Here is a 72089-nt window from a genome sequence, read left to right as displayed (position 1 = left end):
TGATAACGGATAAGAACGAATCAGTCCATCAAATCTTCCAAGTTTTCTATCCTACAATAATTTTTCTGCATAATTGTTTTTACATTGACCTTCTACTCTCGTGTGAATTAGTGAATTAGTAGGGCTTGCTATTCAAACTTACAATGCTTCTTTTTCCCTATTGTTCACTTTGACACAGACTATACCTATATGTCAACGTCTTACCATTTGTTTCTGAATTCTTCTGTCGTTTTTAAATTTGGTACTATCCTTCATCTTATTAATTCCCTTCAAGGACATGACTATGTTGTGCAACCTCTTTTTTCTTCCAAGGTAATCTGAACGAGTGCCCACAGTCTAATTTCACATGCTGTTTGATGTGTCACCCCCACACACACACACACACACACCATTTTCATTTGCTTCTTTGCACTGTTTTATCTAGCTTGCACCCGATATATCCTCACTACTACAAATAAGAGTTGGTGAATGAATTGTACATTGATATAAGTGCCTAACTAATTTTGCTGTGCTATGCATCCCTATGCTCCCCAAATTTCCACTGGCCTTCCCCACAACTTTGATATGTGTTGCCCATTTTTATGTAGCCAATAACATCACCTTCCAGATTTCCTTTTATTTTGATGTACAATATTATTCCAGCACACAATACAACACGGTTCAGTTGCCCTTGGTGCCCAGTATAGACATACTATTCTAGCCATTAAAGCCGCTTAATGCTTCCTAGAAAATAATGCATTTATTTAAAATGTATGAAAGATTGCACAGGGTGGTTCAAATGCAAGAACAGAAAATCAGACACAAAGCTCACACATGTAAAAGTATAACAAAATAACGCTACAAAATATTACATGCAATGTGTTTGATTGTTGCTTTAAAGCCTTTTTTTCACAAAAGTACTAAACAATGTTAATCTGTTTATTCCATTTTTCCTAAGTTTGCTCTCAAGTAATAGTAGGCATGTCACATAACAGAATATGCTGCAACATACTCTGATCCATGGCTCATCTCTGCACACTATACAGCAGTCTGGAATAACAGCCCTCATCCTAAAACATGAAAGAGGTTATTCTGAGTGGGCAACCTACAAAACCCTAGGTAATAAACATAGCTAATTACTGATTCCTGTTAACCTTGTTCAAGCACTACTTAAACTAGACCTTCTCCTTGTTCTGACAACAGAGTTCATTTTGGATGCTCTGGTCTTCTTCTTTTGTGTTTCCTTTCCCATGTCTCTCTGAATATGTTTTTTATCTTTCTTAACCAGGTAAGTGAAATGGTCTAAAGACCATTGTGTACTATGATCCTGGTCAAGAGGCAGAAACAACTTTTCAAAACGTTTACAGAACAGATTACGTTTGAGTTACATTTCGAACCAGCATTTACATTCAGGTTACATTAGAACCAACATTTACAGTTCAATAATGACTATACTTGTGGTTTTGCATGAATATTTACATAAATCATTACAACTGATACAAGGATACTCACACTAATATTGAGGGAGAAACAGCATCTGTCTAGAAGTCATAAAGTGCTGTCGTCTGGCATTATTCTTCTCTATAGCAGTGTAAATAATGAAGACTAGAGCACAAGCATTCTACCTTACAGCAGCAACAGTGATACAGAGTGCAGAACATAATAACATAAGAATATATGAATCCATGATCCCACCCTTGTTTTTTCCCTCCAATCTTGTTTATCAGGTAAGTTGACTGATTCTCAGACACTTTTCAGCCACCACCTGGGCCTAGAGGGGGAAGAATTAATAAAAGGTATAGTTACATTAAATCATACAATGAAGTAGTTAAGACAAATAGCGCAGGGAGAAACATATAACAGAGTACAGAGATAAGTTACATGCTATTTACAGGAGATATATGAAATATACACTAACTACAGAATAGTGAATTTAAGCGCTTTCTTGAACATAAGAATAAAACAATGTTGATGATCTTTGATGTATTACAGTATCTGAACTGGCCATAGTACCATAGGATCATAGGATCATAGTAAGTTACTAGGCTATTGGCCCTAAAGCCCTTATAAGCCTTGCCAAGAGTTTAGCCCATGTTTAGACAAGTCAGCACCCGATGCCCCTATCCAGCAGGGACATGGGTGGAATCCAAGGGATGTATTTTCTGTTTCCCATCCAGTGATCCAGGTTGTGCTTAAAAAGGGGTAAAGAGGTACTCTGCTTGACGTGGAGATGGAGTCTATTCCACAGATGGGGAGTCTCTGGGACACATATTTGTCCCACCAACAAGTACTATTGATGTCAATGACCAGGTTGAGGCTACGTGTGCAGGTTACTCAAGTGGAGCTTGACTTGCAGATATACAGCGGTCCCATCAAGGCAGGGTCCGAGATTGCCTTGTATGCCTGACAGAGGTCACCTCTGAGGAGTCTGTATGAAACTGAGTAGAAGGATAGGGCTTTTAGCCCACCTGTGTATGGAGATTTTTTGAGGCCCTGGAGTCTCCTGGTGAGGAACCTCTGTGGTCTCTGCAGCTGCTGCATGTGCTTTGCGAGGTACATGCCAAACAGGGATTGTACTCAATAATGGGCCTTATAAAGGAAGAATACAGGGATGTCGTGACCTCCTTGTCCCTGGATAAGATACCCTTACTAATTCAGTGGGTCATGTAGAAAGCTTTCCTTACAACGGAGTAAAAAAGATCCACACAGCTGTGTCCCACTGAAACTTTCGAAACGAACACCAGTCAGTCCACAAGATGTAAAGCAAATCAAATTTATTATAAAAATTCGTTAAGCACTGTGTATAACCTTTTCATCATCATTTTATACCATCAGTTCAATGCCCTTATATATGCAGACATTCATCCCCTGACACACACATTCTATTATTTAAGATGCTTAGTTTATTATTAGTGATTCTTTTCTCATTCTTCTTTCGCCTTCCCAAATAAATGATTTTGTTAGACATGATAACTAATGATAAATATACAATAAATAAAAATAATGTATTAATTATAATACACATTTCATACATTATGCACCAAAATTAAAAGTATTAATAAAGGACTTTCCCTTTAGTCCCACTTGTTCACTCCACTCCCACATTACAACGGAAGCAACATGGTGGTCAAAAGTCAGGTTGCTATCAACCTGGGTGCCCAAATCCCTCACGAGTGATTGCATGCTAAGGACATTGTTATTAATGTGATAATTTGTGGAGGTCACTCTCCCCAAAGGGGATGATGATGCATTTTTTGGTATTCAGCTTGAGGCCATGTCTATGGCACCAGTCAATTGTTTGGGTGAGACCCTCTTGGAGGATGTCCACATCACAAGGGGAATTGATGACAGCACCTAGCTTGCAGTCATCTGCAAACTTGGTCAGTTGGCCACTTACTAGGTTTTGCCAATTTTCTTTAACTCAAGTGCAGGCAGCTTCCTTTGAGATGTGATCTTTTAATTCAGACTTAAACAGATCTAGTGATTTTGGTTCCTTACTTCACCAGGAAGGTTACTTCAAATCACAATGCAACCTTTGCAAAACAGCTCTCCAATGGAAGTTTTGAACCAGGGTCTTGTCAGGGTTACTGCTTACTTGAAGTCTTTCCTTAGGGTGTAATTTTTTGCCTTTCAAGTAATTTTCTTTTTACTTGGGGGAACAGTCCTAGTTCAATAATTTTATATCCTGGAGGTTTTGCCCACACAAAAAGCCAGGCATATGTTACAACATGCAACACAGACAGCTTCTTTCAACTCACAAGAGGGGCAAAACCTCTAGGGAAACTTCTAGGAAACTAAAAGAGAGAATTTATGAGCATCTGTTAGATATTAGGAAATGTAAGAACACTAATGGCCTATGTAGGCACATTGCAGAATTTCCTATGCATTCTTTCAAATGTACCATCATTGAACAGGCAGTGAATGATCCAAGGGGTTATATTGTTAATGAACATTTGGACAAAAAATAACTAAAGTGGCAACTATTGTTGAATGCTACATGCACCCCTGGTTAAATGATGCATGTTCCATTAGTGCAATATTGAAGTTAAAGCAACTGGAAGTTGGTTATGCATTTCACACTTTCTGCCCCTTTAAAAGTGCTGGGATTATTTAGTATTCATGGACCTTTTGAGATTTGACATTGTTTTATTGGTTGGTTTTAACAAGGAAGTTTAATTGGTAGGTGGTTTTACCAATTTATATGATGCATGAAATAGTGCTTTAGATTATTTGATCTGATGAAGTTCCTATGATAGGAACAAAAGTGCTCAGCTTGTATTAACAATAAACAGTTCTCACTTTTACCTGGTGCTGTTGTTCTTTTGGCTTGATACCATACGGGACTGTATGAATTGACTTTTTGCTACTTCCAAGTACCACTCCTTGCTCTCCAGATCTCCCCATTCTTACTAACAAGTCTAATTCCTGCTAAAGGATAACAGACTGGGGCTACCCTCGTTAGTCACGTCTGACCATAAGCTAATCACCCTTAACAACCACATCACACTCCCACCCCCCAGTAAGAAAACCTCCATAAAAAACTTCTCCAAAGCCAACTTCATGCTACTCAAGTCAGAAGTGACAAACTTCATGACACCCATGCAGACGGGAGCTGAAAGTTCAACTGATGAATCCTACACTAAGGCACTGTACGAGCACATCCACTCATGCATAAATCGTGCCATCCCAAATAGAACCAAGATGCTCTCATCCAAAAAAAAGAAGCCAATCTGGTGGTCCCCTGCCATAAACAAACTTTACAACAAAAGGAAGAAACTGTTGCAGAAAAGAGGAAAATCCCAGGATGCAAAAAACTTCCTTACCAGCCTCAGTAAGAAACTGAGATCCCTCATAAAATCCTCCAAAGCTAGTTACAAAAATAAAATTGCCAAAGATTCCAAAGACAACAACAAGGCATTCTATAACTATGTCAAGAATATAAATGGCAATGCTCAGATCTGCTCTGAGATAAAACAGAATGGCATTAAATATACTGATCCCAAGGATATTGCCAATATCCTGGCAGATCAATTCAGTGCCAACTTCACCACCCTCACCCCCTAAATGGCCCATCTCAATACATGAAGATTGCCAAATTCCGGTAATAATGGCCACACAGGTAAAAAACTCACTCTCCAAAGCTAAGAATACAGCATCCATGGGACCAGATGACATCCCAGGCTGTGTACTACATGAACTACAATATGAACTGGCACCTCACCTAAGTGTCATGTTAAATCATAGCCTCACCTCAGGTTTTGTGCCCACTGAGTGGCACAGCTACAGTTATCCCACTCCACAAGGGGGGATCCACCTTGGATCCCGGAAACTACCATCCCATCAGTCTGACAAGCCTTATCTGCAAGACCATGGAGCGTATTATCATGGAACATATAAACAAAGACATTGGCAACCTTCAAACACTGGACCCCACCCAGTTTGGGTTCGTGAAGGGCCAATCTTGTCTCCTGAACTTGATTGACTTCTTTGAATCAGTCTCCAAAGCCATCGACAAGGGTAAGGTGGTCCACACAGCCTATCTAGACCTTACCAAGGCCTTTGACACCTTCCCCCACTCTGGAATCATAGATAAACTTACTAAGCTGGGCATTAATCCCTACATCACCCAATGGGTTGCTAACTGGCTTACTGATAGAACCCACACTGTAAAAGTAGCCGACTCCAAATCCAGCTCCAGACAAGTGACAAGTGGAGTACCTCAGGGTTCAGTCCTGGGACCACTCTTGTTTGGCATCTACTTCTCTGAAGTACAGGCCAACACTAAGGGACTCTGGATAACAAAGTTTGCAGATGACTGCAAACTGGGAGCCATTATTGAATCCCAAATGATGTGGATACTCTACAAAAGGGCCTTACAGAAACAGATGCTTGGTGCCAGAGCCATGGGCTCAAGCTCAATGCCAAGAAATGTATAGTTATCCCTTTGGGAAAAAACATGTATCCGTGAATTACCATATAGGTGGCAGTACACTAAACACCGAAAGTTTGATAAGAGACTTAGGGACACAGGTGGACAGTGGTCTCACCTTCGATAACCACATCGCCACAACAGTCTGGAAATCCTTCTGTGTGACACACCTCATCACTAAGGGCTTTTCATCCAGAAAAAAGAGGTCATTGTCCCACTGTACTCATCCCTCATTAGACCCATTATAGAATACAATGCCCCATTTGATATGTACCTCTCAAGACATCTGCAACAACTGGAAAGGCCACAGAAATACCTCACTAAAAGAATCACAGGCCTAAAGCAGATGCCCTACACTGACCACCTTAAAAACTCCAGCTATACTCTGTCGCATATCGTCTACTCAGAGGCAATCTTTGCTTAACATACAAGGCCATGTCAAACCCAGAGCTGTTGGACATGCTACACTTAAAGAAATCCCAATCCCTCAGAGCCACACGCTCCAGGGATCTAAACCTTGTCATCACAATAAACAAAACATGCTGGAGGGATAGGTTCCTGACCCAGAGACTCCCAGACTCTGGAATAGATTGCCCATACATGTCAAGCAGAGTGCCTCTTTGGTCCTCTTCAAAAGGAACCTTGACGATTGGATGGGAGAAAGGAAATTCACCCCGGGGTTCACGTCAGTCACCCTGCTAGACAGGGGTCCAGGGAAGTAAATAGTGTGGGAAGAAATAGCCAGGGAATTGTTATGGCTAGGCTTGTATAGGCCCTAGGGCTGATAGCCTAGTACCAACCTATGAACCTATGAACCTATGAACAACTGATTATCCATTACTGAGGGATGCAAAGAGAATGATGAGGCATTCCAGTGCAGTGACATCTGCGTTGCCACAGGAATTTTCTTTTATACCCTAATGATCCACAAGACCACAGTGGGAAAAAATGCAGTGGCATGAGATGTGTGTACATACACATTTCCATTCATAAAGTAAAGCACACCTTCCAACTCCCTTTCAGTTCTATTTGCTGGCCTCAGCCAGAGAGCAATACAGCTATGTCAGACTCTGCTTCCTCTCTCCAAGATAAAGCAGCTAGTATTTGACCATTCTGGCCTATTACCCTGCTGAGTCTCTAGCTTCCTAGTTTTCTAATCAATCCCAAGTTACCAGCATTATCAAAACACACTGTGCTAGTGCACCAATGGGCCGACTTGTTTAGGGGGTTCTTTTTTCTATGGGGTAATTGTATATTAACTGCACATGCACGGTTCAGTGCTGCAGTTTGATGGTTTGCTATGTGCTCCCCCTTTTTACACTTTGTATGCTATCTCTACCCCATGATTGTAATTTCAGCTTCTGAGTTAGGTAAATGGTCTGAATTTTCGGGAAAAGGCCTCATAAAGAAAAAGAGAAATATGAGCTAGAGAAGGGGGTAACAGAATACAGAGCTCTGCAATCGGTAGGTACATTGTCCTGGTAACAAGTTTTCCAGAAGGGGAATTCATGAAATATGGGTTTCACCCTTTTTATTATGAATCTATAAACCTCACATTTTCTGGATGTCACCCTTTTCCCAAGTAAAATGTTTGAATTAATTCCTTCTTTCAGGTGGTTCTTATTGTCTCTGGCATAGAAGTCCTCATGCAGGCTTTTCTGTGATTTTACAATAATAACTCTGCACTCGTCAAAGACTTCCTTAAAGAAAACTCAGGGCAATATTAGGGGTCCTTAACATTACCATGTGCCTATTATGTTCATGTTGTTGTCTTTCTCACAGTGCTTCACAATATCCTGTAGCCCAGTTAACAAAAACTCCCACATGGAGGTCAGTTCTGTATCTGAAGAGGTTCTTTGGGCAAGATGTGGATCACATGCATTGATAAATGCCTCAGTCTGATCCTGGAATTCAATACTAGGAAGTCTAATTTTCATAATGTAGGATTCCTTTTAGTTTGGTGAGCTGAGCATGGTCAGAAAGGGTGTGAAAGTACCATCATAATCAGAAATCTTGTCTAACATGGATTTACTCACTAAAACTAGGTCACCACTGTTTGTAGCAGAGTAGCCTGGAAAATAAGTAAAGTTAAAAAGGATCTCACACATTTAAAAGGCAAAATCCTGGCATTTATGGGACCCTCAATGAGACATAAGATTATGTAGCATTTCTGAGACCGTCTGTGGGATTCATGGTGGTTAAACAACCAGGTGTAACTCTTGATACAGTTTGCGCAGTGCCTAGTGCCTGCTGGGCTCTGCATTGGGTTTCACTGTGATTACAGGACTTATTTTACAAGTCTGCTATTATCATCTGCAGGTGCCATATAGAGAAGAAGTACTGGATACAGGGACAGATACATGAAAAATAGTAGTTGGATGGTTTGCTAAATTGAAATTCAGTGGATCACCTGACTTACTGGAAACAGCTTAATCAACTTAAAACCAGTTGCATTAAATTGGAAAAAATTATAATTTTCTAGCCTGTAAACTGATGGAAGACAACTTTTCCGTGTGTGTGTGATATATATATATATATATATATATATATATATATATATATATATATATATATACATACATACATACACGCATATGTACATGCATTCACATGTCAATCTGTCTGTTTATGAGAGAAAGAAAAAAGAAAGAGAGGATAAATGTGTAATTAATGTCTCAGTACTCCGAGACCACAAGTTGTAGTAAGGAAGGGGTGTAAAGTGTACAGCCTCCTCCATAAGAGCTGCAGTCAGGACTTCTGGACTTGTATAAGAATTTGATGGTAAACTAGATAAACTTACACTAGTTAAACTCCTTAAACAGCTTAAATCTGATGCAGGAGGTCAGGCAAAAAAGCAACGCCAACTAGGCATACCTCAAGCACACAGGTGGATTGAGGAAGCAAATCGTAGGGAACAGAAGCTTAAAAATTCAAAAACATTATTTTTAGACAAACAGGATAATAACTTGGTAATAGCTACAGCTCCTCCTCCTCCTCCCTTACCCCCTCCCTTACCCTTTTCAGGATATGAAGCAAGTGGACAGGCTGGTCCGCCTCCGCGTTATCCTGAAGTTTCAGTAAGACCACAACCATTTGTTAGAGATCCTATTGTGACTAGGTCCCGAACACGTCAACCACATAGGGACACAGAATCATACCAAATAGAGAGAAAACTACAGGATGAGAGTGAGGAAGAAATATGCCCACTTATAGAAGTTCCAAATCCTCAGGCAGGACAGGAAGGGTAGGATCCAACACTCTTAGTATATAGACCATGGACACCAGAAGATATCCGGAAGGCTACTGTGGGAATCCCCCATCCGAAAGTTAATTTTATGAAATTTTTAGAAGATTTACAAGGCATGAGGTTAAGTTACCACTTGAATGGGGAAGAAGTAGAAAAAGTAGTAAGACAAATTATAGGTCCAGATTGGCACATGATTTGTGGCACCTGGAATCCTTGTAATGCAGAACTTAGGCCACTCCCACATAGTGACGCAGAATTAGACAGAGTGAAAGGACTGACAGACCGAATCTCTGAGAAATGGAAACCTAGAGCAGACTGGACTTGCATTAATCAATGCATACAACAGGAAAATGAGACAATAGATGGATACTATGCTAGATTATTAGAATGTTTTAATAATCATAGCGGTATGTCGGTTCCTGAGAACCAAACAAATGATTCCCCGTATGAACAACAATTAAAAAATGCATTTTTGAAAGGTTGCATTGCACCTATTAGTAGCTTCATTATGAAGCATATGATAGATCATCGAACAGGGAGGCTATGAGCCTTACTCGAATACGCTAGACATGCTGAGAGACATTTTAATAGTAAAAAGAAAAAGAAGGCACAAGTCTTCACTGCTGAAGACGGAGCTGAAGTATTTGTATTACAGTCAGGTAAAAAGGGCAAGAAGAATGCCCAGGGAAACATAGGTTCATAGGTTCATAGGTTCATACTAGGCTATCTGCCCTGGTTTACTGTGCCTCTGTCTAGTCTAATAGTGACATCCTAATCCATCCCTACAACCCTATATGATCCCCCATCCACTTATCGAGATTCTTCTTGAAGAGACGTGAATTGGTCATCTGCTGGAATTCAAGGGCAATTACCTCTCTTGATCTAGATGTGAAACCCTTCAAGATGAGGTGGGCTATGTAGAAGGGTCTTTCAACCACTTTGGCAATGTGGCTTCAAAGGAGATTGCTACATACTTGGGTCCCCAGGTCCTAATAACAATAAACTATCTGTAATTTAATGAGTTTTGCCATGTTGGTCAGACATTGTTTATGCCAAAGGGCATTTGCATTTTTTTTGGTTAAACCATTTTAAACCATGGAAGAAGTTGGCACTGATTATCTGAAGTCTCAAGAGAGGATAGTGGTACCCAGTTTATATACCGAACAAAGGTGGTCCCAGGACAGAACCATGTGGGATGCCACTTGTGACCGGTTTTTGTCTGAATGGCTCAGCAACTCTCTCTTCTATCTGTTTCTGTCGGGTTTTATTTAAGCTGGATAGCTTATCTATAATGCCAGAGGGGGGTACTGTGTCATGCAAATGCCTTGCAACCTTCCAGATGTGTGTGGACTACCCTTCATCTTTGGCTTTTTTGTGACTGTTTCAAAGGAGTCAACTAGGTTCAAAAAGGCAGATCTCATCTTGACAAAGCCGAACTGGGTAGGATCTAGTGTCTGTAGGTCCCAAATGTCTTTGTTTATGAGCTCCATGCTCTCCCTCTCCATAGCCTTGCAGACTAAGCTAGTCAAGGGGGGCGATAAGTTTAGTGGTCAGTAGAGGCTCCACCCACCTTTGTGGAGACCACTGTTTGCTGTGTACTGCATTGTGTGGTGGGCACATATCCTGTAGTGCTAGATGTAGAAGCTGTTTTATTTGAGTTAGTTCCTGTTGAGTTTGGAGTTCTGGGCAGTGTTTGGGATGCCATCTGGTCCCATGGAAGCAGTGTTTTTTGCTGGAGGGGCAGCCAGCATGCATCACCTGAGCATGTGAGAGGGCAGAGGCAGCCCGGTGGAGAAGTTTGCACTGAACCTGTCTGCCAGGATATTGGTGATGTCTGTGGGTTCAGTGTATTTTTTTTTTTGAATCATCTCATCAGAAGAAGTCTGGTAGCATCCCAGGATCATGTAGTAGCTTCCTCCTTCTGTTGTACAGTTTATTTATGGCATTGGTTTGTTTGGGATAGCATGATCCATACATTCCCTGGAGATGTCTGTAATGCATTTATATAGGATTCTGCAGTTTGGGCTGTAAAGCAGTCTTGCCCCTGTTAGTTGCACATGGATGGTCTCGATGCGCCGCAAAGTAACCTGGAGGTGGATATGGATATCAAATATGAAATATGGAAACTCCCCTCTCCTTTTGTTTTTTGGTCGGTTTTACATATATGCATATGATGAGGTATAGCTGGGTAGTGCTGGGTGCTCTGCCAGGTTTCTGAACCTTTCTGTCACTGCTATGGGGTGGCAAGAGCCTTTGCCAGTATCCGAGAAAAGCCAGTGTGACAGGTGCAAGCCGTCCCTAGTGAAACAGCGTGGCTGCATCGATGTCATCCCAGGCTGACAGACGATCCCCTTTGAATGACACCAAAATTTTAGCCAATTGTTAAAATCGATCCATTTTGTCTTGTATGTGGCATCATTCTAGTTGTTTCATGTAGTCAGGAGGAATATCTCAGGTCATTCACACCAGCATGTACAGAAGATTTTGAAGAGAGGAACAAGAGAGGTGAATGCTTCAAGTGCGGAAAGAAAGGGCATCTAGCTAGGGACTGTAAACAAAATAAGAAAGCAACGACAGAAGATAAAAGGGATGAGGACTGACTATATGATAGTGAGGATACATCATATGAAAGTCAGGAATCACCAGTAACAGCTAGAATAGAAAAGACAAATGCCAATGTACTAGAAGGAGTAGAGGAAGTACAAATTGACTTAGACGAAAATGGAAATGAAATTTTAGATTTAGCATTGTTGAGCCTGGAGCTCTACCTAGCAGATACAAAACCAGAAGTGACACTTCTGGTGGAGGGAAGGGAAGTCAAATTCCTGTGTGACTCAGGAGCGTCACGGACATTGATACACCCCTCCAAGTTACCAGAACATTCCAAATCACCTGATTATATACTAGTGAAAGCAGCAAACGGACAGCTATACAGGGAGCCACTCTCCCATGATATAGCAATAACTGACCCTGTTTCAGGTATGACCCAGAGAAGTAAAATAGTTGTTTCTGCAAAGTGTCCAGTAAACCTATTGGGCAGAGACCTTATGCAGATATTTGGCATAGCAGCAGTTCCAACTGTACAAGATATGAAGGCACAGAGACAAATGGATACCTTTGTAGTGCAATCGGAGGGTGAAACTTTTTACTGGTACAGCCAGGACCTAGTCACGACTGGTCCAGGGGCAGTAACTGAGGAACTGATGAATGTAGCCATCAGTAAAGCCCCCTCCCTTGACACTGATCGACAGCATTTGTTACACTGTACTCTATATTACTGTACCACACCAGGACCTGATAGAGAGTATGAGCAAGAACTGTTTAGAAATCGTGCAACTAGATTGGTTTTGCGTACTTTGTACTGGGATACAGAGGGGAACAGTGTAGTTAGCTGTTCATTACCTCAAGAATTCCTTGCATTGTATAGATCAAATCGGTTGCCACATGTCAGCTTGACAAAGAACAAAAGTGTCAAATGGGCAGACTTAGGAGAAAAAGTAACAAGATGGGAGAAACAGACTGATTTAGAACTGTCAGAACAAGGGATACAAAAACAAAACTGAATTAGTTGATACAGACACATCCAGCTGTACACTTGCAATCTAGCGAGGACAGCTGATTAGCATTTTTATTAGAAGAAGAAGAAAAGGCCTTATGTGAAATTCCAGCAACTCTTTGGTCAACAGGCAAGTCAGATGTAGGACTTATTCGAACAGCAGGACCAGTTACAATTACCCCAAAGTCAGCTTTTAGACCACAGAAAAGACAATACCCTTTGAGAAAGGATGCAGAAATAGGAATTAAGCCTATAATAGCAGCATTACTCAAAGAAGGAGTACTGGTAGAATCTCCTGATTCACCATGTAATACACCCCTATTTCCTGTTAAAAAAGCAAATGGGGAATGGCGGATGGTACAAGATTTACAAGCTGTAAATAATGCAGTAATACCTAGAGCACCTACGGTGCCAGACCCACATACTTTGTTAAATGATTTAGAACCGCAACAGAAGTATTTCTCTGTGGTAGATATTAGCAATGCTTTCTTTTCAATACCTATATACTGATAGTCAATATTGGTTTGCATTTACATTTCAGGGTAAAAGGTATACGTATACTCGACTACCACAGGGATATTGTGAGAGCCCAACAATATTTGCGCAAGAAATGGCTAGCAACCTGGCAGGGTTTACCCCACCGGGAGGTAGTCAAATTCTACTTTATGTAGATGACATCTTGCTAGCAGCCCCCACCCAGCAGCAGTGCAGAGAGGATACTGTAGCATTATTGAAATTTTTAGCAATACAAGGACACAAAGTAAACAAAAGTAAGTTACAACTTTGGAGAAAACAAGATAGATACTTGGGATATGGAATATCCAATGAAGGTAGAATACTAGATGAGGAAAGAAAAACAGCAATTTTGGAAGCACCCAAACCAACAACCAAGAAAGAAATTATGTCTTTCTTAAGTACAACTAATTTTTGTCGGAGCTGGATACCAAATTATGCTTTGGAATCTGCTGCACTGACTGATTTGATATATAAGACACCAATGGCAGCACAAGATATTTTACAATGGACAACAGAAGCAGAAACGGCTTTCTGCAGGTTGAAGCAGTTGATAGCTTCTTCATTAGTTTTAGGACTTCCAAATTATCACAAATGGTTCTTTCAGACCATAGATTGTAAGCAAGGGTACATGACGTCAGTATTGATGCAACAACATGGGGACAAGCAATGCCCCATAGCTTACTATTCATCACAGTTAGACCCAGTGGCGCGATCTTTGCCTCACTGTGTACAAGCAGTAGTTGCAGCCACAATGGCAGTACAGGCTTCGGCCTCAGTGGTGTTATTCCACCCTCTCACATTGAGAGTGCCTCATGCAGTTGCAATAATTTTACTGCAAGAGAAAATGGCATACCTTTCTCCTGCTAGACATCTTTCATGTATGACTATACTGCTGAGCCAACCTCATATGACAATTGAACGATGTACGACATTGAATCCATCAACATTACTTCCAACTCCTGCAGAGGGCACACCACACAGCTGCCTGCAGGAAATTGAACAGTTAGCTTTACCTAGACAAGATCTTACAGATATGCCCTTGGATAATGCCGAGGTGACATATTACGTGGACGGCTCAGGCAGAAGGGGTCCTACAGGGAAGAATCTGGTAGGATATGCAATAGTTACAGACACTGAAATTTTAGAAGCTCAATCCTTACCACACAACTTATCTGCACAAGCAGCTGAACTGATAGCTTTGACGAGAGCATGTACTTTAGCAAAAAACAAGTGTGTGAACATATATACTGATAGTCAGTATGCTTTTTCTACAGTACATGTATTTGCACAACAATGGAAAAATAGAGGAATGATAACATCCAGTGGAAAACCTATTAATCATGCGCAATTTATTTTGGAGTTATTAGAATCTATTCAGTTACCTACCAAAGTAGCTATTTGTAAATGTGTAGCTCATACAAAACAGCAGGATAGGATTTCGAAAGGCAATGCACGAGCTGATGCAGCTGCAAAGCAAGCAGCCTCAGACTCAGAAACTTTATTTTTGAACGAGGAATTACAGCCCTCTGAGATTTTAGATTTAGACATGTTAAAAACAATGCAGACGCTTACTACAAAAGCAGAAAAACAAAAATGGGTAAAACGAGGTGCAATTCTTGAGAATGGACTGTACATTTCCAAAGAAAAAAAACCTATATTGCCATCTAATTTATTTAGATATGCAGCTTTGTTGAGCCATGGGCAGAGCCATGTCTCAACAGGGGGGATGGTACAGTTAGTAAATCGAATATTCCAAACATATGGATACATAAACTACACAAAAATTTTGTGCAGCTTGTCATACTTGTAACAAGCATCATGCACAAGGAGCATTTAAAACCAAGCAAGGAAGTTTTCCTATACCACCATACCCGTTCCATACTATTTGTATGGATTTCATAGAATTAAATAAATGTGAAGGGAAAAAGTTTTGTTTAGTTATTATAGACATGTTTTCTAAATGGGTAGAAGCTTTTCCAACCAAAAACCCGGATGCAGCAACAGTGGCGAAAGCCCTGATAAAAGAAGTAATCCCTAGATTTGGCATTCCGGAAAGGATTTATAGTGACAACGGCACACATTTTGTGAACCAGACAATCCACCAGCTTGGGAGATTTTTTGGTATCTCCTTAAAGAACCATTGTGCCTACCACCCACAGTCAGCAGGACTGGTGGAAAGGTACAATGGTACCCTAAAAAGTAAACTTAGGAAGCTAGTGGAGGAGACCCAAAAGAATTGGATATACTGTCTGCCTTTAGCACTGCTGAGTATGAGAACGGTTCCAAATGCAAAGGGTTTGACTCCCTTTGAAATGGTTTTTGGGAGAGCATATTATGTGCCTCAGTGGAAAGCTCTCATGCCTGCAGAGCAGGAGGCTGACAGTTCATTAGCAGAAAATATGAAAAAATTGTTAAGGAATAAATCTGTTTTGCAGTTTAACTCTTTTTCAGATAAGGAACAGACCAGACCGGTGGAAACAGTCATGGGCCCTGGAAGTTGGGTTTGGCTGAAAGTGACGAAAAGGAAAAACTGGGCGAGTCCAAAGTGGGAAGGTCCGTACCAGGTTCTGTTGGCAGCCTACTGCAGTTAGAGTGGCCGAGAGGACGTCCTGGGTTCATTTGACGCATTGTAAACCAGTAAAGAACTTTCAACTTGATAAAAACTTTGAGACTGATACACAACCAGACCGAGATGGCCAAAAACAAAGCAAATAGAAGTTTAGATCAACCCCAGAGATGTTGCATAATCATTTTGTTGTGTGTACATTTATTAACTGTAATTGTGACAATTTTTCTCTTGCTGTGGTTCATCCTACACACAACCACACAAGTGAAAGTGGGAAGGCGTGATGAAACGTCTATAGACTGGCATCCAAATTTTAACACATACCTGGCCATGAAACATGTGTATGCAGAGACTATGAACATTTCAAATTGCTGGGTTTGTACAGCTATACCAACAGCATATGGATGACTGATAATGTCCTCTGTCCCTTTGGGGATAAATGAGACTTGGGAGAATTTACTTTTTGACACAGGAACTGTGAGATCACAGGACAAAATAGCTTTATTTTTACCTGTCACACAAAAAGGAGTTGTATGTTTCTATAAAAATGACACCCTCCAGGTGGGCTGGAGCAATTGCAATATAACCATATCTTACCGATATTATATTAAGAATGGTAATGGCAATACTTTTTGCAATACTAATTATGACTCGTATTTAAACTCATTGAAAACGACTATGAGTGACATTCAAAAAAATCCAGTTTTGTTTAAACAATTGTCAGTTATAGATCAAAAAATGTTTCATGCAGGGCTAATGCGTATTAGTACTAAAGTAGAAAACTGTTATTTTATTTGTGGGAAAAAGGCATATAAATGGTTACCTGAGAATTGGTCCGGCAGTTGTTTTTTGGGTTATCTGGTTCCAGCAATAAGACATACTGCAGAATTACCTTTGGGTAAGATACGAATAAGGAAACAGCTCGAAAATCCGAAGGTCCAGTTAAGAAACCTGTGAATCCAGTTGGGAAGATCGAAGCTGGTTGGAAAGAACATAATTCAGTAAAAGACAAAAGTGAATTGACTCATATGGACTTGGGTGACAGTGTTATATCCTGGGCAGGAATTCTACCAGCCTATGGAGCAGTCAAATCGATCTGGGGGCTGAGGAAGTTGTTGAAACTTCTCGAAGTAATGAGTAATGCAACTTTTTCCACCCTAGAATTGGTGACTGATGAACTGAATGCAATGAGAACTGTTGTGCTACAAAATCGGATGGCTCTTGACTTCACCCTAGTAGCAAGAGGTGGTACGTGTGCGCTTATCAAAGAAGAATGCTGTGCTTTTATCCCTGACAATTGCCACGAGATAAATAATCACCTAGAGGTAATTCAGCAAGTATCAGCCATGACTGAACCAGGCCCAAACCCACTGACGGACTTTTTCCAGAATCTGTTTGGGGGGTGGGGTTCCATCCTAATGAACATTCTAATTGCTATTTGTGTGGGTATACTCCTAATAGGAGCATGTATTTGCTGTGGAATTCCCTGCATGAAAAGATTAATCAAAGATTTTGTTGATGTATCTGTTACTGAAACTTTCTACCAAGATATTGAAATTGAAAGATTGATTTCAGATTACGCTTTTTCTGAAGTATAGATTAAATGACTCACCTAGCTGAAAATCCTGAGTGGGAAAGGCTAGGAGATGAAATTACACTATGCATATTTCAAAATAGAATAAAAAGTATTAATGGGGGGGGAAATGTTAGAAAAATATGTATTTAAATATATGTGAAATGCTAGTTTAAAAGCAAGGTAGTTTATAATGCATTTTATTCTATTAATCATATAACAGAAGGGATAAATTCATGTGTAAATGCAAGTATCTTCTGAAACTGCAGTGTGCTTTGACCCCTGACCCTGGCAGCTGCCAGCTCAGAAAGCTTGATGTTTATGCTTTTCATAAGTGATTACCTGCTGGGTCAGGAAATTAAATGTGTAAATCTTCCGCTCCTTCCTGATAAGATAACTTGTCCTTGTAAATAATTAAATCTTCCTTTCCTGATGTAGTAACTTGCCCTTGTAAGATAAAAACACAGCTGGTGGGAAAGTGAAACAGTGAACAAAGAGGTGAATTTAAAGACTGAATCTGCTATTGTATTCAAACTGATATGAGACCTTTAAGAAGTAACATTACAGAAAGACATTATGACTGACCAGCTGGATAGCAAGGCCGTATTGTATCTAAAGGAAAAGTTTTTTTTAGATGTACTGCATCAGCATTATTAGATGAATAGAATACTGTTAGTAAAAGTGATGTAGATGCCTTGTGACTAACCATGTCAGTAAGGTGGGCATAACTTGAATGCAAACACTATAAAATATTCTGTACTTCCTGCATCATGTCAGACAAAATTCTGTACTTGTATGGTATTTTGCCTCCTGGTGTACACTAGTAAACTTTTGAATCTGAATCTCCTGTGTATTGAATTCTGATTTTTTTATTTAACACCAACCTATTCAACAACGTTTGGAATGTAGTCTCCCACATACACAGTATAACCCGAACCCAAGAATGTATATATATCTTTTTTTTTAATCCAATTGGACACAAGTTCCCCTTTTCAGGGCAACCCAGCAGCACTGTCTGATACTGTCTTGCTCAGAGTTGTATAGTTTGCAAATGGAAATGTAAGCAATCAAACCCTTTACCTTAACTAAAAAAAAATCTCAATAATTCAGATTCTTATTCCTCTATGTAAACTGCCAAATTATCTCTAAGTGTTTTGCACAAACCTGAACCAACTTCACAGCCTAAAGCACAAAGTTTCAATTCAGCAAAATACTGTACCACTCTTATTAGTTTGGATTGCAATGATTAAAATAAAATCCTGTTGCAGTTTGAAGGAAATTAAGACTCAAAATGTCCTTTAAGTATTTTAAAAGTCTTGCCATAGGATTTATCTTTAGGATTATGTTACTGAACTGTTTTGAAGTAATCTGCAACTGTTTCTACCATACAACTGAGTATCATGGCCATGCCATGTGTTTCTATGAAGGAATTTTGTACACCACAAAAATACCTAGTTCTTTCTATAAATGGAAGTGAAGACTCCCATCACAAGTTTAAAATTCTCTGATTTATCTTTCCCAACTAAGCTCCTAAAACTTCTCATCACCACTTTTTCTTCTTCTTTGTATTTATGTACTGTGAGGAAACTCACAAAGGGAGACAGTAACTGTACTGAAGCCTTTTTTTTATTACGAGCACAGAACAAAGGCAGTCTGAGCACAGACCAAGCCCTGACTGAACTGCTGTGTGCATCAGCTGTTACTTTATGCAGAAATATGTGTAGTGCTCAGTACACCACAATACTAAATGAAAGATATGTACTTACCATAACAACAGATCACCATTTTTGATCCATTTCTGTCAACTTTAACTCCAGGACTGGTTAATCATAAATGTACCCCTGGTCTGGCCCCCTCCCCATGTATCTTATGGACAGAGACTATCAATAAGAAAAGTATTATCCTAAGACCCCTCCCCCATAAATCCCTTAGTTATCTCCCTACTAATATGCCCCCCATTGTTGCCCATTATACTCGGGACTCGAATGGGTTTGAGTGTGTGGCTAGGGCCATAGTGGCTGTTAGCATAGTAACAACTTGTGAACCTATGAATCTATGTTTGCAGTCAGGCACCACTTTCTCATAATACATGACATACCTCAAACCCAAACTTTTCCCAGTGTTCCCACAATATTCCATATCTCACAGTTTATCTAGGTCAAGTTTGCCCCTTCCCATACACTTGCTGTTCTGTACTATATACAGCCCGCTAGCCAGGCCTACAGCAGTCTCTGATTTTGATAGTTTGCAAGATGATGGGGGAAGGTGGGAAGAGAAGGTGAACTGGATGGATGTGGATGCTGAATATCAATTGCTGTGGTAAGTACAGAACTACTGTATCTTACATGAACCAGACCATCCATTTTAACGGCAAGACAAAGTCCAAAGCTTCCCTTCTTGGGTGGTATCATGACCAGATATAGACCAACAACAACAATTATTGATTTGAAGTTATACTGCTGAAAACTAAATTTAACTTTAACTATGAGTGGAAACATTCAAAGTCAAAATGTTTTGTACAAGCCCAGTATTTTTAACCCACCTATGCATGGTTTGATCCAACAGCTTGAAAGGTTTTGTGAGTTAGGTATATGTAATGTGTTGTCCAACAGATGTGGAAATGCTTTTTATATTTAAACAAACAAGAAGTTAAACTGTTAAAGGTTGTAAGTGACGATAAAAACATCAGGGCCATGAAACCAGATAAGGGGGATGGGCTTATTATAATGGACAAGATTGATTATCTAAACAAGTTGAATCAACTTTTGATTACCGAAACATATGAGGAAGTGTCCATATGTGAGATTAACATAGCCTATGCCAATTTTGTATGACATGGTTATTGATGGTCAAATTGCTGAGAAGGAGTTCAGATATATGGTCAATGAAAAACCTGCATTGACCCAATTTTTTGGGTTTCCCAAAATTCATTCCAACATTGTTAATCCACCTCTCAGGCCAATTGTGGATGACGGTAGATCTAAAACAAGTGCTATAGCAAGATTTTTAGACATACATTTGAAAACTTGTTTGGTTAATATAAAGGAAATATGCCGAGATTCTTGGGATTTCTTGAGTAAAGTTAATGAATTAGTATATAATCCCAACGGCATCTTTGTTACTATTGATGCAAAGAACTTATTTTCAGTGATCTCCCATAGCGAAGGCCTTGAGTTTTTTGAATGTCAGCTTCATAAGTTATTTAATATGACCAACTGGAGAGTGTCAGCTATGGTTGACCTGATGGAATTGGTACTCAAAAATAATTTCATTTGGTTTGAAGGTCAACTGTTTAGACAGGCCACAGGGGTAGCAATGGGGGCGGTATGTGGCCCCCTTTTTGCTAATTTAGTTATGGCTGAATGAGAGGAGAGATATATCTTCCAAAGTCCATTTACAAACACTTGGGGGTTATATACCCGATTTTTAGATGACATCTTCCTTTTTTGGAATGACTCCATGGATAATCTTAAGAAAGTTTTGGAGTATTTGGACTCGACGGTATAATTTCTGTCCTTTACTTCACATTTTTATAGCAATTACATCCATTATCTAGATGTATCACTATCTAAGGACAGAATTAGCAGCCAATTTGTATCCAATATTTATAGGAAGCCCACTTTCTCCAATACATACTTGCACTTCACCAGCTGGCATCCACTGCATCAAAAGAAAGCAGTGGTTAAAGGCCAGCTGGTGAGAGTTGCACGTATGGTATTAGATCTGGAGAATTTTATGTGTGAATGTGAGAAGATCTTAACTATGTTCAAAAATAGAGGCTATCCAGATGTATTTTTGGATAAAATAATAGGGGAAGTCATCAGGAAGAGACAAAATGTATTATATGTGCCAATTTTGAATTCTGGTAGTGTTAACTATGTCCTTAACAATAGAGAAAATGATTTTGGCAAAGTTTGTTACATTTCCACCTATGATTTGGACAGTGGAGCCATCAAACACATCACTGAGAAAAACTGGTTCATTTTTGCAACTGATTATGAAGTGTATAGTAAGCTAATTGCAAAGACAGGTGATAAGCCCACCTTTGTATATAGGAAAGGAAGGTCATTTAAGCAATTTTTAGAAAATGGGGGGGGCTTCTAAATGTACAAGCACATCACTGAATGGAACAAGGAAATGTGGATGTTGCACACAATGTCCATTCATTATGGTTAGTGACCATTTTACAATTGTGAGTGTTAGATATTTGGTCAGAGGGAGGTACAATTGTGAGACCAACAATGTTGTTTATATTGCACAATGTTCATTATGTTCAAGTTTCTACATAGGAAAAATTATGAGAAGGCTACGTGAATGTATATATGAGCATTGTTTAGATATTAGGAATTGTAAAATGAGTAATGCTTTGTATAGACATTTAAAAGATAACCCCACTCATTATTTTAAGTTTATGATTGTGGAAAAATTGGTTAAAGACATACAAGGGAGAGTAGTGGATGAGCACCTGAATTTAGCTGAACTTAAATGACAAATTGTATTAAATGCAACTCAACATCCAGGGCTCAATATAGCAATAACCCATGCCTGGGTGTGGGTAATGCTGGATTTACCCACGATTGGTGTGGTTTGGTCGCAAGGGTTTGGTCATGATTCAGATGGCACATTGCTGAGCTTTTCCCCTGAGGTTACGAGAATAATTCAAAAAAGCGTTGCGATTATCTTTTGCCTGAGAGGCCATCTTTGCCTCATAGTTTGCTTTGGCAGATTTGACCAGCTCTCTAATTTGTTTGTTTGTTTAGACTGGTGAATGTGTTTTGCATTGTTTTGTCTGTTCCTTCTTGGCTTTGGAGAGGATTTTTTTCCTTTTATTGAATAGTCTATTTATGCTAGGGATCCACCAGGGTGGTTTATTTTTGCCAGGAATCATAGGTTTGACTCAGACAGGTACTGCCTCCACTATGCAGCTATGAATGTGGTGTGGTTTTACAGTACTATTGTGTACAGCTCAGAGTAGACCTCAGTGACATCAGGTTTCAGAGGGGCTTAGAAGTTTAATAAGTTGCCACTTAGCTTGAGGAAATTGGCCTTAGCAAAGTTCTTAACAGAACTGGATTTTTATAGGGGTTCTAGGTTAGTTTTAATATGAAAGGAGATCATTCTGTGGTCAGATCTTACTGGGGGGAGTTAATGCACAGGAGGGAGAAACATCTCCTCATGTTCATGAGTACCAGGTCTAGGATATTTGTATCTCTAGTTGCTCCAGGGTGTTTCCGTTGATGAATTCCAAAAACCTCTGAGTAAGTGAATTAAGGGTTGTAAAAGTCTCTTAGTTGAAGTCACCCATAAGTATGGTGTTAGACTGAATGTTAAGAGAATCCAGTAGATTTAGGTTTGAGGTGTGGTTTTCCAGACTTTTGTTAGGGGATCTGTAGCTAGCAAGGATATGATAGGGGGTCACACCTATGGTTAGTTGAACATGGAGCAGCTCAAGCGAGTCATGCTGTTGGAGCAGTCTAGCAGTGTACTTGTCCTTTATGACCATACTGAGACACCACCTCCCTTTGTTTTATCCTGAGCCGAGGGGAATTGAAATGTATGAAAGGCACTGTAGCCTTTGATAGTTGGGGTGCTTTCCATGGTTCTGAACCATGTTTCCATTATTGCACATATGTCTGCGTTCTCCAGGGTGAATAGTTCTTCCAGGGAGTGCAGTTTTTTATTTAAACTTCTAGCAATAAGCAGCAGTATATTTAGGTAGCTGTGAGTGATTTTTGTTATGATGGAGGATTTAACAACTTGGCAGGGCCTAAAAATCCACTATGGGGACAGATAAACTTTTTTCCAGTATCCAGAAGCCAAGTGTCAACAAGTACAAACCATCGTGGTTTGCAATCATGTCTCCCCAGGCTGACAGACATAGGATCCTCTTGTTGTGCTACCAAAACCTAAGCCAATTATTGAATTCAGTCATTTTTTGCTAGTACTGTGACATCATCATTGGTGAAGGTAGGATGCTACTCAAGGCTAGATTCATGCTCGCCTGGAACACATATTGTCATCATGTCTCTCTTCATATAGTCCAGTGAAGTACATCTTAGGTCATTTAGTCCCACATGGATTATAACCATGTCATACTAGTACTTGTGGTTTAAAGACCCAAGTGCATACATGATCTGGTGGATAGTGGCTCCAAACAGACAGCCCACTGTGTTCTTCTCCTTATTTAGCCTGATAAGAGGAATATCAGAATATCTTACAATGGAATCTCCAATAACTAGAATATTTGGCTGCATGGTGTGCTGCCTTATGGAAGCAGAGGTACTAAGATTTATGTTATGTGTTGTGTGAGGTGCTGGGGTTTTTTTGAGTATGCATGGGGCCACTGAGAGATTCTTTTAGGAGGTCTTGGAGATTTGGTTAGATTACATGTGAGTATCTCCACATATATGGGTCTATGTGCTTGTTCCTTATTTTTGGCAGTGAGTGTTTTGGATGTAATGCTGACAGCCTGGTTTCCATTTTTCATGTGTGTATATGAGAGCTTTATCTTCAATGACATTGTGTATCTATATCCCTCACACACTGTGTATTATAAAATTATATGGTTGTCAGGGAACATGAGACAGTTACTGCACTCATGATGCCCATATTCAACAGACCAGAAACAGAGATGACAGGGAAGCATCTATCCATTATACCAGATCCTTAGTAGATGGGATGGAGTAGGGGAAAGAGTGTTTAGTAGTATACTATAAGATGACCTGCAGTGATGCTGCCCTCTGCAGAAACTGGCAACTCTTTGAGCAGCTATGAACAGTGAAAGACTATGAAGACAGCTTCTTATAGAGGATTTTAAACTAGAGAGGTTTGCTTATATAAAAGGCATGAGTAAGGCTTTTATACCAGCAGGATGAAAGACTTTTACACAGTTAAGCCCTCAGGCCAATCAGATAAACACACAATAAGTCTTCCACCAGCAGTTCCCAACTCATTTGGGTTGAATGAGCCCTCTGCTCCCACAGGAATTTGGAATAAAACCCTCAATATAAAAAACTGATTTTGAGCTCAAGTACAGTAAGAAATGGTTTGCAACAAAAAGCAGAACTCCTGCAGTATCAGGAATCCTTAGAAATAAGTTTACACATCCTGAGAAATGTTCACAAATACAGAAAAATGTACGTAAATGTAGGAAAACTTCTACAAACACAGACAAACTTTGCAAAACTTAGAAATATTTTGGCCAACTGAGGAGAAGTTTGGAAGACTCAGAACAATTTTTGCAGTATCAGAAGCAGTTAGGACATATCAGAATACTGTTAAAATTACCTGAGAGCAGTACAGTAACAAACAGAAGGCATTCCTTTACCAAATGCAGATTGAAAAACAGTGATAAATTCAACCAAATCAATAAATGCAGCACAGAACTGTTAAATAGAACTGAGATAGAACAAGTGCAGAAATCAGTTTTGTTGGTCCACAGATGGTTTTAGATGCAATCCATGGTCTTATAGTCAGAGGTGTCCAAGCTGTTCACAGGGAAGCTCTGAATAAATGAGCCACTCTGGCTGAATAAATTCAGCCAGAGTGGGATTTCAGGAAGGAGAAGAGAACAGTTGAGAGAGGATACTAAGGAAATGGCACAACCTCTGGATACTATCTCCCCAATCCAACTGTCCTGTGTGATGAACAGCCTCCAGAGAGGGCCATTTGGGCAAATCACCAAGAATTCTGTCATTAACTCCAGGAAACAGAACTGTGAAACCCCTGATTCTGTGGACAATCTTTGCTTTAACAGTGGCAGTTATTACAGAAACCCCTGTGAATGTTTTGATTTCTGTCAGAATGCTGCTCAAATGGAAACTGTTGACCATTTTTGAACCACAAATTATGGGCACTCCTCTGGTTAGAGAAAGTATTGTCTGAGACATGGAAATCTTTACAAGAGCTGCAAAAGATGATAAGCTTTAAAGAAGGCTTTTAACAACTATGGTAAAAATGCCAGAGCTTTTTTTAATTGTAATTCTAATAGATGCTATTGTGTAAAATAACATCTATTTTTAAAAACTGAATGCCACAGTGAACATCTGTTTAGCTACCCTTGGCTACAGTGACCTGTGGTCATTATATAAAATAGTTTGGCCTTTATATAACAGTACTTTTGCACTTAGTTTTTCTAAAGTAATTTTAAATCTTACATTGAGTAAATGACATACAGCTACAGAGTCGAGTTCACTGTTGCTGCAGCTGTTCCCAAACAGAAGCTTGGTGGTTCAGGTATTCATAAAGTAAAAAAACTCACTTGCTTTTGTCATTCAACAAGGAATGTAATATTTCCTGCATCAAAAACATATGCGTTAATGCTATACCTCACATTTTATTTAATTTTCAGTTAACATTACATGTAAAACATCAGGATGGCCAAGTGGTCTAAGGTGCCAGACTCAAGGGTTAAATTCCTTCTGTGGCTCATGAGAAATCTGGTCTCAGCATGGAGGTTTGGGTTCAAATCCCACTTCTTACAGGTATTGCTATTTAACTGTAGCCTCCAAACAGACATCATGCCCTATGAATGAACAACAGCAACAGTCATCCCTCTGCACAAAGGTGGGCTATCTACAGACCCTGGAAACTACAGACCCATAAGTCTCTCTAGTCTCATATGCAAAGCCATGGAAAGAATTATCATAGACGTGATCAGTAAGTACATAGGAAACTTCCAGACACTGGACCTAGCCACATTTGGTTTCATCAAGGGCAGGCCTTGCCTACTTAAACTAGTGGACTTCTTTGAGAAGGTTGCCAAAGCAATAGATGAGGGCAAAATGGTTCACACTGCCTACCTTGACCTGGCCAAGACATTTGGCACAATACCCCACTCAGGCTTTGTTGACAAACATAAAAGGTTAGGTACATACCCTTATGTCACCTAGTGGATAGTCACCTGGCTCACAGACAAGACCCAGGTAGTCAGAACTGGAGAGTCCACCTCTACAAAGAGGCCATTTACAAGAAGAGTCCCTCAAGGATCAGTCCTGGGACCATTCCTTTTTGGCATTTACATCTGTGAAGGCAAGGCCAATGTCAATGGCCTCTGGCTTACTAAATTTGCAGATGATTGCAAATTATGAATGGTCATTAAATTGTCTGCCAACACAATTGTTCTCCAGGAATGGCTAACACAGATAAACAACTGGTGTCAGAGCCATGGACTAAAACTAAAGAAATGCAAAATAGTACCCTTCAGGAAGTCATCTAGCCCTGGTAACTGTCATATTGACAACACACCCCTAACATCTGACCAAGTAGTCAGGGACTTGGGGAAACAGACAGTAAGCTAGCCTTTGACCATCACGTGTCTGCAGTAGTGAGGAAATCTTTTTTATGTTGTGCAACTTATAAACAAAGGTATGGCATCTAGGTCCAAGGAAGTCATTGTTCTACTGGATTTAGCAGTCATCACACCTTTCACTGAGTACAATACCCTCTTTGGTGTGCACCTAATCAGGCATATCTAACAACTGGAATGTCCACAGAGGATCCTCTCTAAAAGAATACAGGGCACAAGTAACATGTCCTATGCAGGCCACCTCAAGGCCCTATCCCTGTATTCTATCTCCTACAGGCTTTTGAGGAGAGATCTATGCCTGAAATGCATGACATTGTCAGACCGCACTCTGATGGACCTCCTGCATATCCACAAAACAAATAGTACCAGAATTACCTGTTTTAAAGACTTAAACCTTGGACAATTGGATAGGGAGCAGGAAATGCATCTCTTGTTTGGCACCTATGTTTCTAATGGACACAGGCAGCCTGTAAATAATTCATCTTCCAGGTCCTTGCTTGTAAACATTTCATTTCCCAAGCTTCTGCTTACACTTATCAAGGCTAGCAGAACTTGTCAGAGAGTTGGGATGCATGCCTATGCTTTAAAAAGGCCTTTGTGGTCATTAGCCTAGTAAGCACCTATGAACCTATGAACATGACAACTAGTTATCTCTAAATTTATGTCTCCCATTTCAAGAAATCATGAGCTTAAAAAGACAGTCAGATCTGAATCTTCATCAAGGGAGTACTTGTCATCTGCTAGGCTAACCAGATGCCTAATAGCCAATGCTTGTATGCAGTTACTGTTGGTCTTTTATTTGATAGGGTAGATGAACATTGTCAGTACAAATATATATATATATATATATATATATATATATATATATATATATATATATATATATATATATGTGTGTGTGTGTGTGTGTGTGTGTGTGTGTGTGTGCGTGTGTGTGTGTGTGTGTGTGTGTGTGTGTGTGTGTGTGTGTGTGTGTGTGTGTGTGCCTGCCCTCAAGGTGAATTTTTTATCTATGTCTCAAACACGTAACAACTTGGCTATGATAAATGACCCTATCATAATCTTCTATGTTGGAGTGTTCTGTGCTGGCCCTTAGGCCCAAACACAGGGATTTCCAAAACTATGAAACTAGTGATACTGTACAGGGTAAAGTTCCAATTTATTTTATTAAAAATTACAGTATGTTTTTAATGTTTAAGGTTCTTTTGTTTACTCAGTTTATGAATAGATACATGTGCAATATGATATTATAAAAATGCTTAATTCAATGATATAAGTTACAGTAGCAAAATATTCTGGATAATCGATAACATGTTACAAGGTAAAAACTGCAATCACTTACTCTATGAATTTTGAACTCCGCTCTTCTACCTACCCCCAATTCCCACCCACCCCCAGGGGTCCTATTCTTATACTTCCCCAGCCACACCTCCTATTCCCAACTTTCCTATCCTTATCCTCCCCCTGTGTTTCTTAACACACCCCTCAACACACCCCTTCTACTCTTACCTCTTCCTCTTTGTCTTCTCTACTACCTTTCCTACTATTTTAGCCTTTCTCCTCTTTTTCTGTATATCTCTCTTATCCTTCCACTCTCTTCACCAGTCTTACCCGTCTTTTATACACTATAGCATACTGTAGTTCTCCCCCAACCTTCTTAACAGGCATACTTCCACCTATTTACCTTACCACCTATATCTTTCTCTCTTATTTCTCTTTTTCCTTATTTCTGTAAATAATGACTCCCTGCTTCCCAACACTCCTTACTCTATCAGTCCTACTCTTAACCACCCTATTTTCTACTTACCATCTTACCTTCTTTGAAAACTCACTTACCATCCTGCCTAATTCCACACAAAAACAGACCTCAACCATATGCACCTTCACATCATACCCCAATGCCAAATCCACCCATAACTATATTCTTCCTAAATTTCAGACTATCTCACCTCACCTATATCCTACCCGCAGATATAAAACCTAAACTTCTAACCTTACTAAACAATAACATCATAACCAAGCTAGGTAATCCTACCTTACTAGATGGTGACATACACCCCAACCCAGGCCCAGCTGACCCCTCCCCTCAATTATGCTCTCCTAATCTCAATAATAAATTCCTCATAGGGCACCTTAACATTCAAAATATAAACAATAAAATACCCCACCTTCATGTCCTCCTAGACACCTATTCTTTTGACATTCTATGCCTCTCAGAAACCTGGCTAAAATCAGGCACTAAAGATTCTGGGAATACCCCAAGGCTATAATATACTTAGACAAGACCGAACAAAACGTAAAGGTGGTGGGGTAGCAATTCTTTTTAAAAATCAACTTAACATCACTACTCTACCAACATGTCCAAACCAGGATAGCAAAATAGAAGCCATCACAACTGAACTCCAGCTAAATGCTAAAAAAGCCCTTTATATCATATGCATTTATCTACCTCCAGGCAACAATATTCCAATATTAGAAGACTTTCTTAGTTGGGTTTCTACCACCTACCCACAGGAAACTATAATCCTAGGAGACCTTAACATAGACTGGAATACTATTAAAGTTGAAAATCCCTCCTCTCATATTAACCTAAACGGTTTCTCCCAAACTGTCACCTCAACTACTAGATTCAATAAGCACAGTAAAAGAGAGAGCATATTAGACTGGATACTCACAAACAATGCAAACAAAATATATAAAGTAGGTACCATGCCAGACGATGTCAGTGATCACTCCCTAACTTATATTTCTAGAGATAAGTCAGATTGTGTAAACATCCCAAATATTAGACAAATTCGCTCTACCAAGCATTTTAATATAGACCTTTTTCTAGCTGAACTCAGCACCTGTAACTGGAATGCCTTAAAAACACTTCCTCTTGAGGATGCAGTTTTATTCTTTAATACTACTTTCTTATCCATTCTTGATAGACATGTTCCAGAGCGTTCCATTAGAATGAAGTCAAAAACAGCCCCATGGCTTTCCAAAGACACCAAAAAACTCATCCTCGCCAGAAATAAAGTTTGGACCAAATGGAGAAGCCACAGAAATAGCCCTGATTTTCTTCACTTCCGCCAGCTTAGAAATCAGGCTAAAAAATCTATAATCTCTGACAAAAAAAAATTCTACTGTGAACTTCAGCAAACTCATCTTAACAACTCCAGACCAGACTCCTCCTTACTATTGGTATTGCCTGTCCGCTTGCCCGGGCGTATCTCCCGGCCGAAAGGAACCCCCCCCTACCCTGGCTCAACTACCTGAGGTCCCCAAGACCCAAATAAAGCTCCTACCGGGACGACTAACCACTGTGAAAAGCCCTGACCAGTAATTTACCTTACAAAAGGGGAAATTGAAGAACTTCCACGTAACCTAACTTAAGCTACAGGGAACCCCCCCCTACCCTGGCTCAACTACCTGAGGTCCCCAAGACCCAAATAAAGCTCCTACCGGGACGACTAACCACTGTGAAAAGCCCTGACCAGTAATTTACCTTACAAAGAAATTGAAGAACTTCCACGTAACCTAACTTAAGCTACAGGAACCCCCTACCCTGGCTCAACTACCTGAGGTCCCCAAGACCCAAATAAAGCTCCTACCGGGACGACTAACCACTGTGAAAAGCCCTGACCAGTAATTTACCTTACAAAAGGGGAAATTGAAGAACTTCCACATAACCTAACTTAAGCTACAGGGTAAATTTATAGCATATTTCTCTCGTTAAAAGCTAATAAGTATATCTAGTTCCAGGAACCTGGAAGTTGATGAAACTTACCTGGAAGACTGCTCTCACTAAGACCCTGGGGAATCCTGACGGTGAAAGCTAACGTCAGAAAGTTATCAAATAGTCCCTCAGGTATTCTGCGAACATTTACTCCTCCTTACTATTGGTATTGCCTGTCCGCTTGCCGGTATCTCGGCGAAGGTAACTCACAGTCAGTCAAGAAAAACTCAAATCTGTGTAATACTGCATAGCCTGGTAGATTTATGTGATCGTATTGGCTCATTTCAGCTTATTTCTACTCTGCAATGTACTGAGATAGTTTACTTTTGTTGTGCGAGTCTACTCTGTTTGGTAATGTAATTTGCGTGTATACTGTCTGATGATTACAGCCTTATACAAGTCATATTGCCAGTGAATGTTTATTTGTAAGACTGTGTATGGTTCTCGGACAACTAACACTGTTGTTGGTGCGAGACGACTTTGTGGCGTGTTTGCCTGCTAGTCGCAGAGGTACAAAGCTTAATACCAATGCTCTCCACGTGCCGCTGACGCATTTCTAGCGTCTTTTTACTTAGTTAAGTACAGGACAGGACCGAGGATATCTATAGCTACTATTAAGGTTCTGTATGCAATAATGGCACATACTTGGCCACAGTTGCTGTTATCTAAATAGTGACATGTTTTTTAGTTGCTGCTGCCGTAATCTAAGCATCTACACTGCACGTGTCTGCTAATAGGAAGCTGGCGGCTTCCTTTCTAACCCAATGTATGACCAATTGTGTACTGCATATTCTTATGTTGTTATAGAGAGTGCTCATTATAACACTGTTAACTGCTTTGAGCTGTACTTTGGTAGCGGGAAAAACCTAAACATTGCAAAGGTGCGTCATTCCAACTGACACACTGAATGGTTATTATCTGTTTGTGTCTGTGACACGCTCTGTTCTCACATTGATCTTTAATAACATTTGCTTACAGACTGTACTGAGGATTATGCTGCTTTAAACTGTGTAACCTTACTTACTCTAACATCCTATCTCCTTCCCTCTTATCACAGGAACCCCCCCTACCCTGGCTCAACTACCTGAGGTCCCCAAGACCCAAATAAAGCTCCTACCGGGATGACTAACCACTGTGAAAAGCCCTGACCAGTAATTTACCTTACAAAAGGGGAAATTGAAGAACTTCCACGTAACCTAACTTAAGCTACAGGGTAAATTTATAGAATATTTCTCTCGTTAAAAGCTAATAAGTATATCTAGTTCCAGGAACCTGGCAGTTGATGAAACTTACCTGAAAGACTGCTCTCACTAAGACCCTGGGGAATCCTGACGGTGAAAGCCCGCTCCTCTCCCTCCCCCCTTATCCCACCCGCCCCCAGTACCACTACATTTATAGCCAAAGCAAGCCCCTCCCACTTCCCCCCCCTGCAAATCCAAATCTCCTCTGACTTACCCTATTACTCCTCCCACTCCTAGGCCCACCCCCACCACCAATTCTAACACTATATCTCCCCCTACCTCCATCATGGCCAAACACATCTATTCCATCACCCCCTCACACTAATAGTACTCGTGACTCTCTATTTCTTAACAAAGTATGAAAACCAATCTCTGTTAGGAATCCCCTTCCATAAGCGCCATACTAACTCCAAATCCAACCACCATGTAGTTTCTATCCCACCTTCACTCTACCAGGGCAAAACTGTAGCCCCCAAAGTAGTCCATCCCACACTTTACCACCCCAAAACTCAAACTAACAAAACCAACATCAAATTACTATTTAAACTACAAAGATTCCTGGTTTACCTGAAAAATCAAATCAACTTAGATGGTGATATCCATCCCAACCCAAGACCCACCAATGTACCAGATTCTAACCCCACTAAACTAACCAGAAAACCTACTGACTCCCTTCTAATATTACATCAAAACCTAAGAAGCATTAACAATAAAATTCACAACCTACATGCCATGATAGAAACTCACTCTCCTGACATTATGTGTCTAACTGAAACATGGCTAAAACCTACCACTAAAGATCAAGAGATCCTCCCACCCGGATATAATATCTTCAGGGCCGATCGCATTAAGAAAAAAGGGGGCGGAATAGCTGTTATGTTCAGAAATACCCTGAGTATCCTTAGAAATCCGTTACAACCCCCTATTATCTCCAACCTAGAACTTATAGCCCTAAAAATATGCCTAAACACTCAAAAAAACATCAACCTCATAGTTACCTATATCCCACCAGGGAAGAACACAGAAAGCCTAGAGCAAACCCTAAGCTGGTTAGCCACCAACTACCCACAAGAAACCATAGTACTTGGGGACGTCAATATTGACTGGTCTCTCTGTTCTACCAACACTACCCCGCAACCCATTAACCTACATGGTTTTTCCCAACATATTTCATCCCCAACTAGGATAGGCAATAATCTACAAAAAGAAAGCACCATTGACTGGATCCTTACCAACAGAGACTCAAACAACTATACCACAGGTACCCTTCCCAGTGATCTCAGTGACCATCTAATAACTTATATTATTAAACATAAATACCTAACTTCCAACCCCCCCCGCTATATAGACTTATCAGAAACAAAAAGAAATTTATCCCACAGCTATTTCTTGATGACCTAAAATCCTGCAACTGGACCTTATTAAAAACTCTACCCCTCCAGGAGAGTGTGTCCCACTTCAACGACACTTTCCTTAAGATACTTGACGCACATGCCCCACATAGACAAATTAGATCCAAAGTCCGTATAGCTCCCTGGCTAACTAGTGAAACAAAAAACAAAATTAAACTCCGTGACCAAGCCTGGGATACATGGAGAGCAACAAAACCCCCCCAAAATCGTACTAAATTTCAACAACTAAGAAACAGTACCAAAACAGCCATTACCCAAGACAAAAAACAATACTTCTGCCTCCTCCAGGACAAACACCAGAATAACCCAAAACAATTCTGGGCTGGTTTTAACAACCTCCTGCGCCCAAGTAAAACTACTACCCCAACCCCCGAGGTACTTATTGAGAAAAGTCAGGAAGATGTAGCTAATACCTTTAACTCCTTCTACACCAAGACAATCCAAACTCTAGCCAATCAACTTACCTCCAATCCCCCATCAACCACAAAACCACAAGACACTGTCCCTACCCCTTTCACTTTAAAGCCAGTCTCTTCCGCTTACATACGCCTCTTAAAAAGCTCAAACCAACCACCCTTGCGGCTGACCACCTCCCAGCGAATTCTTACAAATTGCCTGATGTAATTGCTTACCCTATATCAATCCTTATCAATAGAACCATAACTGAAGCCAACATCCCCTCTATCTGGTAGATCTCTTACATCATTCCGCTTCACAAAGGAGGTAACTCCACAGAAATATCTAACTATAGACCAATAGCTATACTGTCCCCAATAGCGAAAATCATGGAAAGATGCATCCACAAACAACTTCTTCACTATTTAACCTGTAATCATCTCCTGTCCAACTCCCAGCATGGCTTTCGCCCCCACCACAGTACCACCATGGCCCTCCTTTCCTTTGTCGACTCCATTAATAACAATCGTAATAACAAGCTAATATCCTCCGCCCTCTTTCTTGACCTATCAAAGCTTTCATATGGTCAATCACCAACTCCTTCTAAACAACCTTGCAACCCTACATCTGGACACCCCAGCACTAACCTGGTTCCAGGCTTACCTCACTGGTAGGCAACAAGCTGTCCGTGGCAAAACAGACTATCAGGCCTACTCCCCAATACCATTCGCATTCCTCAAGGCTCAATTCTGGATCCACTTCTTTTCCATCTTCATAAATGACCTACACTCAGTCATCCCTAAATCCACCTGCATCCAATACATGATTCCACCTTGATCTGCTCTGATGTCTCTCTCCTAAATCTCCAAACTACCACTCAACACTGTTTTTCTCTAGTAGAAAAATGGTTCACCGACCTGAAACTCCTACTTAATCCAACTAAAACCAAACTACTACTATTTTCTCCCAACGTTTACTCAACCCTAGGAACAGAACTCACAAGTAACGACAATACAACCTTCCATGTTAAATCCAACAATGGGACTATCATAACCCCTGTTGCCAGTACCAAACTACTAGGTGTAACTATAGATCATAAACTCAAATTTGACACTCACATTACACAAACTGTAAAATCACTTAACAAAAAACTAGGATCCATGTACAGAATAAAAAACTATCTAACCCCAACTGCCAAATTAACTATTGCCCGCACACATCTTCTCTCCACCCTCCTCTATGCCTCCCCAGTCTTTTCTTTCCTCAACAAACGTGAACTTAACATGCTCTCTACTGCCTACAACCACATTGCTAGATTTATTACTGGATCCCCCTATCGCACCCACCATTGTCTCAACCTGAGGAAACTTGGCTGGTTGGAACTCCCAAATCTTCTTAAACTTAACCAACTCACTGAAGCCTGCAAACTAATCAACCAACCGGATAGAACTCCCTCACTATCTAGCATTTTGACCCCATATACTAACCTCAATAGCCTTCGATCATCCAACAGCACCCAGATCCGAACCATCACCGCTAAGAACTCAGGTGGTGATGCCCTCTTTGCCAACTCCATTGGCAAACCATGGAACTCCCTGCCAAACTACCTTAGAAGTACAACCTCACACCATCAGTTCAAAAACGACCTAAAAGAATATCTCAAAAAACAATGGCTATGCCCATGTCGTGAACCTGACTAAACATATATTCTCAACCCCTTCCAAATGTCCTAAATCTATCAACAATGGCAAACATGTTTATTCTTCTTGAAATGCTCTATTTACTATTTGTTTATAAGATACCTCAGCTATGTATAACCTTCTGTTTGCTCTGCTGTCATTTCAACAACTATGTAAAAAATTTCTCAATCATCGTGTATTTTGAAAAATGTACATTATTTTTTTTACTGTTTTTACTTGTATCTTTAAATTGTATTAACTACTATATTGGAGCTTTTCTCCTCGGGCCTCTACTGAAAAAGGATATGTATCCAGCTAGACTAGCCCGGTTAACAAATGGAAAATAAATAAATAAAAAAATTTGGTTATCAGTAAATAGACTCCTCTCCCCAGGTACAGCCAAAACTCCCTCCCCACTAAATGCCAACCCAGACACCCCTCTCCTAACTTCAAATACTTTTAACTCTTTTTTTACGAAACTATTCAACCCCTAGCTAGACAAATGAACACCAACTACTACCCCCCAAACAACCCAGCTAACTCTTCTTACAACTTCTCTCTAAAACCTTTATCTACTTCTTACATCTATAGACTCATTCACAAACTGAAACCATGTACACCTTCAGCTGATAAGCTGCCCTCAATTTGCCTCCAAAAAGCAGCTAAAGAAATTGCACACCCTATATCCATACTCATAAACAGAACTATCCAAGAGGGATCATCCCAGACATCTGGAAAGTCTCTCATATTATTCCACTACATAAAGGTGGCAACTCTATTGACTACTCCAACTATAGACCAATTGCTCTCCTTTCACCCTTAGCAAAAATTATGGAGAAATGTATTCACCAGCAACTAGTACAACATCTGTCTCTACACAACATTATAGCACACTGTCAGCATGGCTTTAGACCTCATCACAGCACCACCACTGCCCTTCTTTCTTTTATAGATACTATCAACAAAAATCGCAACAAAAATCTTCTCTCTTCTGCTCTTTTCATTGATCTCTCAAAAGCGTTCGACATGGTCAATCACTCTCTCTTAACTAACATTCTTGAATCTCTCTTGTTTGATAACCTAGCTATTAAATGGTTTAGATCATATCTTAGCAACAGACAACAAGCAGTCATATGGGGAAACCATATCTCTTCTCTTTTGCCAATTTCCATCGGAGTCCCTCAGGGCTCCATTCTTGGTCCTCTTCTCTTCTCCCTCTTCATTAATGATCTTCATTCTGCTATCCCCCAAGCAACCTGCATTCAATATGCAGACGATTCGACCCTTATTTGTTCTGCTCCATCCACTACAGAACTGATCTCACTTACCCAAAACATATTTAATACAGTTGAAACATGGTTCTTGGAATGTTTCCTCCTACTTAATGCCAAAAAAACTAAACTTCTCCTTTTCACCCCCACCACTCGAACCCCCCCATTAAATTTCTCCATCTCCTCAAACACTAACACTATCATCTCACCTGATTCAACAACAAAACTGCTAGGAATAACCATTGACAATAATCTCTCCTTCGATCAACACATTAACAACACCATCAAATTAGTTAACAGAAAAATAGGATCCCTATATCGAATTAAACCTTTTCTAACCCCAGCAACTAGAACCAAAATAGCCCAATCCCATCTCTTATCTTCCCTACTATATGCCTCCCCTATTTACACCAACCTTAAGAAAAACAATCTAACTAAATTAGCAACTTGCTACAACAATATTGCCCGTTTCGCCACTGGTAACCCCTTCAGAACCCACCATTGTCTTAACTTAAAACTTCTAGGCTGGCTCGAATTCCAAAACTACCTGCTAATCCCTCAACTCTCTACTGCCCATAGTATACTATACCAACCTGACAACACCCCAATTCTCTCTCAACTGATAATCCCCTATAATAATCTCAACTCCCTACGCTCATCTCATAAACTGATGGCCAAATCAATTAAGTCAAACAACTTTGCTGGTGACTGTCTTTTCACTAATACAGTAGGTAGACATTGGAATCTTCTACCTAGTGACATAACTCTGACTACATCCTTGCCTCTTTTCAAACAGAAAATTAAACTGTACTTTCAAAACCACTGGATCTGTTCCTGCAGCACACCTGACTAATTTATCTTACTTATTACTCTTACTCCTCTACTCCTTTCCTCTCTACTCCAACTCCTGTTTCTGATTCTACTACTATTAGAACTTTAAGTATTATACATTTTTCTGTAAAATTGTTGGATTTTAAGAACAGTACATTTCTTTTTTCAGAAAAATTGTTTCATTACTGTTGAATATCTCTCTTGCAATGGTATTAATCCTCATAAGCTGTTTTCTTAGTAATATATTTCTTATGTAATGTACTAGTAGATAGTGGAGCTTTTCTCCTCGGGCCTCTGCTGAAAATGGACTTGTTATCCAGCCAGACTAGCCCGGTCAACAAATGTAAAATAAAATAAAATAAAATAAAACATATGTCACATCTCAAAGTAAGGTGTTCTCCTGCAAAATAAAGATAGCAACATATCTTTCCAAGTTTGTCTTCTGTTACTCCAGTTAACTAAATAATAATAAAGTAGCCTATACAGTAACTAAAGTAATGATGCATTATGGGTTTAGTCCATTAAGAGCTAATAGCAGGAGACTGTATCTCCTTGAAAAGTTTTTTTTGGGGGGGTGGGCAACCTCAGCAGCAAAATAAAGCACAAAAAATGTTTTTTTGCATTGAAAAGTGTATAATTCATTACATCACAAATTGTAGGATTTATTACTGTAAGTAGTAATAGGGTTATTCTCAGTTCCAGGAGGTTCTTACTTATATTCACAGCAGCAGCAAGGTGATGACATCATTTTAGTACGCATCGTTTTTTTTTTTTGTTGTCCTTGGGATTCATTAACACCTACACTAAGTGTACACTCTTCTGAGTGAACAGACAACACAAGCATAACTCGCACCTTTGTCCTCCTAATTTTAGTTTTTCTTGCAGTTTTAAATACTGAGGGGGATTCATAAAGGTTACCACAAAGTGTAGATGACATGTACACTTAGTATAATTTTTCTGAGTGACTAGAAAACACAAAAAATGTGGGAGAGAAGTTCTTGAATACAGATTGTGTACACTTAGTTTATGTGATATTGAATCTGTTTTTTTTTTTACTATACATTGAATTTGTTTGGGGGTATGACTTCCTGTGCATGTGTGCCTTGTCTGATCAAAAATGCCTATTAAGAATTACCCTGTGATTGTTATTATCTGTACATTTCTTTCTTTCCACACTCCTCTACGGATCCCAAATATTTACTAACTTATGTAAATCAAACCTAAATAATCTTGAATCATCCTACAGCAAAATTGCCAAATTCACCACAGGCCTCCCTTGCAGAACCCACCACTGTGATGCACTCTTTCAACTCAACTGGCTAGAACTTCCTAATCTCTTAACCTTCAACTAACTTTCCATAGCCCATAAAATAATTCAGAAACCTAACAACTGCCCTGCGCTTTCCAACCTGATCAAATCCAATCCAAATGTTAGAGCTCTAAGATCCTTCAATAAACTAACATTAAAGATTACCCTGCCCCCCCCCCCAAACACACAAGGCCCTGCCCTCTACTCTTACAAAATTGCAAAGCACTGGAACACTCTACCTCACTCTATAACTAAAAACCCCAACTATCTTGAATTCAAACACCTCCTGAAGGCACATCTAGCTGATCAATGGCTCTGCTCCTGCCATACTCCTGGCTAACACAGCTCCTGCTGACAATCCTATCCCCCTCTTCCTAATCATTTCTCTTATTACTTCTCCCTCTCAAACTATCTCTTACCCCTCAGCCTCTGTTTCACATTCTGCACAATGCCTTTATTTGTCGCTTCACTTACTTACTTTCTAATAACATCTTCCTTCAAATAGCTAATGAACTACTATCTATCCCAGGCTAACTTGATACTAGTACATATCAGCCTGTGTCAGCCTCTAGACAGCTACTATCTATCCCAGGCTAACTTGATACTAGTACACATCAACCTGTGTCAGCGTCTAGGCACCTACTATCTAGCCCAGGCTAACTTGATACTAGTACACATCAACCTGTGGCAGCCTCTAGGCACCTAAATGCACTTCCTCCTTGTAAATACTGCAACTCTCTTTCTCAATATGAAAAGAATGAATTGCACTGATCCTTAAACTGTGCTAACTCTGGACACCCTAAATTCAAATTGTAAATACAGGTCAAACTTAAACTGTACTATCCCTGGACTCCATAAAAATTAAATTTGTAAATTCATGTCATATTTACAACTTTATAATCATTTTACTGTTTACTCTGCTGTATATACATTGTAGTCATTATTAGTTTGCTTATGTTGTTGTAGTACAAATTTGTTTCTGTATGTCAGGAGCTTTTCTTCCCGGGTCTCTGCTGAAAATGGGCCCCGGACCCAGTCGGACATTACCCGGTAAACAAATAAAATAAATAAGTAAAAATAAATAAAAAATTCTTGCATTGCATATCATTAGTTTGTTTTTACTTCATAACATGAATGAAATAAATCTTTTTTTTTCTAGTTCACCTGCCCAGTTATGAAGAGAATAAACGAGTGAATGAAAGATTAAATTAATAAATAAATGCTTTAAAAATTTCAGAAGAGTATTGAATGCGATAGATGTCTCCTGCATTTGCAGCTGTGTCTCATATGCCTTCCATTTACTTATAGAAATAACATACTACAGAATCCTCACTCTTTTTATATGTAATCTGTTTGACTACCTGTGTGGTTACAAGATGTTCATCAAAAAATGCTTGCCGTGGAATAAATGAAGCTAACCTTTCTACTGCATTCCCCATTAAAATGCAGCTCAAATTATATTCCAAGAGAAAAAAGGCTTCTTTTACAGCCTGAACCAATAAGCAACCACAAGTCAAACTGAGAACTAGCAAGTGCGGATGACCCAATACCTTCCCAGGTAACGGCAGATGCTAATTTGGTAAAATACCAAATTCAGGCTGTAAAAATGCAGCTTCAAAAGTGTAGAATCAATATCAAAAGTAACCAAGGATTTCAACAAAGTAGTGCAGTCCAAAAACAGCTTTATTCCAAAGAGTAAATCACAAGCGCTTTCTCCTGTTGGTAACGGGCTTTTTCAAGTGTACCAGTTAAATTGAAAACCATGCTTATATACTGTTAAAATCATAAAAAAACATGGTTAATTGGCTGCAGTTAATTAGTTAATTGTACGTTTCTGTTGTAAACAAATTATGAATATGGTCAACTTTTCCATATGAAATAATGCTTAAACCAGCGTGTTTCACCAAATACTGTTAAAATGCTCATATTAAAGCAAAAATGAAAGACAGTTATATTACATTGCTCTGAACATATTTAAAATGTAAATAACATTAAAAACAAACTTCTGAATGTGTCTTTTCCAGAAGTGTTAAAACCGAATGATTCCTAAACTGAATTGCTTAAAAACTTTCAGGTGCTATGCTGCGACAGAGACTTGTTATAAATGCGTACATTTAAATACTACATAAGAAACATATTCATGAATTAATCTTTAAATATAAAGTGAATGCCCAGTGTGGAAAGGAGACACTTAATGCAGATACTTTAATGCCATTTTAAATTATGCTAAAAACTAAAAAATGAAAAATGCAAGGTACAAGAAATGTGGTTGACCAAATATATTAAGTTGAATGTAGTGGAAAATTTGGGGGAAGATGTTCACTAATGGGGCTATTAAATAAGATAGTAAACATTATAACTTATTCCTTTTGGCTTTTAAAATACTAGCCAAGCTGAGCCCATCATCCAAACCTGGGTGTTTTGTGGCGTTCAATCTAATTTGCCACATAAGTTCTTTAATACTAAACGTTGTTTTACAGCCTTTTACAGCCTGGTTTTCAGGTGTTTGGCTGGGAGACAGAAGACAGCACCCCGAGAACAAGGAGAATGTAAAAAGAGGATTTATAGCAGACTGTAAGAGGCAGTAGGGACAAAAATGACATATAATTCTGATTTTTCTGGTTTGTTTGTGTTTAAAGGAAGAGTGATTTAGAAAACATCTTTAATGTTTTAGGTAGTTTCTTTCTATTTCTTAATCACCTTTACTGAATTATCACTTGTGACACAGGCAAATTTAAATTTATATAAAAGTAATCAAACTGTACCACCAAGTTCATGTTTATAAACATTATACTTCACATATATTGCTATATATCATATAACCTAAGCAACGTTACATAAATTATTCAATTTCTGCCTTTTTTTTAATAAGAAACATCTTTATTAAACCAACACTTATGACAAAAGCAATCATGCATTTATATAAATGAAAACAAACCACACCAATACAATCCCAGTTGCAAGCATTTTACATCACAAACCATACCAACACACTCCCAGTTGCAAACATTATACATAACTTATCATCTACCCAAGCATTTTCAGTCAAACATTATATAGCTCATTTAAGTCCTGCCTTCTTTTAAATCTCATCCCTCTTCTGTATGCATTGTTGCCACAATTCCCATTTTTCCTATGTAGTTTGCAACTACCCTTTTCTAAAGATCTCATTTCCAGTTGTTTTCTCTATTACTATATTCACTACTTCTAGTATAGTTTAGATTTTCATTTCCATTTTCTACTAATTGCTTTTTTGACAACCACCATAATTAAACACAGCAAGTCCGTACCATGTCTAGGCAATTCTGATTCTGCATCATAGTTCAGAAAAATCATCTCTGTCATCACACCAATCTGCCCACCCAGCATCTCTGACAGTGCATCCCAGAGGAAATCCTTAACATCCACGAAGTCATCACACTCCCAGAAAATATGTTCCCAATTATCCTTTTCTTCTCCATCACACCTCCAACATTTTCTGTCTACCTGAGCAAAAATTTTCTGGAGTCTACTTGGGGTATAAAAATATCTATGTAAACATTTCCAAGCAAAAATCCTAAATCTTCTAGAGCTTGTTGCATATTTGTGAGACATACAGATATCATCCCTTTGTTTCTTTGTGAATTGCTTACATCCTTTCTAACCTCCTCTGACTGATTCTTATAATTATCATGCAATATTTTATATGCTGTGCTAATTATTCCTTTTTTAATGGTAGCTTCTGTTATAGATTCTACTAAAAACTCTACCAGTACTGGTCTTTCACTTAGGACCCATATATTTATTTCTTTGTACCTATACTCTGACATCAATCCTTGATAGGGAAGGCAATCTCTAACCTGCAGTCCAAATAAGTTCTTGGGGCCTTCCCATTCTATCATGTTTCCCTCTCTAGTTACTTGCTCCCAATGCCTTAATTCCTTTGCCAGTTTTCTCCAATAAATTCCAGCCCCCTTAGGTATTGTCTATATCCCTAATTGCAGTCATCCCTATTGGCAGAATCTCCTTTCTCCATGTGTTGGCTTAGTTCTTAACATACTTTCTTCTACTTTATAGATAATATTCTGTATAATTATTGTTATTCTCCTTAAATACATGCATACATACAAATATTTCAAGCAGTGGCATTAAAAGCCCTTCTAGCTTGCCAATATACCATAACACTTGTTCCCATAATGTATCATGCTGTTCTTAATAATATCTAAACTAGTACTTGCTTTAATGTAATTTGGTAGTCTGTTCCATATATCAGCTACCCTGTCAGAGAACCAATTAGTACACTTCTCATTCCTATAGAATCTTCTACATAGGTTATCTGATGATTCTCTAGTTCTTTTTGATAACAATAAAACCAGGAACCTGGTAAAAGCACAAAACAATAAAACCAAAATCCTTGGACACCTTCTCAGCACCATAAAGTTCTTTTATTAGAGAACCAGACAAATAAGTTAAGCGCTTTCGTCAGCATAATCAGCTGACTTCATCAGAACAAGGTATTATACTGACAGTCACATGATACAATTTAAAAGTTTGAATTAAAGTGCAAATGCATAATAACATGTATATAAATAAAAATGCATCCAACATGTTAATAAAACACATGGATATAGTAGATATTCCTACAAAAATGTATTCATTAAAAACAAACAAGCCCAGGGAAGTTGATAAAAAACTAATAGCCTGAAACAACAAATATAAAAACAGTGCAGTAATCAGGAATGTCAAAACAGAATAAGTACATCAAAGCAAAAGTCTCATCACATCATGTCTTGTATGAGAGCAACCTTAGCAAACTACTAAAATTCAAACTATCATTTAAACCAGGGAAAGTAAGTGCATCTAGTCTCACTTGCCACCACAATTCCCTGAACTCGATGTATTCCTCCCAAGGACCACCCCCTAGGATCCTGTACCACTTTTTCAAGTACAAAAAACTTTAATCTGTGTCCAGGAAATTTGTCAATGTGTTTGAATAGGGCACTTGTATTGGTGCCAATTCTAATGTCCCTCAAATGCTCATAAATTCTCTCCTTAAAAAATTATGCTTGTTCTTTTTTTACTGCATTCTCCCTTGATTGTCATGACATTTACAGTATTCTAAAGAAGAACTGGCGTGTTTTTCATGGACAAGAGTGTATTTTAAGTAAAGTAGGGAAGGAGCCACATGTGATTTTTAGAAGAGGGTCATGTATTAAAAATCTTTTGGAAAGGAAAACTAGTGCTATTCTGTCTACTAGTGACCTAGGTACCATGAGGTGTGGATTTTGTGCCCAATGTAACTTTATTTTATGTTCAGATAAAGTTAAAATTAATTATACTACTATTAGATCGAAGGCCAAATGTTCTTGTTACACCCTAGGGGTGGTTTACGTGGCTTTGGCACAAATTGTAGTTGTAAATGTTTTTACATTGGCAAAACCAAAAGATGGCTTAAGGAGAGAATTTATGAGCATTTGAGGAACTTTAGGATTGGCACCGATACAAGTGCCCTATTCAAACAAATTGACAAATGTCCTGGACACGCATTCAAGTTTTTTGTACTTGAAAAACTGGTACAAGATCCTGGGGGGGGGTCCTTGGGAGGACTACCTCGAGTTCAGGGAATTGTGGTGGCAAGTGACACTAGATGTACTTACTTTCCCTGGTTTAAATGATAGTTTGAATTTTAGTAGTTTGCTAAGGTTGCTCTCATACAAGACATGATGTGATGAGACTTTTGTTTTGATTTACTTATTCTGTTTTGACATTCCTGATTACTGCACAGTTTTTATTTTTGTTGTTTCAGGCTGTTAGTTTTTTATCAACTTCCCTGGGCTTGTTTGTTTTTAATGAATGAATTTGTGTAGGAATATCTACTATATTCATGTGTTTTATTAACAAGTTGGATGCATTTTTATTTATATACGTTATTATGCATTTGTATTTTAATTCAGACTTTTAAATTGTATCATGTGACTGTCAGTATAAATATGGCTGTTAGCACTTTTTACCTTGTTCTGATGAAGTCAGCTGATTAGGCTGACGAAAGCACTTAACTTATTTGTCTGGTTCTCTAATAAAACAACTTTGTTGTGCTAAGAAGGTGTCCAAGGATTTTGGTTTTATTGTTTTTTTCTTTTTGATAACCCAAAACATTCCCAAAGGTAGTTGTCTCTAAATGCCCTATATACTTGAATAAGATCTCCTCTTAGATATCTATAAGAGACACTGTACAAGTTCAGATATTTTAGTCTTTCATAATAACTTAAATTTTCACATCTATGGATGCCCTTGGTATATTTCTGCTGTACTTTTTCCTGTTTACTTATGCTACTCTTGCAGGGTTTCCATATTGTTATTCCATACTCAAGTTTGGGTCAAATGTAACTAACAAACAATGACTTCATCATTTTTAATTCCCTAGACTTTATAACTCTTTTTATACAACCTATAGTTCTATAACAATCATTAACCAATTGGTTGTTATGATTAGAAAAACTCATAGCTGAATTTACCCATATACCCAGGTCCTTAAATAAGTCTATAGTTTCAATCACTGTGTGCTGCATTAAATATTCACCTTTCAGTTTATGTCTCCCAAATCTCATGTTTAGTTTTTGATATATTTATCAGTATATTATTCTCCTGTGCCCAAATGGTCAATTTAGTTAAGTTATTTTGCAGACATACCAAATCTGTAACACATATAATTAGTTTACCCAATTTCAGGTCATCTACATATAGACAGCAGAACACCTCAGATGAAAAAGGTAGGTCTGAAGGATACAATCTAAACAAATAAGGGCCTAGGACATAGCCCCGTGGGACACCCTGACTGTAACCAAGGATTTCACCTGTCCAGTTGTTGTACACTTGTCATGTCATATTTGTAAGCCATGCAGCTATTCATCTTATCAAGAGTACATCAATACTTAACTGTACTACTTTATTGATCAGTGTTTTGTGTATGACCCTGTCAAATGCTGAAGTTAAATCTATATAAATTACATCACAGCACAATTTTCATTCATAGCTGTTATTATATTGTTATAGAACATTATGTTACAGGTGGTAATAGATCTGTTTTCAACATACACATGCTGATACATGGTTTCAAGTCCCAGCCTCTCCAGTTCTGACAATAACTTACCCAATATTACCTTCTTCATTATTTTTCCACAACGTGAAAATAGACTTAAGACTCTATATGACTCTGGGTTTGTCCTACTCCCCTTTCCCTTGAAGACAGGTTTAATAAATGCATGTCTCCAATCTTGAGGAAGCTCCCCATATTTATATGACCTAATGAATAATAAATATAATGGTGCCGTAAGTTCTTGCTGAAGTCTTTTCATGTCATTGTTACTAAGTCTGTCTACTCCCTGTGCTTTGTTTGGATCCAGTTTGCGCAGTTATCTTTCAATATAATCTAATTTGATTCCAGTATCTGGGGTTACCTGGATGTCAGTGGGACAACTTATTACCCCTTTTGTGGAGCCAAACTGTTTTGCATAAGATTTTGTAAATATATTTATAATCTGTTGTGTTTAAGAATACATTTTACAATCTGCACACAGTTTATCAGTTTGGGCGTCTTTACTCCTTTCACATCTTATGTATCTATAAAAAGGTTTCCTATTATGCTCAATATCTGTATATAAATTTTCTTCAAAATGTTCCTGGTCTTAGCTCACACTACACGTAATCTATTTGTCCAGCTTGTTTATTTCAGTTTTCAAAGTAGTAGTTCAACCTCTCTTCCATTTCTTATATTTTTTGTCTCTCATTTTAATTAGATATCTTGTTCTTATGGAAGCATATCCCCCTGATGTTGTACACCTAGTTCCTGATGTCAGTCATTTTTTTGATTTTTTTGCACTCAAACAATTTCTTTTTCAAAACTTTCCACATTCCATCTGCAGTTTTTCAAATGAACACCTCACTCCAGTTAGTTTTACATAGTGACTGTTTTGCTTCCGTATAATGTGTAATTAACCTTCTGTGTGTTGGTTTAGATTTCAGTTTGGCAGAATTATCTAGCAACAAATTAACCTTTATAACCCCATGATCACTGCACATCAATGGTGGTAAAACTTGACTTGAAGTAACAGTAATTTCTTTAGGAACACAAACAATGTCTAGTATGCGCTGTCACATGGTAGATTTTTTTACAATATGAAGCAATTGTTGTTCCTGAATATATGTTCTGAATAATTTCCTTAATAAACTTTGTTGAATCAATATTGTTCCAATCTATTTCTGGTAAATTTAAGTCCCCAGCTAATATTATTCGTCCCTCCTGTGTTTCATGCAAGAAATTTGTGAATTCCTCTAGGTCATCTGCACTTGACTTTGGTGGTCTGTACACTCCAACAATTGTTATATGTTCCAGGATTGTCTTTATTTTCACAGTTACACAGTCCATAATATTGGTGTTATCACCAAACATGTAATAATCACAGGTCTCATAATTATCTTTAATCCCTATCGTAACACCTCCACCTGATTTTTTGTTAGAATGTTTGTTACAGTAAAAACATTTATACCCTGACAGAACTGGTTTCCAGTCATTTTTCTTTAACCATATTTCACAAACAATAACAACATCAATCTTTTGGGAACATAGTAAATTTTCCAATAAAAAAATGTATTATTAATAATGCTCCTAGCATTAGCTGCGGTGGTGGTGCTGCGGTAGCGTTGTCGCCTCACAGTAAGACGTTGTCCTGTTCAGTTCTCAGCTAAAGTGTCTTCTGTGTGGAGACATGGATGAATGGGCGTACCTTCGTTGAAGGTTGTGTGTCAGACCTGGCAAGTCGGTACGTAAAAATCTACTGCCAATCATTAGCGGACCAGAGTTCCGCTGTGGCAACCCCTAACCAGGAAAAGTCGAAAGAAGAATGCTCCTAGCATTAACAACCATCAGAGATGCATTAAAGGCCTACATCCAAAATCCCAGCCTCTCCTTGTTTCTTGAGCTTCCCCCCTGTTTCATCATCATCTCTTTTCACTTTGAATTATAGTTATTTGCTTGTGTTATGTAAAGGAGCCTTAACTGTGTAGCTCTGAAATACCCATTCAAATTGGGTAATCCCAATCCACTTATCCCACTTGACTCTTGCCATCTTCCCCTCCCAGATAAAGTCCTTCAGCTCCTTATTAATTGCTATCCACAACTTCTCTTCTGGTTGGTAAAAATATGCCTGACATGTGTGTAAGACTAATGGGACTAAAAACATTTAATTGCTTGTATCTTACTATCCATATCCCTATAACAAAGCTTCCATTTTCTCAGTTTTTGCATTATCTTTTGCTTAGTCTCTTCCTACATATCCATATCTGCCACACCAGAATCATTTTTAATCCATACACCTAAATATTTCATTTTATCATGACCCTATAACTATGGATATTGCTGAACCAGTTCATATGTGCGTAAATAATTTACTGCTATTGCCTTTGTATTAGCTTCATTAATTTTATACACCTAAAAGATCTGACACCGTCTCAAAATGTTCCACAACCCTGTAATTTCTCTTTTTAGTTTTGTCAGGTATAAAATTATATCATCTGCAAACAGAGTCATCTTTTCTTGAGTACCATACCAATCATATCCTTGAATTTCTGAGTCCCTTACTTTCTTTGCCAATGGTTCTAAATATAATGGCTAATAACCCTGCCTGGTTCCTCTGTTCAAGCAGAAATTATCAAAGAGGACCCCACCCATTATTATTTTTCTCCTCCAATCACTCATATGTCCTCCTAATCAACATCATATTTTTTTCAGGAAATGCAAATGCTTCCATTGCCTTGCTCATAAAGTCCCAGCTTACTCTGTCAAATGCTTTCTCTGCATCAAGATCCACCAACAACAGTGATATTTTCTTACATTCTGCTTCCGTCTGGATCATCAATGTTCTGTTAATGTTGTCAAATATTTGCCTCCCCTCCACAAAACCACATTGATCCATATCTATCAATTTTGACCTTATTTTGCCATTCTTTTAGCCATTATAGACGCAAACACTTTATAATCATGGTTTAGCTTTGAAATGGACCTGTATGAACCTGGATCTGTTGGGTCTTTACCATCTTTGGGTATTACAGCTATTAACGCTTTCTTCCAGGACATTGGTACTTCTCCTCCTCTGAAAATACTGTTAAACAAAACCTTCTGGAGCTTTATCAGTTTTTTTCCCTTCTAGCAATTTTACAGGAATACTATTTATTCCTGAGGACTTTCCTGTAGATTGGTTAGACATAACAATTTGTATCTTACCTCCTCCTATCCTAACCGTTAATAATTGAGCCTCATGTACCTCTAACCTTGGTGTATTTAATTCTTCCATAAACATTTCCATTTATATCTTTTCTTGATTTCCACATTTCTCTGCTTTATACAAAGTTTTATAGAATTTCTAAAATATTCTAATATCTCTACAGGATCTGTTCTTACCCTCCTTGTTATAGACTCCCTAAACTTGGTGACAGCACTTTTTACTTTCTGTTGCTTGAGTTGTTGTGCTAAAAACTTTTGTGCTCTTGTGTTATTATCAAAAAAACAGTTGCTTAGCAGCAGTCTTTCTAATATCATGTATATTACCAAGGTAATCCCTTATTTTCTGCTTAGTATTCTGCAGTTGATCATTATATTGTTCTGTGAGATTCCCCCTATTCTGCACTACTTTAACATTTATCAGTCCCTCTAAATAATTCTTCTAGCTCCCTTTATTTTATTTCCACCTTATTTTTAAACTCCACATTAATTTTATCCCACTCCCTAGCTATATTTTCAGAAGAAATTTCTATCCTCAGTAACAGCTCCAGAATAATCTCCATTACACATTCCTTAAATTCCTCTCTTTTCAACAGATGGGTTTGAAAGGTGCCAGTGTCTCATTTTTATTTACCCTGTGTTTCTGTTTTATTGGTGCATGATATGAAATAATTTTTGGGTGTGTATCAAGACCTTTAATTAAATGCACCTGTTCCTGTGAAATATAAATTCTGTCTAGCCTAGCCCAGTTTTTATATCTTGGGGAATAATATGTAAATTCCCTCCGAGCTCATATTATTGAATTCACATCTTCCATACCAAATATTTTCATAAATTTCTTCAAAATATACCCTGCTTCATTAAACTTTCCCTTCTGGGCCTCCCAGACACATCTTCACTGCTGCAAATCAAATTCCAGTCCCCACCTATAAGTAATATTCCCTGCTGAAAACTGATTATTTCTCCCAGAATTTTCTTAAGGTCCATTATAGCAGTTTTAGGTGGAATATAAATACACACCAGTGTAATCATCCTCCCTTGCAGTAGCACCTTAGCACTACTACAAATTTGCCATTATCTTTTTTATCCTCTTCAATAACTATTGGAGTTCCTCTTGCAATTAATATAAGTACTCCAACTTTCATTTGTCCCAGATATTCTGCTGAATGTTGGTCAATTGCTTTCATGCACAGACTGTTACCTCCACCTCATGTAGCAGTCATATCCTATGTAGAGAAACAACAAATGCAATATCTACATTTAACAGAGATTGCGCTGTCACTGTATTTGAGGTCCTACTTTTCTCCAGGTTGTCAGTTGACAAATCATTGGTGGCATTAAATCAAAGTACTATGTGATGTGCTTCACACTTGTCATGTATTTCTGTGCACCCAGCCTTAAAGTAGGATTGTTAAAACTGAGTAGCTGCATTACATTCTGAGGATCTTTGCCTCATTGCTGATAACACTTTTCTCAGTGACAATGCTGATGTTAATGTAATGTTCTTTCCATTTAACACAGAGAATTTTCCAGAAACATCTTTGTGGCAATTCTGTAAAAGAAGTACATGATTAATATCACTTTCAACAGATAAATATTCTTAATGTTTATAATGTATACATATCATAAGTATAACTTTAAATTATTTGTTTATTGCTTTTGTTGCCTGGGAAAGGCTGACTGGATGGAAATCCCAATTTCAGCAGAAGCCAGAGGGCAAAAGCTACACAAGGTAGACAGGAAAAAGTTACATACATGCATACATGCAAACATAGTGTGATGAATCATTTAAATATATAATAGTAAAAAAAACAACGATTGAACATAGCATAGTGAGGAAAAAGTGAGAAAACAAAAATACTGACAAATTACATGCAAACATATAATAATTATGGTACAGGCGAAACAATGATATGACAAATCATTCAAAGGTCGATCAGAATGAGTGTTTTCACTAACAAAGATTAGACCCATAGTATTTTATAATAGTAGGACAGTGGTAACCATTCTTAACAATATAAAGTTGAGGAGACAACAGTGCAGTGTATGTGGCCAAGTAAACATAACTGTACAGTATAAGACAGAAGATTACTGACCAAGTGGTCATTTTAGAGCAGGGTGGGATAGAGTGGATGAAGACAGTTTAGGGTATTAGACAGGTATGGTGCATGAGCAAAGCCATAAGACATTTAGGTGTTGCTTCAACAGTAATTTGAAGGATTTCAGCTTGTTAGTTTGAGTGAGAGTGAAATGGATTCCCAAACTTTAGAGAGGAGCACAGTGAGCCACCTACAGTGTTGTTTATTTATCTGGGTGCATTTACAATTTGTCAGTAGACTAAAGAACTTTACACTGGCATCAGTACTGGATAATATTGCTGAGTGTTTGGCATTTTTCGGGCTTGAAAATTAGACTGTTTTAGTTGTGTCAATATTAGATAGTGAGGCAATTCTAACCGATTTATCTGCTTTCATATCATGCTGTGATGAGATCCGTAAGTCATATTTAGCTATTTTGTTGGAAGGCTGACAAATATAGGAACAGCATATAAGAGGATGGGTAATACTAGAGTAGAGGCGATAACATGCCTAGCATGGTCAGTCAGGTAAGCTTTAACTTGATATAGGGTGCCGAGTGCTTTAACTTGATATAGGGTGCCAAGGTTTTCTACATTTTGCTTTATCATCATTATCATCATCGACTCCTTTATTCCCATAATCAACACGGGGGTTAAAGTGTGGCGTTAACTTTCTCAATTCACTGCCACTCTCCTACCTTCTCTGACAGTCAGTCCTTACTGTCGCAGCTCTTCTCTCACATAATCCATCATCTCTTTGCCAGATACCCGTGTTTCTTCTTGCCTTCTTCCTGTCTGTTCCAAATCTTCTTCACCAGATTGTCTCCTGCTTTTCTACACATGTGCCCAAACGTTATGTTGTTTGCTTCATGTGGTGGTCAAATGTTATGAGTTTATGACTTACAAGTTCAATTTTTGTTTGGTCAGAAGAAGTAATGGTGAAAAGAGGTTTAGCATCGGACTATAACTTAAGTGCAAACATAATAAGTTTAGTCTTCTTAATATTTAATGGTAATTGAGAGTTACAGATCCATGATTCTATGGGGTCAAAGGATTTCTATATCTGAGTTTGACATTATTGTAGGTTTTTGGCAATGGAGATGAGCTTAGAATCATCAGCATACTGAATAGTGCTGTCATGTTTATTTGTAGTATGCAGGTCATTTGAATAGCAAAGGACCAAGGATAGATCATTGCGTCACCCCTATGTTCACCGCGACAAATGGAGAAATGTAATTTTCCCATTTTACAGCTTAAAGTTTATTGCTGAGGTAGCAGTTCAACCAGGAGAGAGATGAGTGTGGAAGACCTAGCGAGGAGAGTTTGTGGAGTAGTTTTGGGTGAGATATGGTTCCATAAGCTTTTGACAAATAAAGGAAAAGTGCTGCTACTAAGTTCTCTGCATTCCTGTTACTGTCAATAGTGTTAGTAAACTGAGACTATGTATCTTAGGCTGGTATGAACCTAGCATTGAGCAGCGTATTACTATCACCAAGGATGATGCCACAATATAAGCAAAAAATGATTCATCTCAACAACTGTCTGTCTTTCCGGTGTTATTCTAAGGGAATACAATATTTTAGCCTGGGATGACATGGTTAACAGACCACTTTGCTTTGCCAGGAATGGGCTGCACCTTTCCTCCTAGGCTTTTGAATACTGGCTAAAACTTTATCCACCTCCACACTGCCTTTTTTTTAGTCAATGTCAGATTGACAAACCTACCAACATAGCAAAATCAACTCAACTGAACCTCAAGGTGTTACTACTCAATGCAAGGAGCCTAAATAAACTCAATGCAAGGAGCCTAAATAAAAAACTCCACTCCCTCCAAGCCCTCCTCACACTCAAGAATATAGACTTCTGTGCAGTTACAGAGATATGGTTTAAAGCTGCAGAGTGTACCCCAGTAGTGCAAGGTTTAAGTGCCTTCCACATTTTTAGACCAGTAACTGCACAGACAAGGGCTAAGGGAGGAGGTGTTTTAATATACATGAGTAACAAGCATACCTCTAGGGTGGTCAATTAGGATAATGTGTTGGAGTTCCTCCACGTGTAGATCACCATAGACAAAATCCTTCACCACATCCTAGCCAGCTGTAGGTCACACACCATGCCCCCAGAAACTCACAATGCATACTTGGTCCTACTGGTGACACTTACCATCCAACCCAAAATCCTATTCATGGGAGACTTTAATTACCCCTCTACAGACTGGAAATCCTGCATGGCCTGGGGTGTCATGTTCACAAATATGTGACAACGCACCAACCCACAATCTTGTCCTCTCTGGTAAGGTCTGACAATAAAACTGTCTCTCTCAAAATCAAAATCAACTCTGTAATTCTTCCCATTAAAACCAGTAATAGTTAGGAACTATTCCAAGGCAAATTACCTTTTATTAATTGATGGTTTGTCAAAATTCAGTGCCCCACCAAACCTGGAGAACACAGCAACCTATGTTGAATTGCTGTCATGTCAATGGCTACTTAGAGGCTGCTGTATTTACCAAAAGTAAGCTCAGGACTAGCCCTAGAAACAAACCACCTATTCACATCCCAAATTAAACAGGGTATACAACAAAAGGCAGAACAAAAATATGGCAAAAGCAAGAAGGGTAATTTCCATAAAGATAAAAACTTTCTCATCAAACTAAATAAGCAACTAAGAGGGCTAATTAGGTCAAGCAAAGACAACTTTGAGGTTAAGATAGCCTCCCAGGTGAAATATAATCATAAGACCTTCTTCAGGTATGTCAGAAACATCAAGGGCAGCTCACAGCAATGTGCTGAACTGGTGGTTAATGGTACCACATTCACCAAGCCTCGCGATATAGCGAAACTTTTAATGGACAAATTCAGTTCCAACTTTACCTTCAACCCCCCCAATAAAAATTACCCTCAAACATAACCCTCAGACTATAACTAAAGAGCATATACTTGCTGCACTCACTACAGCCAAAAGCATGGCCTGAATGGGTCCCAATAATATCCCAGGATGCCTCCTGAACAGTCTAAAATATGACTTATCAGGATGCCTGGAGCATTATTAAACTATAGTCTTAAAACAGGCTTTGTGCCACATGAATGGAGGACTGTGATGATCATCCTCCTACATAAGGGAGGACCATCAACATATCCTGGAAAATAGAAATCCATTAGGCACAGCCATGGAAAGAATTACTGTGAAAATTATCAACAAGGCCATAGAAGACCTCTAAAAACAGGATCCATCTCAGTTTGGCTTTGTCGAAGGAGGGTCATGCTTATTGAATCTGGTGGGCTTCTTTGAAAAGGTTACTAAGACAATGGATGAGAGGAAAATTGTGCATACTGCCTACCCTAAAGCATTTGATACAATACCCCACTTGGACATTTTCAACAAATGTATAGAACTTGAAATAAATCCCTTTATAATACATGAGATAGTTAGCTGGCTCACTGATAGGACCCAGGAGGTTTGAATGGGTAAGGCCATGTCCCCAAAGAGGCTGGTCACCAGTGGAGTCCTACATGCCTCTGTCTAACCACCACATTTGCATATAATTGCAAACTGGTAGCAGTCATTGAATCTCCAAGATGAGAACATCCTTAAAGAAGGTCTAATGCAGACAAACACTTGGTGCCAAAGGTATGACTAAAAATTCAATGTCAAGAAATGCATTATAGTATCTTTGGGGAAGCTGGTTATCCGGGTAACTACATCATCAATAAAACACCCCTAAAAGTTGATTTATTAGTCAGGATCTAGGAACTCATGTAGATAGTAAACTAGCCTTTGACAAGTAATAAAAAAAAACAGACTGGAGCCAGGGTAAAGTTGAGCGCTTTCATCCCGTTTATTACAGAACTTCATCAGATAGTTGTTTTCTTTATATGTTTTTTAGCCTTTGACAAGCACATGTACAAGGTAGTAAGAAATACCTTCTATGTTGCACAGCTTATAAGCAAGAGCATGGCATATAGGTCCAGAGAGGTCAGCATACCACTGTACGCAGCCCTCATTAGATCCATTCTAGAGTATAATGTCCCCTTTGATATGTAATTTGCCAAACATATGCAGGAACTGAAACATCCATAAAGGTTCTTTACAAAAAATATTTTATTTATTTATTTTATTTTATTTTATTTTACATTTGTTAACCGGGCTAGTCCAGCTGGATGTATTTCCATTTTCAGTAGAGGCCCGGGAAGAAAAGCTCCAATAGTAACATAGCAATATAGTAACACACAAATATGTCATGCAGTATTATACAAAGAAAGGATGTTAAAATATTAAGTAATGAGCATTAATGTGAGGAAAATTACATTAGTTACCTCTAATCTAACAGGATAGGGTAAGTCACTTTACAGTATGATATCTGTGGTAATATACAGAACATTCAAATCTACATTCATGTCTTAAGTTATTTAATTTACTAGTAATAGTTACTACTTCCAGACAGGTATAGAAGTATTGATTAGAGAGAGGAGGCGGTATAGCAGTAGCGGTAGAGAAAGCAGAGAATTAGTCAGGGTTGCAATAGGGGCATAACCAGTGTGTCAGGAGATGTTTCTTGAGCCTTTGTTTAAAGAGCAGCAGGGAGGGTTGTAAAGTTAGATCAGGTGGCAGAAGGTTCCAGTGTTTTCCAGCAGTATTGGAGAACAAGGAGTCACCAGCCAAGTTATTAGACTTGCTTATGCTAGCAAGAAGTTTGCTAGAGGAGTGTAAGGAGTTGAGATTCCTATAGGGGGTAATAAGGGTGGAAAGTATTGGGGTGTTGTCTGGTTGGTAAAATATCTTATGAGCAATGGTAAGCTGGGAGAGTATCAAAATGTTTTTTAGTCGAGCCAGTCTAGTTGCTGTAGGTTCTGACAATGGTGAGTTCTAAATGGGTTCCCAGTGGCAAATCTGGCTATATTATTATAGGAGTTAACTAGTTTGACGAGATTACTTTTTTTTAGGTTAGTATATATGGGTGAAGCATAAAGAAGAGTCAAGATTAAATGGGAGTGGGCAATTGTAGTTCTGGATGTTGGAGTTAAGAAGGGTTTTATTCTATATAAGGAGCCCATTTTTCTATTTACTGTTTTAATGGAGTTATTAATATGGTTATCGAAGGTGAGGTTATTGTCAATTGTGATTCCTAGCAGTTTGGTGGTAGAGTCTGGGGATATAAGGGTGCCGTTATTGGATTTGAGTGAGAAATCTATAGGGGGACTTGCTGTTAGGTGTAAAGAGTAAGAGCTTGGTCTTTTTGGCGTTCAAAAGGAGGCAGCATTTCAAGAACCAAGCCTCTACTGTGCTGAATACTTTCTGGGTTAGAGAATGTAGTTCAGATATAGAGTTGGCAGAACAGATGAGCGTAGAGTTGTCTGCATATTGTATACAGGTGGGTTGAGGGATTGCTACATGGAGGTCATTGATGAACAAAGAGAAAAAAAAAGGTCCTAGAATGGAGCCCTGAGGGACTCCAAGGGAGACCGGCAGGTGGGAAGATAGATTATTTTCCCAGAGAACTGCCTGTTGCCTATTGTTAAGGTAGGACTTGAACCAGAGGATAGCCTTGGTGTCTAGAGAGAGGGATTCAAGGGTCTGTATGAGTAGGGTGGTTTGCCATCTCAAAAGCTTTTGACAGATCAATAAAGAGTGCTGAAGAGAGGCTATTGTTACTACGGTTATAGCTGATGGAGTTGGTGAAAGAAAGGAGAGCTGTGGTGGTACTATGAAATGGTCTAAAGCCGTGTTGGCAGTTAGCTAAGATGTTGTGTTGGGTTAAGTGGTGTATCTGCTGATGGTGAATGCATTTTTCCATAACTTTGGCTAAGAGTGATAAGAGAGTTATGGGTCTGTAATTAGAATAATCATTAGTTACTACCTTTGTGTAAAGAGATTTCCAGATGTCTGGGATGATTCCCTCATTTATGGTTCTGTTTATAAGGATGAATATAGTATAGGCAACTGATTTAGCTGCTTTTTGCAAGTATTCTGATGGTAGCTGGTCTGCAGAGGGGTTACATGGCTTAAGTTTTTGGATGATTTTTTGGATGTACGTAGTAGAGATGGGTTGTAGTTGGAAGGTTGGTGGAGTATCAGGTAAAGAGACAGGGAGACTAGTGTTGTCTGTGGATAGTTGATGGGCTAGGGATTGTATGGTGCCAGTAAAGAAAGTATTGAAGGCATTGGCAGTTTGCTGGGGCTATTATTATCAGCTTCTAGTGGAGATGGTGTGCTAGAGTGCCCAGGGTGTAGGAGTCTATTTATGCTTGACCAGAATTTTTGAGGATTATTATGGTGGGTTTGCTGTAGTTTCCAATAGTAGTTATTTTTGTCAGTGAGTATGGCTCTTTTTGTAATATTTCTTAACTGTCTAAAGGTTTGTTGCTCAGAGACAGTTCTGGTAGCTCTCCACTTAGCCCAAGATTTGTTCCTCAGCAATATCTTTTGTCTAGTGTCTTTTGACAGCCATGGGGCTGTCTTAGACTTCAATCTAATAGACCATTTAAGGGTGCATATTCATCTAGGATTGTTAAGAATTTAGAGTTGAAGTATTTAACAGCCTCTTCAAGTGGGAGAGTTTTTAGAGGGGTCTAGTCACAAGCATTAAGTTTGTTTTGGAAAAATATAGGGTTAAAGTGTTTCTGGGACCATGATATTCTATATGTGGGGGAGTTAGGAATATCATTTTTTTGCCTTATAATGTAAGTTAAAGTATGATCGCTTACATCATCAGGCAAAGTTCCAACTTTATAAGTTTGTTGTTGTCTGTAATAAGAATCCAATCTAAGATACTCTCTTTTTTGTTTGGTTTGTTAATTCTAGTAGTGGTGGTGATTGTTTGACTGAATCCATGCAGATTAATATGTGAGGAAGGGTTGTCAGTATTGATACACTTCCAGTCAGTATTAAAGTCACCTAGTATAATTGTTTCTTGTGGATAAGTAGTGGTAGGGGAGCGGAGTGAGCCCGCAGGGAGAACGGAGCGGGTAGCGACAGGAGCATGGCTAAGCTGAAGGGGAACAATCAGTGAAATGCTAATTATTGAAGGAAAGTTTAGTTGTGGGTAAGTGTAGAGTCAAGGGATACAGTGATAGTGACAGTAGGAGGATAACTGGGTGCTTTCAGTGAAAGTAAGGAGAATAAAGGAGAGTAATATTGGGAGAAAACGTTTAGATATCAGACTTGTAATGTAATTATATTATAAGCCAGTGGGATAAATTTATGGAAGGAAGGACTGGATGTGGGTGCCACCTAGTGGACAGAAATTATATTCTTACATTAGTTATATATGGGAGATGGAATAATATGGGATGTAGGGAGGATATAGTAACAGTTGAAGGAGCTTATACTAATGGACCAAAAGGTAAGTTGGTTACAGAAGGTATGGAGGGGATATGGCTGCTGGCTGTCTAAAATACAGGAAATAAACACAATATCTTACACTGATCACCTCAAAGCCCTGTCTCTTTAATCAGTATCATACAGACTTTGGAGAGGAGATCTTTACCTGGCATACAAGGCATCCCAGAACCTTATTTTAATGAACCATTTGCAAATCTGCAAAACAAACAGCATCAGAACTACTAGATTAAAAGACCTAAATTTTGCTTGCACCATAAATAGAGCATGCTGGAGAGACAGATATGTTTCTCAGTGAATTCCCATTCAAATGATCAGGCTCCCCATCCATTTGAAGTAGAGCTCCTCCCTATAACTATTTAGGCATAACTTGAACCAATTGATGGGTAATAGGAAATTCAACCCTGGAGGGGCATCTATGGCTTTGATGGACAAAGGCAATCAGTACATCACCCCCTGTAAAAATCAAATTTCTGGGTCACATTTCAGTTGCACTGCTACACTTAGGAGGGCCAAAGTGGTCATTAGCCTAGTATACACCTATGGACCTATGAATCTATGAGAAGACCCATTGTAGTGCTACTTTTTGTTGTGTGGGGCTTAGTAAGTTGTTTGTGGTAATAAATTTAAGTAGGTGGGACTGAACACATTTTTCTGACTTTGGAGGGAGGGAGACCAAATAGTTGTTGGACTGTAACTGTAGATATCAGTACAGGAAACGCATTTGTATTGGTGTGGGATATAATTTTTCCCCAAATTTTGGGGATGTAACTTTCTGTGATGGAGTGTTTTATTAGGATGGACATTGGTTAAGCTGGGATGTCTGCTGCAAGTTTAATATACTCTGCTGGAAGATTGTCTGGTGAAGTTTGAGAAGGTATTTCCTGATGGTGGGTGTGAAGATGGGTTCAAAAACAAATGTATAGGATTGGATTGTTTGTTGACTCTGGTGGTGTGGGGTGTTATAGGTGGTAGAGCTGTTTAAGAGGGAAGTTACTGTATTAATAAAATGTGCATTGAATTGACTGTTAGTATTGTCATTAGCAAAGTTAGAAGAAGAGGTTGGTTGAACACTGTGGCCAAGATGTATACATTTCTTACTGGAGGACCAGAAATGTTTGGGGTTGTTTTGCCTAGTGTATTAGAATTTTCTATAGTATGTTTTTTTTTTTTTTTGTCAAGTTTGGTCAAGTGTTTTGCAGTGTTTTAGAGTTGTTTATAGTTTTGGAGACTGGACATATACAGTAGTACTATTAATGCCTAAGTGCATGCATTGTGTCATGTGGTCTTCCATCCTCAGGCAGTTCTGTTTCATGTCAGTGAACTGTTTATATGCACCAGTATGCCTCTCCTGTTTGTCATTATTGTAGACACAGTTAGTGATTGATGAGAGTGCAGAAGAGAATCAGACAATATCACATGTTGTTCAGCAGTGGTTTCAGATCATTTACAGTTTTACTTTCTGAAACATAAAGAGATAAGAGGTGACCTTATTACAATGAAGAGGGATTAATTAATAATGCTGTATTTAAATGCTGAATGTTAAATGAAGGCAGTTTAACTAACCTGGCTCTGCTGCAACTCCCAACTTTTCTGTTGTGCATCATGATATTTTTCCATGTGCTGTGTCAACTTATGCTTACTCACTCACCAGATTTCCACTATTTCTGAATTGTAGCACCTGTATTTTATCACTCATTTGCATGCTTTGGAGGTATTTAGAAACATTTAGTGCAAAACATGGTGACATATAAGAGGAGGTGATCCAGAGGCAGGATAGAGGTGGTAATGCTATGGGAGAAATAGCACAGTATGCATGACATATAAATGACTGCATAATGTCATGGCCTGAGGGCCTACAAGCAAATAATTCACACTGTGTATGCAAATGATGGAATGAAACAATGTGAGGTAATTCAAAGGTGTGTAGAGCCAGTATGATGCATTGTAGCACACTCCCATTCGGAATGCCAGGAATCCTCAATGTAAAGGAGCTAGACTTGCAATAATATGTTAATGATTGCAACAGCTGTAGATGAATGACAGGTGTTAGTGGCCATCTTCAGACTCTGTACCTACAACATTGCATGCCATCACCCTGTGCAGTTCAGACAGGTATGAGAGCACGTAACATACCATCACCTCTATGAGTAGGACATTGCTGATAGCTTCACTATGGACAAGAAAACCAAATAGGGCAGGAGCACATGCATTTAATTGAAGGCCTTGAAACACACCCAATAACTATTTCAGATCATGTGTCAATAAAAAGTAAAATAAAAATGCAAGGTAATGAAATAAAAATGAGACACGGCGCTTTCCCGCCTATCAGCTAAAAAGAGAGGGATTTAAGGAATAGATTTTGGAATTAATTCAGGAGCTACTAAGAAAATAGAAATTTCTTCCAAAAATATAGCTGGATAGTAGGATAAAATTAAAGTGCAGTTTAAAACTAGGGTAGAAATAAAGGAAAGGGAGATATGGCTAAGAAGTAACAATAATTATTTAGAGGAACTGACAAATGTTAAAGCATTGCAAAATAGGGGGACTGTCTCAGAACAAGAAAAGGAGTAACTGCAGAATGCTAAACAGAATATAAGGGATTACCTCAATAATATGCATGAGTTTAGAAAGATTGCTGTTAAGCAACTGTTTTTTGATAATAATTCTAGAGCACAAAAACTTTTAGCACAATGACTTAGGCAACAGAAAGTGGAAAGGGCTGTCACCAAGCTTAGGGAGCCTTTAACAAGGAAGATAACAAGAGATCCTGTTGAAGTATTAGAAATATTTCAAAAATGTTATGAAAGTTTGTATAAAGCAGAGAAATATGGAAATCAAGAAAATGTACAAATGGAAATGTTTATGAAAGAATTAAATTTGCCAAAGTTAGAGGTAGATGAGGCTCAGTTACTAATAGTTAGGATAGGAAGGGATGACATAAAAATAGCTATGTATAACCAATCTACAGGAAAGTCCCCAGAAATAAATGGTATTCCTGTGGAGGTTTGAAAGCTAGGAGGGAAAATATTGATAAAGATCTGGAAGGTTTTGTTTAACAGTATTTTAAGAGGAGGAGAAGTACCAACATCCTGGAAGAAGGCAGTAACGGTAATACCTAAAGAGGGTAAAGATCCTTCAGATCCAGCTTCATACAGGCCCATTTCAATACTAAACCATGATTATAAAGTGTTTATGTCATTAATGGCTAAAAGAATGGCAAAAAAATGATAACCAAAATTGATAGATAGGAATCAGTGTGGTTTTGTGGAGGGGAGGCAAACATTTGGCAATATTAACAGAACACTGATGATCCAGAGGGAAACAGAATGTAAGAAATACCACTGTTATTAGCCTGTCTTGATGTAGAGAAAGCATTTGACAGAGTAGACTGGGACTTCATGAGCAGGGCAATGGAAGCATTTGCTTTCCCTGATACAATTATAAGATAGATTAGGGGTATATATGAGGAGTATGTATGAGTGATCGGATGTGAAAATTAAAGTGGGTGGGGTCCTCTCTGATAACTTCTGCTTCAGTAGAGAAACTAGGCAGGGTTGTCTGCTTTCCTCTTTGTTGCTTGCATTATATTTAGAACCATTGGCAAAGAAAATAAGGGACTCAGAAATTCAAGGATATAATTGGTATTGTAGTCAGGAAAAGCTGGCTCTATTTGCAAATGATATTATTTGATACATGACAAAACCAGAAAGGGACATTACAGTGCAGTGGAACATTTTAAGACAGTTTCAGATCTTCTTGGGATACAAAATTAATGAAGCTAAAACAAAGGCAATAGCGATAAATTATGTACCTACACACAAATTGGTCCAACAATATCCATATTTATGGGACATGATAAAATAAAGTATTTAGGTGTGTGGATTAGAAATTATTCTATTGTGGCAGCTAAAGATATGTGGAAAGATACTAAACAGAGGATAATACAAAAATTGAGAAACTGGAAGCTTTGTTATATGGATATGGGTACTAAGATACAAACAATTAAAATGATTTTAGTCCCTTTAGCCTAATACACAGGTCAGGCATATTTTTATCAACCATAAGAGAAGCTGTGGATAGCAGTTAAAAAAGAGTTGAAGAATTTTATCTGGGAAGTGAAGACAGCAAGGGTCAAGTGGGATAAGATGATTCCTCCAATAGAACAAGGCGGACTAGGATTACCCAATTTGAGGGGGGTATTTTGGAGCAGCACAATTAAGGCTCTTATACATAGCACAAGCATAAAAGTATAATTCAGAGTGGAAAGGAATGATGATGATATGGGGGAAGCACAAGAAATAAGGAGATTGGGATTTTGGATGCAAACTGTTAAGGAGAACAACAAAAAACATACAGAGTATTATATCCATAAAATAGCAGGGAGTATTCTAAGAGTTAAACCAATACAAGAATGGAGAAAAGAGTTTCTAACGATAGGGATGATTGTGGTTAGAGATACAGATAATAGGCAACAGGGGGCTGGAATTTATTGGAGAAAACTGGCAAAGGAGCTAAGGTATTGGGAGCAAATAACTAGAAAGGGAAAGGTAATAGAATGGGACGAGGCCAAACATGTATTTGGACTGGAGGTTAGAGACTGCCTTCCCTATTAAGGACTGATATCAGAGTATAGGGAAAGAGAAAGAAATAGGGGGGTCCTAACTGAAAAACCAGCACTGGTAGAGTTTTTACTAGAATTGAGACCAGAAGCTAACGTTAAGAAAGGAATAATTACTTGAGCATATAAAATAGTACATGATAATTATAAGAATCAATTAGAGGAGCTTAGAAAGAGTTGGGAAGAGAAGATGGATAAGCAAGTCACAAAGAGACAATGAGGCGGTATATGTATCTCTCAAATATGCAATATAGTCTAGAAGATTTAGGATCTTTGTCTGGAAGTGTTTACATGGGTATTTTTATACCCCAAGTAGATTCCAAAGAATTTTTCCTCAGGTGGATAGCAAATGTTGGAGGTGTGATGAGCAAGAAAGAGGCGGCTGGAAATATATATTTTTGGAAGTGTAATGAGCTAGCAGATTTTAGGGAGTCCTTTTGTACCGCTCTGTTGGAGATACTGGATAAGCGGATTGGATTGACTGGGGAGATTATTTTTTTGAGCTATGATACAGAATCGGAATTGCCTAGACTTAGTAAAGCCTTGCTGTGTCTAATTATGGTGGCTGCCAAAAAAACAATTACTAGAAAATGAAAAACGTAGTCTAGACCAACTTTACTAGAAGTAGTGACTATAGTAACAGAGACAAAACAACTGGAACTGGGATCTTTAGAAAAGGGACGGAGCACACTGCATATGAAAAAATGGGAATTATGGGAACAATATATCCAGAGAAGGAACAAGGTTCAAGAGGCAGGATTTGAATGAGCTATATAATACTTAACTGACATTGACTGGATAGATTATAAGTGATGCATAATGTTTGCAACTACAGTTGTTTCAATGGTGTCTGTGATGTATAATGTTTGCAACTAAAGTGGTGGCAATGTTTTTCATTTATATAAATGTAAGACTGTCTATGTCCTACATGATAATTTAATAAAGATGCTTATTGAAAAAAAAAGAAGACCAAACAGGGGTGATGCGCTACCCACACATGGAATCAAGGGGATACGTAGACTGCTTATCCCTGAGGACATGTAGATATTTGTAACATTAGCCATCCTTGCTACAGAGACCTTTCAGAGTCCAACAGGGGACATCCTAAGAATTCCACAGGCATCAGCCTTGCAGATCCTAGACCAGTTCCTTGACTAGATGCTGCAGCATGTGGAGGACCATATATGGATTCCCTAGACTGCAAAGGAAAGAACCAACACTATGCAGACATTTTACAACATAGCCAATTTCCCTGAGGTCCTGGGAGATACATATTGTACATACATTGCCATCAGGGCTCCATTTGCTCCACATGGTGGTCAATAGATCAACTGGCAGGGTTTTAACTCCTTTAACTGACAACTGGTGTCATATACAGTATATCTGTGCACCACCTGGGCAGTTCCCATGATTCCCACATCTGGCACATATGCAACCTCTTCCAATGTGTCATGCAGGGTGACTTCCCACATGGTCATCTAGTTCATAGGTGCACAGACTGGTGGGTACATAGGGCAGTATATATAGTTCCCATTCAAGCAGGTAGCATTCACTGTTGTGTGTTGTAGGTGATGCTGAATATTCATTGGAACTGTGGATAAATAACTTATTTCCTCTCCTGTCCAATAATCTCCTAAAATAAGCTATTTTGCTGCCATTAGAACTACAGATCAGCAAACCATTACTACTTAATTCCATGCTTATATTGTTACTCAATTCTGTATGCCTTTAGTATAAGTCGATAATTTCTGTATTGATGATTGTAGCCTCTTTTCTTAGTTATTCTAATGTTGTATGTCTCTATTGCTATTGTAACACTTATATCTACATCTTGGAGCTTTCTCCCCTGGCCTCCACTGAAAAAGGACCTGTGCCCAGTCAGACACTCCTGGTCAACAAATGTAAAATAAAATAAATAAATAAATGATGGCTCTTATCCAAAACCCCCAGTCCATGGATAAGATTACTTACAACACCACACATTCAAGGACATGGAATGTTGTTGAACATTTGTTTGAACTCATAAAAGATAGTTCCACTGCTTAGATATGTCTAGTGGCACACTGTATTATCACCTGAGATCTGCAGCCAAATATTTGCTGTGTGTGTGGCAGAATAGAGTGGCACACTATACAGGGCAGAGGTGGGCTCAGTACACTGTTACACTGGCAAAGAGGTGGCATCTGGTCCATAACTATAGGCTATGACAGAGACAACACAAAATAAAACTGATGCATGCATTTACACACCCAGGATATGCATTACATTGCACTGACTGGTTATGGTGTGCATCAGACATTGCCTTACCTACACAGCACAGAGGATGGGCAGAACACAGTCATCATTATTTCTGTAGGAAGAATGGAGCAGAGTGACTAGTGACAGCAGTGTTGTCATATACAAGGGCCATGGGAAGTGGATGTTGTAGCCACTTAAGTGGGTATCAGGTGGAAGAATTCAGGTATTACATCCAGATAGAGGTGCTATGTGGTGAAATATGGCCATGTGTATTGTGTTGGCCTGCCGTTCCAGTCCTTCTGTGGTCCATTGCAAGGGTGGCATAGAATTTTGGGACAGTGCATGGGAATTTTGATGCGGTAGCTTATTACAGGAGCCAACAAATGCATGGCACCCACAACTTGGATGATGGCTTTTGCTAGGTGTGTCACTCTGTTGGCCAACAAGTGATATTGATGATGTAGAACTGCATGACTTTGAGAAGGTGGGCTGGTGAAATATCCCAGAGGTGGAGCCTGTGAAGCATCACAGACCACAGCTGTGAGCACAATCATGTGTAGGTGTAATGACAGCTGTGGCCAGAGGCTACAGTGATCTGGTCTCCACAATGGTCTGTGCCATTTGCGCATGGTTAACATTTGACCTCCCCCCTCACCACCAGTTCCTCTCATAACTATGGCCATGGTGGCCTGTAGAGGCAGAATGAAGTGTGGTCACCTTCTACCTCATGGATATACCAATGGATGTTATACTGACAACCAAAGATCTGAAAAGCACATTCTGGTCCATGTCCTTATACACCATGTTACTATGCAGGAATTGCATTTCATATAATCATGCTGACCATGTTCAGTTCTCACCAACTATACCACTGCTCATATAGTAGCTGTGTGTGCCTGCATCACTGACATGCATATCCACTGATTTATGCCAAATGTAGTACTTTGTTGTGCTGGAACTTACAGCAGTGGAATTTGTAAAACATAAAGATAGCACACCTGTGGCACAAGTGAAACATATGCCTCAGATCCTCTAGCATGCTGTACACATACTGGTACATGACACAGTCTGAGAACCCCATATGGGCACATATCAACCTTGTGCTGCAGGGAAATGCAGTTGCAGCCTGGGGGCAGCTGGAAAAAATGTACGGAAGTGTGCTGCTGAATATGTTTCCCTCACATGCATGCCCACTGTACAACACTGAAATGTATCTGCTATTACTTAATGGTGCATTCCCTGCAGACACTCAGGCAGTCATCCTGGGCACAATTCCAAAATCCAAGTCACTGTCAGATATAACAGTCCACTCACCATCCCTAATTAAAGATAGTAGCAACTCTACAACCTCTATAAGTTCATTCCTGACTTGCTTGCCTTAATGTGGTCTCTTGCAGTATGGGGTCTATGCTTTTTTATCATGCTGCAATGGGTCTCATAGCATGGCAGTTGTGCTGAGAAGGCAATTTAAATTGCTTGCCTCTGAATCACTACCGTAATCCAGAGCAGTAATTAGCTCATTTGGCACCTGGGCAGCTCCCCCTGAATGATGCCCCTCAACACTAAGTTGAGGAGCAAAAAATAAGTTTTATTTCCTGAACTTGAAGAGCAAACAAAAGTCTTCCATGCTGTAATTGTAGCAAGCTGCTTGATACAAATGTAACAAGCATGTTACATTTGCTAGCATACACTGACACAAGCTTGAATGCAGTATCGGCATTCATTTATGAAGCCACAGTATTTTCATGGCTTCATAAATGAATGCCTGTTCGGCACTCATGTTCCATAGGAACCTGATGATCATGTCCCTTAAGAGCGTGTGTCCAGGGCAGTGAGCCCTTTTTTGCTACCTATTTACAGAGCATCCATAACGGGCTGCACTATTGCACCCAAGGAGCAGTAGCTTTCTCAGTCCTGCAACCATTGTGAATGAGATATGTGCACACTAACGTCAGGTAGGGAGTCTGTTAAGTTTGTTGCACCATGAATTTGTGCTAAGAAAACTTTTCCTACCTCACCATTGCTGCCCTGTGATAAGTATCGTATGATGTCCCAGAACAGGACTGTGCACACAGAGCCAACATTTGCTTCCTCGAGCAAACCTATTGAGTAGACATGGCCTCCTCAAGCCATTCCTCTCAATCTCCTAGAGCAAGAAATCTGGACAAAGTCTTAAATAAAAGTGGAACAAAGGCCCCAAAATATGGACAATTTTAAAATATTGATCTTACAAATTTAGAAAGTTGACAGAATAGCAGATTTCGCATTAGCATGAATTTTCAAAAAGGTATGAAGTCTAAAACTCAAATGTCTGTCATTATTTTCTAACTTCAGTCTTTAATGATTTTCCACTAATTTGCCTGAAACAAAAAATTTATGAAAAACAGACCAAAAATATGAGGCAAAAATCTAGAAAATCTGTAAAGTTGAGTAGTATGCCCCAAGCGCTGGATACAGCAGGGTTCCTGTCTGGTGTGTGTGTGTGTGGGGGGGTGTGCATGCATGTGAACATTTGCATTTTGTGTTTTAAAAAAAGCAGGACTACAATATTACAGGCAGATTTTTTTTTTACTTGATCACACCTAAACATCAAAAATATCCTTAGTCATCCATTAATCCATTTTCTGAATGTTTTGCCCTTTGCAGTTTATGATGGTAGCAAGCTGAGCAGGCTAGACCCATTTCTATCCTCAATAACTATATATAGCTCATTCTGGGGGATCCTTGTGAATTCCAAGGTGATCTTAGAGCTACAATCCTTCCCTATCATGGGTCTGCCATGAGGTCTCTCCCTTAGGGCTGTGCCTGATACACATTCCATCAGAGGAGCTCAAGGGGCATTTTCATAAGGTTCTTGTGGTATGAAAGTAGAAAAGCTGATTAAAATGTGATGTACTGTATGTATTTTTTCTTATTTCAGAATGTTGGCACTTTTGTAAAGTGATATTTTAGCTCTGTGGAATCTGTAGTATGTGCATTTCCAGTGGCATAAAACTGCACTTGAAGTGTAGAATGTAATTTCTGTCTTTTACTGTGTCAGGAAAGAACTAATTTCTTATAACTAAGTAAGTCATAGAAAGGTAAGTAAGTCATAGAAGGGGGCTCAGGAGGAAAAAGGGCCATAAAATGTGATTACAGGCTACTTCAAAGATGCAGATAATCAGATCACAGAAAGCAATCCTTGGTATACAAATTCATTAGTTTGATAAGGTAGAAAACTGGTTAGATTATAACTGGGTTTTTTTGTTTTTTTGTTTTTTTTTTGTGAAAAAGGAATTCATATAATGTGGTTAAGAGCAATCATACCTATTTGTTTCTATGGGAAAATAAATGACGTAATCTGATCATCCCTGGTTTTGTGTGGGAATATATTGTGTATCAGTGGTTTAAGCAGAGAATCCATCCCTCTGTCAGCTATCGGGCCTTTTTGTGGCAGTGGACTAAACCCAGCCACTGGGGATGCACAAGCCAGTGCATTTCTTTGCTCCGGTCCCAAGCTCGGATAAATGGGGAGGGTTGCGTCAGGAAGGGCATCCAGCATAAAACTTTGCCAAATCATTCATGCAGACAGCAGTAAATATTTACATACCGGATCGGTCGAGGCATGAGTTAACAACGACCGCCACCAGTACTGTTAGCCAACAGGGTGCTGGCTGAAATTTGGGCTACTGTTGGCCAAAGGAGGAGAAAAGGGGGAAGGCATGGCCGAAGGCAGGAAGAGAGGAGAAAGGCTAGGACTGTGGTAGTGGGGGTCAGAACTTTGAATATTGGCAGTATGACTGGTATAGAGAGAGAGCTAGCCGATATGATGGACAGAAGGAAGGTTGATATATTGTGTGTGCAAGAGACCAGATGGAAGGAGAGTAAGGCTAGGTGTATCGAGGTGGGTTCAAATTGTTTTATCATGGTGTGGATGGGAGGAGAAATGGCGTAGGAGTTATCCTGAAGGAACAGTATGCTAAGAGTGTTCTGGAGGTGAAAAGAGTGTCGGATACAGTGATGTTTATGACGGTGTAATGATGAATGTTGTTAGTCATATGCTCCACAAGTTGGGTGTACGATGGATGAGAAAGAAAAAATTTGGAGTGAGTTGAATGAAGTGGTGATGACTGTACCCAAGGGTAAGAGAGTGGTGATTTGAGCAGATTTCAATGGACATCTTGGTGAAGGGAACAGAGGGGATGAGGAAGTAATGGGTAGGTCTGGTGTTAAGCAAAGGAATGCAGAAGGTCAGATGGTAGTGGATTTTGCAAAAAGGATGGACATGGCTGTGGTGAATACGTATTTTAACAAGAGGGAGGAGCATAGGGTGACATACAAGAATGGAGGAAGATGCACACAGGTGGATTATATCTTATGTAGGAGGGCCAGTTTGAAGGAGATTGGAGACTGTAAAGTGGTGACCAGGGAAAGTATAGTTAGGCAGCATAGGATAGTGGTTTGTAGGATGACACTGGTGATCAAGAAGAGGAGGAGGAGTGTGAGGGCAGCACCAAGGATCAAATGGTGGAAATTGAAAAAGGGTAATTGTGAGGTGGAGTTCAGGGAAGAGGTAAGACAAGTACTGGGTGGCAGTGAAGAGTTACCAAATAGCTGGGTAACTACAGCAGAGCTAGTAAGGGAGACAGCTAGAAAGGTGCTTGGTATGGCATCTGGACAGAGGAAGGATGACAAGGAGACATGGTGGTGGAATGAGGAAGTACAGGAGAGTATACAGAGAAAGAGGATGGCAAAGAAGAAGTGAGATTGTCAGACAGATGAAGAATGTAGACAGGAGTATAAGGAGATGAGGTGCATGGCAAAGAGAGAGGTGGCGAAGGCTAAGGATAAGGCATAAGAAGAGTTGTATGAAAGGTTGGACACTAAGGAGGGAGAAAAGGATCTGTACCAATTGGCTAGACAGAGGGATCAAGCTAGGAAAGATGTGCAGAAGGTAAAGGTGATAAAGGATAATGAGGGAAACATACTCACAAGTGAGGAGAGTCTGTTTAGGAGATGGAAAGAGTACTTTGAGGTGTTGATGAATGAAGAGAATGAGAGGGGGAGAAGGTTGGATGATGTGGGGATACTGAATGATGAAGTGCAATGGATTAGCAAGGAGGAAATAAGAATAGCTATGAAGAGGATGAAGAATGGAAAGGATGTTGGACCAGATGACATACCTGTTGAAGCATGGAAGTGTTTAGGTGAAATGGCAGTGGAGTTTCTAACCAGATTGTTTAATGAAATCTTGGAAAGTGAGAGGATGCCTGAAGGATGGAGAAAAAGTGTTTTGGTACCGATTTTTAAGAATAAGGGTGATGTGCAGAGCTGTAGTAACTACAGAGGGATTAAATTGATCAGTCACAGCATGAAGTTATGGGAAAGAGTAGTGGGAGCTAGGTTAAGAAGGGACATGATGATTAGTGATCAGCAGTATGGTTTCATGCCGGGAAAAAGCACTACAGATGCGGTGTTTGCTCTGAGAGTGTTGATGGAGAAGTACAGAGGTCAGAAGGAGTTGCATTGTGTTTTTGTAAACTTAGAGAATGCATATGACAGGGTGACTAGAGAGGAGTTGTGGTATTGTTTGAGGAAGTCAGGAGTGTCAGAGAAGTATTTAAGAGTGGCACAGAATATGTATGAGGGTAGTGTGACAGCGGTGAGGTCTGCGGTGAGAGTGATGGATGCGTTTAAGGTGGAGGTGGGATTACATCAAGGATCAGCTCTGAACCCTTTCTTATTTGCAGTGATGATGGACAGGTTGACAGACGAGATCAGACAGGAGTCCCCGTGGACTATGATGTTTGCAGGTGAAATTGTGATCTGTAGTGAGAGTAGAGAACAGGTGGAGAAGACCCTGGAGAGATGGAGATATGCTCTAGAGAGAGGAATGAAGGTCAGCAGGACTAAGACAGAATATATGTGTGTGAATGAGAGGGAGGATGGAGGAATGGTGAAGATGCAAAGGGTAGAGGTGGTGAAGGTGGATGAGTTTTAATACTTGGGATCAATAGTTCAGAGTAATGGTGAGTGTGGAAGAGAGGTGAAGAAGAGAGTACAGGCAGGGTGGAATAGGTGGAGAAGAGTGACAGGAGTGATTTGTGACAGACAAGTACCAGTAAGAGTGAAAGGGAAGATCTACAAGAGGGTAGTGAGACCAGCTATGTTATATGGGTTGGAGACAGTGGGACTGACAAAAACGCAGGAGTTAGAGCTGGATGTGGCAGAGTTAAAGATGTTAAGATTTGCACTGGGTGTGACAAGGGTGGACAGGATTAGGGATAAGTATATTAGAGGGTCAGCCCAGGTTGGAAAGTTTGGAGACAAAGCCAGAGAGGCAAGATTATGTTGGTTTGGACATGTGCTGAGGAGGGATGCTGAGTATATTGGGAAAAAGATGCTAAGGATGAAGCTACCAGGTAACAGGAAAAGAAGAAGGCCTAAGATAAGGTTTATGGATGTGGTGAGAGAGGACATGCAGGTGGTTGGTGTGACAGAGCAAGATACAGAAGACAGGAAGAAATGGAAACAGATCATCCGCTCTGGCGACCCATAATGGGAACAGCTGAAAGAAGATGATGATGATGGAGTAGATCTAAGGACCTTGCTCTTGTCTCTCATATACCCAGATGACACACTGGTGAGCACTGGTGGGATTCTATGCACATTGGTGGCAAGAGGTGCCATCAGCCATATTTGGGTTGGCAGTAGTGAGATCTAGATCCCATCATTGCTAGTCATCCATGACATAAGATGACAGTGCCAGGTCATAAATTACAAATCAGTGACAATAGTGAGATTCAAACCTATCCAGTACTACCACGGTCCTCCACATATTGATGGCAACTGGTACCATCAGTTACATTTGAGTTAGTAGTAGTGGTGGGATTCAGCCTCCCATCAGTGTCAGTCATATGAGACATTTGGTGACAGTGCCAAGTTGTTCCTCAAAATTTTGATTGCTGTGGTGAGATTTAACCTTTCCAACAGTGTCAATCATCAATGTCAGGTCATTTGTCACAGTAACCAAACAACAACTGACTTC

Source organism: Protopterus annectens, chromosome 2.part1, assembly GCF_019279795.1.
Source record: "Protopterus annectens isolate FY-2018-M chromosome 2.part1, PAN1.0, whole genome shotgun sequence".
In the NCBI taxonomy this organism is placed as follows: Eukaryota; Metazoa; Chordata; order Ceratodontiformes; family Protopteridae; genus Protopterus; species Protopterus annectens.
The sequence above is the reverse complement of the archived record's forward strand: the minus strand, read 5'-3'. Positions refer to the sequence as shown.